This window comes from Nicotiana tabacum, chromosome 18, assembly GCF_000715075.1.
Source record: "Nicotiana tabacum cultivar K326 chromosome 18, ASM71507v2, whole genome shotgun sequence".
In the NCBI taxonomy this organism is placed as follows: Eukaryota; Viridiplantae; Streptophyta; class Magnoliopsida; order Solanales; family Solanaceae; genus Nicotiana; species Nicotiana tabacum.
The window spans coordinates 92,707,861-92,779,949 of NC_134097.1; the positions used below are offsets into that span (position 1 = coordinate 92,707,861).

Here is a 72,089-nt window from a genome sequence, read left to right on the forward strand (position 1 = left end):
TTTATCTTCTTTATATTCGGCTTTGCCTCTTCCTCGTCATAACAATTACCAGTGTCATCTACATACAGAATATGAGAAATTTTGAGAGAAGAAAGTTTGCCTCTATCAAATTTATAAACCCCCTGATCCATTTAAACATTACAGCCTGTTGATTTTGTGAATCATCCTACTGAAAGCAACCCAAAATTAAGCACATATATTTCACTAATATATCTCATTATTAACATAGTCCCCTGATTTTTCTCAAGCACGTAGTTGTTATGAAATTCTTCAAATATTCTGGAAAATATATCAGCCCTACTTCTGTTTGAACTTATGCCTCTGTTGCATTTCTTTTGCTAATTTTTCTTTCATGTGATCAAGTAATATAGCATGAAATTGTATCTTATAGCATGCACAAGATTTCCTGGACACAAGGAACAAAAATGAGGAAGATGAGGTGGCAGAACATAAAGATAAATATCATAGTTTTCGGGATATTATCAATGCCATGCAAAGTGACCTGATTGCATAAGTATTGTTTATACTGGCATAAAACTTAAACTGTTTTTCTAAAACCAAGAAATTCTCTGATGGTCAGCTAGCACAAGGTTTGAAGCTCACATAGTTAGCTGGCTATAGGCCTGCGCTCTATCCTTCTCCACTTATAAGAGGAGAACGTGTGTTAATTATTCATAAATGTCACTCTAGGACTCGTCCTGGTGGAACATAGTTCTTTCTACACGGCGGACCGGGGAGTTTTTTACATTTTTGAGCAAAAGGAGGAATATGGTAAAGCCTCCCTTCTTCAAACTGAGAGATTTGATGCACTCTACAACCGTGCTCCTGTATATCCTTATTCAGATTGATTAATGGTTTATTTTACTTTTGGATACTAATATTTGTGCAACCTGCTACAATTTCCAATCCCAGTACAAGAGAAGTGAGATTTCTTCCCTACCTAAATGGAGTTTTCTCTGGGTAACTAACTATTCATTAGGTTTTGAACCAAAGGAAAAGAAGTATAAAGTTCTTTTGCAATCGCATTTTCGAAAGGAGCACAGAAGATACTGGGTTTTCACTCTAGGCGTAGACAAATCATGGTGAGAGACTCAAAGTATTAAGTACATGCCCGAGTTTGCATTAGTGGAGTTATCTATTGACTTGTTTACCATTATCATGAACTAGCTATAGCTGGATTTAATGTTAAATCTGGAAAAAAAAATCAAAATTATTGCATTGTGGAACATCTCATTCTCACTGGTTGCATGATAACAAGTGATAGACACTACTAACCGATCGACTTTGGTCGGTATTTTTCGGCCGATTTCGGTCAGTCAATTAAATTCAAAAAAAATTGCTGAAAAAACTCCGACCAAGTCGGTCGGTATTTTAATTATGTAATTAAAAATACACCATCTAGAAATTGAATCGGGGTCTGTACTGTGACAGGATATTCTTCTACCACTAGACCATTGGTGCATTTTGTTTTAAGACTGTCTTTTATTTCATTTATACTCTTTAATTATATTTTTACACGAAAATAACCGACCGATGTCGGTCGGTTTTATTAAAAAATAAAATTACCGACTGAATTCGGTTGGTTTCTTAAAATGACCAGCCGAATTAACCGATCGATTCCAGTCATTTTTTTAATATTAATTTTAATTTATTTTATATAAAAAATCGACCAAAGTTGATCGGTTTCTTGAAAAATTAATTTCGCGGGACCCAAAATTAGTTTCCCGCATTTTTGCGCCAAAGAAAACAGACCAAAATTTGTCGGTTTCGTAAAAAAATTATAAAATAAAATATTTTGAAAAACCGACCGACTTTAGTTGGGTTTTGGCTGTTTTTTGATCGACCAAAATCGATCGATCGGCCGCGATCGGTTTTTATCGAATTTCTAGCGGTGAAAGGTGAAGAGCAAAATAGCAATCACGAATTATGAAATATGACAAAGTCCATATATATCCACTCGTGGATTTTAGAAGAATGAGAAAAAGGAGGGACAGAAGAATGGGAGTGTCATATATCATCCTTTCCTTCAAATAGGAACGACATCTGGAATCATTTTGCACGTCCCATGATGAAGAGATAATACTCATTGTGACATAAGGGTCATGTAATTTATGGTCATATTATGATATTAGAAGAAAGAGTTGGAGAAAATCAGAAAGGGGTTTCCTAATTCCAATTATACATTATAGGCATTTTGAGACGTTAAATTGAAAGACATTTTGACTTCTTTTTTTTCTCTTGCACTTAGATAATAAGCCAATGAGTTTTAAGCATGAGTGTTAAAGTCTTCCATAAAAGTATATATAGATAGCTTTTTTTATGTGCACTTTGGGGCTTGATTAGTCGAGACAAGTCTATATAGTCAAATTGGTTAGCGGTTGTAAATATTTTTACCAAGCGACCAAATGTGTTAACAGAAATGTTGGTAAAAGAGTCCACCCATATAAGAGTTGCTCCTAAGGCCCACTTGGATAAATAAATAAATTACTGTTAACTAGTTGCTCCAATATAAATAGATATACGGTATACGATTAAAATATACGAAAGACAATATATTATCTACACGCTCTCTTCTCTTTCGCATACAAGCTTGGGTTTATTAGGATATGATTTAGGACATCGCGCCAATACATCGTAACAACCACCATCAACTAAGTTTAGAGATTATGTGCAATGTAATTACTTTAGTTGAATCTTTTCCCCATTCCCTTTCTCGTTAAAAGAGTGAAAAGAAAAAACTATATGTGAACTTAAATGTATCAAAAGTAGACATGGAATTTTGATAGATCTATCCTTAATTTACGTATAACCATCCAAGTGTTGAGGATGTTTAAAGTAACATATTTTATGTTAGCAATTTGACACATTCTACATTCAATATTAACCTTGCAAGCAGGTCACATGCCCATATATGCATTCATCTCCAATCATCTCAAACTCCTTAATTTCTTCTAAACTTTTTATTCCTTTCCTTTTCATCAAAAAAAGCTCGATCTTCCCTTTTTCCAAAAAAAAAACATCAATTCGAATATAAAGAATTCATGTAAACCAAATATATTTAGTATTGAAACGATTCCGGGTTCTCCATTTTCAGAAAGCTTCAACTTTTTCACGTGTGTACAACCTTGCGAATAGTTTTTGGCGATCACTCTATGTAATTTATTAAAGCAGTTTATGCTTTAACGCGCCGTAAAGAAGCTAGTCGATTAATTTAGAGGCTATTACAAGCGAAGCCCGCTTGCTTTAGAGCATGCAATATATGCTATTGCCTGAATGGAAAGGTACAACAAAATTTAAAGCCACACCAGACAGAGAAAAGGAGGATTAGATATTTCGTTAGGGTTTAATGAACCAACTAGTCGCTCCTCTAGATGAAGTATATATCGGGCCCCTTTTTCATTGCCTAGGTTACACTTTAATTGATTGCTTGACTAGAAAAGTTAACATTTTTCTTTGTCCATGTCAATGGAGAATGAGAATGAGAAAGAGAGCTCATCATTTAGGAGTATTACTAGACACAGAAGATCATCAAGTGTTTCATGTTTTTTCTCGAGCAACTATAATATTTCTCATGATTCCTCCTCATCGTCTTCTACACATGAGGTGCCAAAATTAAAGAAATCTCCTAATCAATCGTGGATTCGTTCGAAAAATCATCATGATCATTTTCCAGATCAGATAAAAGTGAAATGTAAGAATATTATGAATCGATTTGGTCGACATCGTCGCCATTCTTCTGCAGATTTTAGCTATGATCAACTCAGTTATGCCAAGAATTTTGAGGACAGTAATGAAACAAGTTTTGATGACACTGAGGACTTTCCCCCGAGGAATTTTACAGCTAGATTGCCATCATCTCCTCCTAATTATTCAAAATTGAAAATTATTAGCAACAACCTATAATATTAATTAGGCAATATTCTTAATCAAGGATTGCAACAATTATATATATATATATATATATATATATATATATATATATATATATATATATATATATATATATATACACACACACACACACACATATATCTACACCCGAAATCAGAGAGGGTTGTATGAGTTCAACTGAATTTATTACTTTCGGCTCAATGTGTCATAACCACGAGCGAATTAGCGACAATGGCTAATTGGTTGAATAATGGTTTGAAGAAGAGTTTAAAGAGGGCAATGGCGCCAAGTGGGATCATTATGCTCCTCACGAGAAATCTTATAGGCTGAATAATGGTTGGAAATTACCGGTGTTTTGTTATACAACAAATATCATGTGAAATGTGTTATTGTAGTGACATGTATAAAATAATTAGACAAAAGTTATATACTAAATGATTTGCTGTAAATCTAATTACTTGATATTTTTCACCATTCATTTCACCTTTAAAACTCTTTGTTTCAATCTTCATGATTCAATTTTATCTATATCTATTTATATGAAGCTTCAAAATCTTACGTGCAAAATATCGGAATTTAAGACATGCTTTTTTGGCAAATTCTTATAGTAAGACTCTTGACCTCTTTAAATATTGGTTCTTCTTCTTTTATAGTACTGAATGATACCTTAACTTTATAGATATTTATTCTTTAGGTGCTTTTCTATCAGTGGAGAATAGACTCGCCATGTGAATCTATTAAATGACAACACGTATCAGTAAAGTGAAAAATAACGACCACTCTAACTCATCAAGATAGCAATGGCCTTCTCTCAGTTAATTTATTAATCATACAATTAACTGCATTTAGCTTGAGGGTAAAATATAAATTTACCATAAGAAAAATCCTTACCAACCCCTCCTATATGTACATATTATCCTCTGTTTCTTTTTCGTTAGACGAGTAAATTACCCACATATATACTTAATTTTTTTACCCACATCACTTTCTTTTGTTTTTGTCTCTAAACTTGAAACAAATCATTCTCCCTCAATGAATATTTCATTTTCGAAAGGTCCATCATTTAATTGAGGGTGAAATATCTGTACTTTAGATGTCACCAGTTCTTGAGTGACACGTCTAGGAGCTAAAAAAAAATGAGACAAAACAGGAAAAATTTAATTTCCTGTCTCACTCAACTCATTCCCCATCGCCTTTCTTTATCATATGTAATTTCCATATCTTTAGTCACATCGTGAAAAAAGTAGGGTTAACATCTTCTTTATACATCCAACCATCTAATGTTAATATTTTTGCTTTGAAAAAGTCATATACATTTCTAAAGTAATGAGTTCTTCTTTAGTTGACCATTTTCTAATCCGATTTTAGAATCTTTTAATAACTGCCCTGACTTTAATCTAGCTAGATATTGTGTCCAAGAAGTCTGCTTAAGATGTTCAGAAATTTTCTAGGCTTTGGGATAATATTTGATTGAATTCAAAAAATAAAGTATTCACTATGAAAAAGGGTATTTGCAAATAGAATTTTATGTTTTGACATGAATTGCACTTAGAAAAAGAAGTTGAATATTTGTGAATAAAAATGGTTATCTTTTGAAATTACTCTTCAAATAAATATTTCAAATATAAAAGTTCACTACATTAATGATAGAATGATGAGAAAAGAAGAGGGATACATCCTATCCTATTCAATTTTTTTTTAATCATATTCGGTATTTAGCAGTGGCGGATCCAGAATTTTAAAGTCGTGGGTGCTCGCCGATAAAAATTTCTAAAAGAAGAAGAAAATGAGTTTAATTATGGGTGCTCACTCAATATTTATCTAATTTTTTTTATTTTCTTTGTAAATTTACTAAATCTAGTAAAAGATAATGGGTGTTTGAGCACCCACAAGTGACAATCTAGATTCACCACTTGTATTCAGCGTTACCCATCGATGACTAATTTAAATTTGCACAAGACTTATTAAAAGAGAAACGCTTCTTACTAGATATTTCTTCGTTCTCTGAACTTGACATCTAGTTAAAGACGAAGGATTTTTCCATCCCATTACATTCTTCAATAGGATATCCTATTCAAGCGGGCAACAGAAAACCTACATTGAAGAGCCATAAATCCTGATAATCGTGGAACAACCTTTTTGATTTACATATGACTTTATAAGTCCCCGAGCACCAATTATCTGAAGTATTGTTTAGTTGATATGCTATTTATGCAAGGACTCATAATACAACACAACGATTATTATTCTTTTGAATAATGATTAATATACGGGCGTTGGGACATGATGAGAATGACAAGCTATAGCTAACTTCTTGTATGAAGAAGTGACACGTATAAAAAAATTAGTATATGGGTGATTAGGGGTGTACAAAGAAAACCGACAAACCGCTCCAACCTGATAATCCGAGTCAAACCGAGAAAAAAAATCCGACTATGGGTTGGTTTGATTTGGTTTGGTGGTGGAAAAAAAACCCGACCATAATTGGTTTGGTTTGGTTTTAACTAAAGAAAGTCAAACTGAAACCAAACCAACCTGAAACCCGACATTACATATATCGACATTACATATATAGATATTTTAGATATATTTATTGTGATATAATTTATAAATATATCTTAAAAGATTTCATAATTTTATCTTTTAAGGTATTATTTCAAGGTTGGACTTAGAACTTTTGAATGTTCCAATAAGTTTTATAGCCATTAACATTAGTAAATTAAATAGTGCTAACAAAAGCCCAAACCAAAATCAAATCAATACTAATGCTAACAAAAAGCATTTAATTCAATACTACGAACGAGAATGTATTGAATATCTATTTTTTGTTTTGCAATAATTTAGATAAAAATGCATAACCTATTTTTATTTTTTCTTTAGCGTTTAGTCATGTATTTAATACTCCCTTATTAGTCTACTTATTTTAGCATGACTTATTACTTTTAGATTATGTTTATTTTTATTATGGCTTTTTAATTAGCAATATTTATATTACATAATTTTATTGTCTTTATTGTTGAATATTTTAGGATAATGCCATGACATATCTCATATTTTTTATTATTTTCTTGAAAAATACTTTATATAGTTGTATCTTACTAGGACTAAAGAAATATTTGGACCATAATTTATATGTTTTGTTCTACGAAGATTTTACTGGAAAAAAAACTCGAAAAAATCCGAATAACCCGAAAACCCGAGAAAAACCAAGAGTGAAAAACCCGAGTTTTATTGGTTTGGTTTGGTCTTTAGATTTAATAATCCGATACAATTGGTTTGGTTTGGTAATTGTAAAATCCGAACCAACCCGGCTTATGTACACCCTTATGGGTGATTATGCGAGAATTACTTATTTTAAATTAAAGATTCTTTTTTGTCCGTAGATGATTCTATTAACGTATTCTTATTTCATGTTATATCGTCCATAACAATGGACAGTATGGTTATATTGTTTAGCTTAACCCTATGTTTTTTAGACGAAGCATAAGAAGTATGCAAAAGTCACTAAAATTATCAGAAATATTTATTAGATATTAAACCTATAATTATAAAAATATAATAAGTTTATTGATTTTGAATCCATAGGTTGAACCCATCATCGCATAAAATATAATTCTTAAATTCCCACAACTTATGGTGATATCAACAGTTTGAAGTTTAATAACGCTAACCAAATGTCGTGTTAATTTATAGGGCAATGATTTTTTCTTGTATGACGAATCAAATATTGTACAACTTATACAAAATTTTATGTTGGGATTATTTGGTTATTATAAGGTATTGCAGACGACTCCTAAATGGTTCGTAGTATCTACTCCCTATGTTTTTCCTAGGGTGCAAACAGCCTTGCGCTCGGAATAAACAACAACGCAATATTCTTAAATTGTGCATTATTAGATTCTTCAAAGTAATAGGTAGCAAATCATCATATATTACATAAGTCAATGTTATTTGCGCAACCAACACGCATTATGGTGAGATAGATAAAATCTCTCCATCCTTAATCAGAGGTATGTGGTTTGAGCCTTGGGTACGAAAAAAAATTATATTAGGGAGCGCTTCCCCATTAAATGAGCCTTACACTGCACGAATCCGAATATAATCGGACTCCAATATACACATATCAGACACTGAATGGATAAACCCAACTAAGAAAAAAATATAAAAATGACATTGTATAGCCGCTCCCAAAATAATAGTCAAAATATATATAATTTTTGTGTATTATATATATATATATATATATATATATATATATATATATATAATTTTATATACTTGTATGCCTACTGAATATCAATAGTTTCGGCCGCGGACTAAAAATATTTGTTCGCCCAAAAATAATGTTGCGCAGAAACCAAACATTCCATTAATGCTCATAATTGCATCTTCATCTAGCAAATCCATAAGCCATATTTTACGTTGGTGTGAATTGTGAATGGTATGACCGGAATACGTTATCCCAAAAAAAAAAATATATTAATTCCTTACTGAAATTATCTTCCATTTACATTGAATTGGCGGAAAATATTTTATTTAAAAGAGTATTTTTTTAATCAAAAAGGGAGAACAATTCTCATAGTCCGTACGCCGCGTCACTTATTTTAAGCTACGTTGCAACAATATTATTGTCAACCTTAGATACTCAAATAATTATTCTCCAGCCTGCATATCCTCTGTACTATATACAATATATAAATACTAAAATTTTATCCTACAAAACTTGTAAAATAAAATTGCTATGAACAACATTTTCGTCACTGTCAATTGGACCTAGGAATTAGGATACTTACAGCCCTTAAAATATAATTAATTAATTAATTAGTGCTTTAAAAGGAGAACTCATCTTGTTAGGTGCGTTTGATGTCGTTTTCATTGGTGTCCTTGTGATTGGTCTATGAAAAGTTATCTCCCTCTAAAGCGACACAATATTAGTATAAAGTTTTCATTTTTTTTGCTTCTTATCCTTACAAAAAAATTTAATAAATTGACAAATTTGGTACTTCCTCCGGTCCAAAATAAGTAATTTTTTGATTGTTTTTACACAGATTAAGAAATCTATCTTTTAACATTAATTAGGAATATTTTCCTATCTTTTAAACATTTCCTAGTTAGGAGTAGTATTTTGTTTTATAGTATTTAAATACACTAAATTCTAGTATATTAAATGCGGTCAAATGTCTTCAATATTTTTCTTAGCTCTTTTTTGAAAAAAAACTATCATAAATATCAAGTGCACATTACACACTTAAACTTGAATTTGGATTTCGCATCGAAAAGCTTCACCTTAGATGTAGGAATGTTATGTACTTACTTTTTGTCAAGATTGAATTCAAAACTTCTTACTGAAAATGAAAATATACTTATGGGTCGTTGACGAGAAACAAGTTATCCCAGAATTAATTATTCCGGAATTGTTATCCCACCCTCTCATAAGGATATATATAATATTATAATCCCCGGATAAGTAATCCCATAATTAGGTATATCACGATTTTATTCCAACCAAACTGGGATAAGCTCATCTCAAATTTAATCCCAAAATTAATTATTCCTTATCTTTCGTACCAAACAAGTTCTGGGGTCATTTGGTACACGAACTAAATGATTCCGGGATTATAATCCCTAAATTAATTTATCCCGCCTCAAAGGTGAGATAAAATAATACCAAGTTTGATGGGATAAGTGTGGGATAAGATGAGATATCTGGGATTAATAGCCTATTTGACCAGGCTGAAAAAATCAGCTTAATTTGAGAAGTTTTTTTTTTTTTTTTTTAATATTTTAAGAGCACTTTTTCTAAAAATACTTTTGGTGAGAAGTATTTTGTATTTGGCTAATTAATTTGATTTGTACTTCTAAGCATCAATTAGCGTTTGACCAAGCTTTTAAAAAATACTTTTAAGTGTATTTTTCTCAAAAGTTCTTCTTAAAAAAGTGTTTATGGAAAGAAGCTATTTTTTTCCGCTTCTCCAAAATTGCTTTGCTTTTATTCAAAAGCATTTTTTGTTCTTCTAAAAGCTTGGTCAAACACTTCAACTTTCGAAAAAGCATTTTCCACGAAAAAAAAATGCTTTTCAACTTGGATAAGCTTGGCGAAACATGCTATAAATAAGTCTAGGATTAAGTTTATATTATGTTTGATTGACGATATAAATTTATATCATCACCAAATATAATATAAACTTAGTCCCAACCTTTATCCCACCTTCTCCGCACACCAAATGAACCCTTGGTATTTACTATCCTACCACAACATACTCTTACATGCATTTCTATGAAACGCAGGTAAGGCGAAAGTGGAGTACTAATCCATTCACTAGGGGCGAAGCTACGTAGTCTAAAGATGGTCAAATGACTATATTTCATCGAAAAATTGTATAGTATATAAATAAAATATATAATATATATTAAACACTCTTTATTATTATTATTTTTTTTTAAATTTAAACACTCTAAATAAAATTCCTGACTTCACCTGCTCATCTGTTACCACCACGGCACCAACAACAACAAGAACCAACAACAAGAAGAAGAAAACACAAAAGAGGGAGTAAAACAAAAATATGAAAAGGGTAGAGTGAACTGTCACAATAATTGCATCAACTGCTTATTGGGATTCGCACTTTGTTGCTGCTAACATTTCAAGATCTGCCACAAAGGGTATCCCCTTCAATTATTTATCTTTGCACGTCCCTCCCCACCCCCTAACACCCCCCCCCACAATTATCTTCTTCTTCTTCTTCCTCCCCAGTGGATATTGAAACAGTTGAGAGAGAGAACCCATTTGAGCTAAAAGTTGTAAACAGTACCACTAACATCACACACTTGACACCCATCCAACTTATATTTTTACTATTATTTGTGGTTGAAAATATAAACAAGGCTTAGACAAAAAAGATAAAATTCTGCACTCAGAAAAAAGGTATATTCTTCTTCTCCCTTATGTCAATTTTAAATATCTTTTCTCATTGTACATCCACTAAAACATTTGCTATTTTCTTCATTCTGTTTTGGTTAGGGTTTCATTTTTTTATTCACTGAGTCTGCTGCATTCAGTGATGGGTTAACTTTCTCAACTATCAGTTTGCCAAAAGTTGAGATTTTAAAAGGAAGCTTTGGGGACAATCGTGTCGTGGGACGGATTGATTAACCTAATTTCCCCTATTTTGTAGTTCAATTATATTGTCCAATTTTGTGTACCGGAAACACTTTTTGATAAATTAGGGTTTTGTTTATTTGGGGGTTTTGGAGCTATGATCGGATGTTTTATTCTGTTAGAATGTTATTGTACGCAATAGTAGATTCTGAGTGGATTTAGGAGTTAGGTAACAGGTGTATATGTATGGGAATGGCTGCAGAGTCTTCTAATACAGGGTTTCATCACCAAGCTTTATCGTTTCAATCGGGGGCGTTGGGGAGCTCATCGTCTGAGATGATTTTGATGGGCAATTACTACAATAACCTCGGAATGAATTTCAATGTAAATAATAATGGTGGAGGAGGAGGAGGGATGTTGTTTTCTGGGAATCCAAGTGTGATGACAAACAGTGGCCGGAGTAGCAACAATAATTCAGTAATGGGTCAATCTGGAGGTTGTTCGAGTTCTTTTCTTATTGATTCAGTGCCGGGGCTCAAGCATGACACTGGGCTGGCGGTAGAGTGGACCCTTGAGGAACAGTACAAATTGGATGAAGGACTTATCAAGTAGGTAGTTTCTTCCAGGTCTCTGGATGTGTGTGTGTATGCTGAGATGTGCATTTTCTTTTATCCATGTTTGTTACATTTTACTGCAAAAATTTTCATCTCTGTATATATTTGGTAATCCATCGTTCCATTTTTGTTTGACACCATTTTATTGTGCATGGAGTTTACATGTTAATTTGATTTGTATATATAGATATTAGTGATAGTGGTAGAAAATAGTGCAGTAAGGCTGAATAAAGTTAGTTTGTTAGTGGAAATATTACATCAATTTAAATTTTGAATAGTTAAATGTATTTGAACTCTTGAAAGTTGAATGTCGTATATATTATCACTGACGCATGTCAAACATTTCAAATGTCCTGAAATAGAAAGAGTGTTATATAAAATGGGAAGGAGTTTCACTAGTTATTATTTTCTGGAGTTTCATAGGATTTCTTGTCGTTAATTTCACTTGAGGATTAAATGAATTTTCGTATAATACAACAACAACAACAACAACCCAGTAAAATCCCACAAGTGGGGTATGGGGAGGGTAGAGTGTACGCAGACCTTATCCCTACAAATTGTAGTCCAAGCATTTATGGGAAATATATACTTTTTTTTGGAGATAAGATTAGACTTGCATCATATAATTGTGTATTCAAATTCTCTATTAGCCGGCGCATGAAGTAAATATGTAGTTTTTTTTCTAATTGACTGAGGCTGATAGTGCATAGAAAAGGAATCTATAAGATCAGGGTTCAAATTTCAGCAAGACAAAAGAAAAATGCACTAGGTTCTGGTCTGTGTAAGTTTTGGTGGCTTAGTTACACCGATATAAAAAAAGAAATCTATAAATCAACTTATCAAAAGAAAAATAAGGATTCCGAAAACAATGAAGAATAGATAATATACCTCTAATGCTTTGACTAAACAAATCCAAATTAGTAGAACTATGAGTTTCACCATAAAGAGTTTGAAATACTATTCCAGAAAATTCTACACGGTAGAGGAGTCAAAAAATTAATGAAAATTCCTTTAACAGAATCTTGAAGCACATTATACTGAAAAAGTTGCAAAAGTATGTAAATGCATGTGAAAACTATATGAGTAGCTCCACCTTTTATACTGCTCCTAAAACTGATCAATCTTCTAAACATTTAATTTCTTTTAATTTATATCCCTTGCTTTCCACATCCATATAAAATCCATCCCTGTGAATAATACATGTAGAAGCTTGTCCTTGAAAGCTTATTTGGTTTGTGCATGTTAATGTCTACCACCAAATTCTTGTTCCATGCGACATTTCTTTTCCTACTCTTTTTTTGTTTTGTTTTGATGAAGCAAGTAATTATCATTAATAAAAGGCATCAGAAGATGCAAAATACAAGGTAGCAAAAAAGTTAGCTCCAGAATGATGTCTATGCTAGAATCAGGGAGCTAACAATTCAAAAAATTATCAACATTGTTTACAGGGGAATGAAAATGCCAGCTAAACAATCTAACCAAGCATTTGGCCTTAAGAGTGTAAGTTGGAGTTGAGATCCCATCAAAGCACCTGCTATTCCTTTCAGTCCAGGCACACCAAAAAATTACGGCTGGGATCATCCTCCAGATTCTTCTGATGGTTTATCAACTCTCCAAAAATGCCTACTAATAAATGCTTCGTTGATGGTATGAGGCATGACCCAATGTAAACCAAAAATAGAATGGAAGAAGTTCCAGAGATCAGCTGTGTGTGGGCAGTGTAGAAATAGGTGGCTGACATTCTTTGAACTATGGTGGCACAAATAGCATCTGTTTGCTAAGGTTATGCCTTTTTTATTGAGGTTGTCCTGTGTTAGGCATGCTCCATTAAGTGCTAGAGAGGTAGTCTAATCTTCCACACATGCTTCCATGGCCAATCCTCAAGGATGCCATTCTGAGAGCACAAATGATGATAACCATCTTTGATGGTGTACCTCCCTTCTTTAGAGCTTCCCCCCAAGATTTTGTCAGGTTGATGTGGATTAAAGCTGTTAGATATGTACATAATGTAGTCTTGTTCCACATTAGAACAGGAGTAGTGTGTCCTTGTATAGTATAGCTATAAATAATGACCTCTTGTATTGTATTGAACACACAATATCAATATATCATATTTTCTCCCGTGCCTTCTCACATGGTATCAGAGCTATCGTGAGAGATTTATCGCTGTGCATAAATTCCAGCGATTCCGGGAAGTGAAATCAGTCACCGGAACCCTTTTTTCCGGGGACTTTTCAAAGTTGTTTTGCGTCTGCTTTGTCTCGATTAGTGTTGTGCAAAATCCAACACTACCACAAGAGTTGTCATTGTCCGGCGACCAAACCCCAGTGAAAATCTCCGGCGGTAGTGTAGCGGTCGGAAGAAAATTTTCCGGCGAAGTTCTGACGTCGTGTGGGCCACCTTGTGGCCATTTTTTGGCGACGATTCTTCAGGACAGATTGTTTCCCTTGCAATTCCGAGCCTACCCCATCCAAGTTACACCAAATTCCGACCACTTTTATATTTTTCCGGCGTGAATAGTGATTTCAGAAGTGGACTTCCGGCCATTTTTTGGAAAAAAGTTTCTTCAGAACAGTTGGGTCGTCTGGTAATTCCGATCCTAACCACTTTGAATTTTTTCCGGTTGCTAAAGTAATATTCCGAGAGCTATAGTATTTCTGGCGTGAATAGTGTTTTCCGGCGTAGAACAGTGTTCTGTTTTCCTGCTGTAAACAGTGTTTTCTCAGCGATTTCTTCAATTTTCCCAAAGGAGTTACTAATTTTCACTATTTCAAGTTAACCCTACTACTATTAATTGTAGCGACATGGGAACCAATACTTCAAATAGTCGGATGATTTCTTTAGTGGATTATTTTGAGTTTCTTCAGTACAAAGCAGGTAAGCAGACATCTTCTGAGATAGCTTCCGTTGTTCAAACAAGTAATAGCGTGACTTGCGTTCTCAATCTTCATCCTTTGAGTCTTGGGCCATTGATTCAGGTGCATCAGATCATATTTCTGGTAACAAATCTCTTTTCACTACTATTTCGTATTCTCAATCTCTTCCAAGAGTCACAATGGCCAATGAGTCTCAAACCATGACAATTGCAATAGGTCAAGCAAGCCCAATTCCTTCCTTACCTTTTGATTCAGTTCTTTATGTCCCTAATAGTCCTTTTAATCTCATAGCTGTTAGTCGCCTAGCCAAATCACTTAAATGTGCCGTTTTATTTCTTGATGATCATGTTTTTATACAGGAACGCAGTACAGGGGGATCATTGGTACCGGGCGTGAATCAAATGGACTTTATTACCTTATCCTTGCTAAATCACATGGACTCACATCTTGTCTTCCTTCAACAACTTGTCCTGTTACTAATTCACCAGATTTATTACATAAACGGTTGGGACATCCTAGTTTGTCAAAACTTCAGAAAATGGTACCTAGTTTATCTCACTTGTCAGCTCTAGAGTGTGAGTCTTCTCAGCTCGGTAAGCATACTCGCTCTCATTTTCCTCGATGTATTGATAATCGAGCAGAGTCACCTTTTACTTTAGTCCATTCAGATGTTTGGGGTCCTAGTCGGGTCAGTTCTACCTTAGGATTCTGCTACTTTGTTAGTTTCATTGATGACTATTCTAGGTGCACCTCGATATTTTTGATAAAAATCGATCTAAGTTGTTTTCTATTCTCCTGACCTTTCACACTGAAATTCAAAATCAATTTGGGGTTTCTATTCGCACATTTTGTAGTGATAATGCCCGAGAGTATTTGTCTTTCCCATTTCAGCAGTTTATGAAATCTTATGGGATTATTCATCAAACATCTTGTCCGTACACATCTCAACAAAATGGGGTAGCTGAAAGAAATAATAGACATCTTATTGAAATTGCTTGTACCCTACTCATACAATCTCATGCTCCATTGCGTTTTTGGGGGATGCAGTTCTTACATCTTGCTATCTTGTTAATCGTATGCCATCTTCAGCTATCCAGAACCAAGTTTCATTCTCTGTTATGTTTCCCCACATAATCCAGTTCAACCTTCTGCAGCTCCGCCACTCTTGACTTATCATCACCGTCCACATCCAACATTTGGCCCAGGTGATTCACGTCCTGCATCAGATTCTGCACCTACTACGGACTTGTCTCCTCTTAGTCAACCAATTGCACTCCGCAAAGGTGTACGGTCCACACTTAATCCTAATCCCCACTATGTTGATCTAAGTTATCATCGTTTGTCGTCACCTCATTATGCTTTTATATCTTCTTTGTCCACTGTTTCTATTCTTAAGTCTATAGGTGAGGCATTATCTCATCCTGGATGGCGGCAGGTTATGATTGACGAGATGTCTGCTTTACATGCGAGCGCTTGTTCCTCTTCCTGCAGGTAAGTCTACTGTTGGTTGTCGTTGGGTTTATGCAGTCAAAGTCGGCCAGGTTGATCGGCTTAAGGCTCGTCTTGTTGCAAAAGGATATACTCAGATTTTTGGGCTTGATTATAGTGATACTTTCTCTCCCGTGGATAAAGTAGCATCTGTTCGTCTTTTTTTGTCCATGGTTGTTGTACGTCATTGGCTTCTTTATCAGTTAGGCATTAAGAATGCTTTTCTCCATGGTGATCTTGACGAGGATGTTTATATGGAGCAACCACCTGGTTTTGTTGCTCAGGGGGAGTTTAGTGGTTGTGTATGCAAATTGCGCAGGTCACTATATGGTTTGAAACAGTTCCCTCGAGCCTGGTTTAGTAAGTTCAACACAATTATTCAGGAGTTCGGCATGACTCGTAGTGAGGCTGATCACTCTGTGTTTTATCAGCATTCTGCTCCGAATTTGTGTATTTATCTGGTGGTTTATGTTGATGATATTGTTATTACTGGCAACGATCAGGATGATATTACTAATCTGAAGCAACATCTCTTTCAGCACTTCCAGACTAAGGATCTGGGCAGATTGAAGTATTTTCTAGGTATTGAGGTCGCTCAGTCTAGCTCAGGTATTGTTATTTCACAGCGGAAGTATGCCTTAGACATTCTTGAGGAGACTGGAATGATGGGTTGCAGACCTATTGACTCTCCTATGGATCCGAATGCTAAGCTTCTGCCTGGACAGGGGAGCCTCTTAGAGACCCTACGAGATATAGGAGGTTGGTTGGAAAATTGAATTACCTCACAGTGACTAGACCTGACATTTCTTTTCTGGTGAGTGTTGTAAGTCAGTTTATGGATTCTCCTTGTGATAGTCACTTGGATGCAGTTGTTCGTATTCTTCGGTATATAAAGTCAGCTCCAGGCAAAGGATTACTATTCGAGGATCGAGGCCACGAGCAGATTGTTGGGTACACAGATGCTGATTGGGCAGGATCACCTTCTGATAGATGTATCTACATCTGGATATTGTGTTCTAGTAGGAGGTAATTTGGTCTCGTGGAAGAGCAAGAAACAAAATGTAGTTGCTCGATCTAGCGCCGAAGCGGAATATCGGGCCATGGCTATGGCAACGTGTGAGTTAGTTTGGGTCAAGCAGTTGCTCAAGGAGTTAGAGTTCGGAGAAATCAACAGGATGGAACTAGTGTGTGATAACCATGTTGCTCTTCATATTGCGTCAAATCCGGTGTTCCATGAGAGGACTAAACACATTGAGATCGATTGTCACTTTGTCAGAGAAAAAATACTTTCAGGAGATATTGTTACAAAGTTTGTAAAGTCGAATGATCAACTAGCAGATATTTTCACTAAGTCTCTTACTAGTTCTCGTATTAGTTACATGTGTAACAAGCTCGGTACATATGATGTGTATGCACCGGCTTGAGGGGGAGTGTTAGATATGTACATAATGTAGTCTTGTCCCACATTGGAATAGGAGTAGTATGTCCTTGTATAGTATAGCTATAAATAAGGACCTCTTGTATTGTATTGAACACACAATATCAATATATCATATTTTCTCCCGTGCCTTCTCACAAAAGCTATAGTCTTCCAAGGCTGCAAGGAGTGGGTTGATGTGGATTAAAGCTATAGTCTTCCAAGGCTGCAAGGAGTGTGAGTAGTTCATTGATTTTCCAATCTTGAAGATTTCTCATAAATGTGGGGTTTCAGCTATTGTTTTCTCTATATTGGGCAATAAAAGCATCCTTGTTATATCCAAGCTGATAATAACCCTGGGTAGGATTCCTGTAGGGTTGTGCTGCCAATACTTTAGTCGTTCCAGAATTTAATATGCAGACCATTGCCAACTCTGAGGGATGTGTTCTGGAAAAATTCCTTCTTGTGACTGCGGATGTGTTTTCAAACTCCAACCCCTTCCTACTCTCTTTCACTTCACGTTCAAGACTACTGGTCTGGGTTATTCTTGGTAATAACTTCCTGTCAGTGTCTGAGCTATCAATTAATGCGGTTCTCCTCTTTTTGCATGAACATAGTTAGTGCGATGGAAAATTCGTCAAAGTGGTTATAGAATTATTTTAGAAGCTTTGGGAACAGAGATCTCTTAGCAAATTATTTTATGGTTCAATCACGTGTAAAGTCTTCTCTCTCTCTTGCACACACAGACACTTTACTTTAGTGTAGTATAGAAGTTAAAGAATCTGTATTCCCTGGAAATAAAACATACATGAGAATGAAATTAATTTAAGATCGAACACAATTTATAATGCCCATCAGTTGTTTTATGATCAAGTGCACCCGGAGTACGAGTCTAGGTTTAGGTAATGGATAGTCCCATTTTGTTTGCGATTCATATTTTCTGCATAGTTTCAAATTTTACTTCTTAATGCCATAGATTCAACTGTAAATTTTATATCTCGAGATGATGGAAAGTAGGTTACGTTGTCTTTTTTTTCTTTTTCTTTTTAATTTTTCGGTGGAGGAAGCATCCCTTCTTTCTGAGGTAACTTTTCAAAAGTGAGCCAAGTGGGAACACTTGAATTTGAGGCTTTCCAGGTTTAACCATATAAAGAGAACATCCTTGCAAAGTTGTTTAGCCCTTCCAATCTTCTTGACAACATTATCCCGTTCCTCCTAATTGTCAAAAAACTTTTTCCTTTCCTCCATTATGATTATCTCTTGTTTCACTATGCGCTGTCTGTAACTCTCCTCCGTAGATGAACATTTCTTTCATCCATCTCTCAAGGCAGTTGGGTTTTTTTTTTTTTTTGGGGGGGGGGGGAGGGGGTGAAAACAGTCAAATGATGGGCTGGCGTAGTGAAATGAAAACAATGAGATGATCACTTTCCCTAACCCAGCAAAAAGCAGCAAAAGATTCCCACTTTTTGCGGAAGAGTCAGAAACTGCTACTTATCTTGTCTTGTTCGGGGTTTGATTGTTAACTAATTGGAACCAAATCAAGATCATTTTTTAACAAATTAGTTGGTTGTTTAACTATGTTACATTTGACTTTTAATTAGGACTTCAGTAGCTGTAAGTTGATGATTGGCTGGCACATAGTGTTCACTGCTGGGGTTTGTTCTGCTTACCCAATTGGAAATTTCATATATATCCAAGCTAGTTTGATGAATAACTGAAAACCGTAAATGAAAATTGTAAAATTTATTAAGGAAATGAATTTGAAAATGCTTTTTCACGAGCCTGATACTCCTTGGACTGATCAGAACTTTCTTTGAATTAGAATCTGTTTTGATGTCCGATGCTGTTTCATGTCATCTTTTCTCCCCCATCGATGTGTATGTATGACTGTCAGTGTTTTGATAATAGGTTTGCTAATGAACCCAGTATAATGAAGTATATTAAGATTGCAGCCGCACTCCGCGACAAAACTGTACGTGATGTTGCATTAAGATGTAGGTGGATGACGGTGAGCTACTGGACCTGTATTATTATTATTATTATTTTGAAAAAGTAAACTTTTTAGTGGTATCTTTCCATAGCAATAACAGTATAATTTGGTGAGTTTTTCTAAATATTGTAGTAATTAATATCTGAAGAATGCTTTTCTTTTAATTTCACTAAATAAATTTTAGTTGATGGCTTATGCTTTTTGAACAAGACTTGCTTTGACTGATTGTTTGTCAGAGAAAGCGCAGAAAACAGGAAGACTACAGTTTGGGGAAGAAAGTGAAAGACAGGAAGGTGTGCCAGCAACTACTTTCTCTTTTCATCTTTTCTTCCTTTCCTGGTATTGTATTATGAAGTGACTTTTTTATTTGTTTGGTCTAGTATTTAGAAGTTGACTTTGACTAGCTTATCTAAGGGCAAAAAGAAACACTTAACTATTGAAAGTCAATTGCTTAGGCTTTAAATTCTTTGAATCTTGAATCATTGTTTGGAGGTTTTTGCAATTCTTATCATCAGTTAGGACTTAAGGTGTTACATTAGTCATTTGTCCGTGTCTTGGTGAAGAAATCGCAACATGCTGTTTTATCTTATTAGCTTTCTGTTCGGTTTGACGTGATATGATTAGTATTTGGAGAGTTGAACAATTGATTGTGTTAACACATTTTGTATTTTTTAATTTTAAAGATGTGAGGACCGAGGTAGTGCTAGCAACGTATTCCAGCTTTGCCATCATTTCTATCTATAAAATGCCAAATAGACTTGAGATTTCAGTGTTGGATTCTATGGAAAATCTCATGGATTCTCAAGACCAAGTCTTTTCCTTTCTGCTTGTGACCTTTCTGAAACGTTGACCTTATAACTTAATGTGGCATCTAGAGTGAAATCAGTAGATCTGATGTCTTGCTTAAATGTTTATATATTTTTTTCCTGGACTTGCTTTTTGTCTTTATCAACCAGTTTGTCTTTATCAACCAGGCCGGCTAGCCTGATAGTATTTTGTCTAGTGCTAGCGGTTTTTGTTGTGTTTCACACTGTGTTTTCTTTTTTGGCCTTTCCATTTATTTGTTGTCCTTTAAGATGCGGATACTATTTTTTGTGGTTTCTATTGTTGTTATGGATCTATTGTCTCTGAGCCGAAGGCCTCCTGGAAACAGCCTCTCTATCTCTTCGGGGTAGGGGTAAGGTCTGCGTACACTCTACCCTCCCCAGATCCCACTAGTGAGATTCTACTGGGTTGTTGTTGTTGTTGTTGCTCATACAATCATATCAGTTTTTAAGCTTACAAACATCTTTCTCAATTGGTGAATAAATTTGTTGATAAGAGCAAGATAGGTGCAACTAATACCCTGAAAACAGATGGCTCGTCATAGTATCTATTACATCATCTACCGAATATTAAAAGCAAGACTGGTGTTGGTGTGTGTCAGGCAAGGATTTGTTAGATGGATTTTTCTCTTTGTCCTTATAGCAAGACATTACAATTTCCGTCATATGAAAAAGAGCAATAAATTTTTTTAAATCTGTAGAATATGGAGTTAGTTTTACACCCCCTGCTGGTAAATTTATACTGGTAATACTTCAATTTGTACTGAAAACAGTTCTTTGGAATCGTTTGGAAGTTCTTGTTTTACTGTCCTTTTTAAATATTTCACAATACTTGTCATTAATTGTCTGTACTCGTGTTCATTTATTTATGTCTGTAGGTGTATGTGTTACCACACACTTATGTATGTGTTACATTAACTGAGAAGATAAACATTACGAAGTTCATTTTTCTTCAGGATAAATCAGCAGAAGCATCCATGAAAAATGGTACATCCTCAGCTTCGCCATTGAGCTTCATTCCATATTCACTCTCCTCAAATCATCGTAACCATGGTGAAAATATCCCTTCGGCAGGTTAGTGTCATCTGTTTGGCTGTAGGGATCAACGTGTTCTGCTTTTTCTTTGACAGAAATAAATTGTATTAACATGCAATTTGAACAAACTGCTTTCTGGTTTTACTTGGAGTAAAAGAACTTTCATCCATGATGGCTCAATACTATATGTATTGAAAAAAATATATACCATTTTTGATTTATCTATGGTTCACATGGTACAGAAAAGTACTATCATATAGTGACAGTATACTAACAAGATTTCATTAAGCTTCTTGTGTGTATGCAATTGATGAAATTTGAGAAATAAGTTACTCCCTTCGTTTCAATTTATGTGAGGTAGTTTGACTCGGCACGAAATTTAAGGAAGAAAAAAAAGAAGACTTTTTAAACTTGTGGTCTTAAAAGCTTAAAGGGTAAAAGTTTTGTGGGTCCGTAACATTTTTGTGGCTATAAAAGCTTCTCATTAAGGAGAAAATGGATAACATTAAAATTTTAAGGTTAAATTGTTTCCAATTATAAAATTTGTCATTCATTTTGGAATGAATTAACAAGGAAAGTGTGTCACGTAAATTGAAACGGAGGGAGTAATTTATTATTTTACTTCAAACAGGGAAAGACATAGAAGTGATGGTAAAGTTGCTTTGTCAAAAATTGATTTTGGGCAAACCTTGGAAGAATGCTAATGCTAATGTCTGTTAATTCATAGGAGTTGGGCAAGCGAAAGAAAAGTAACCATCTGTTGATACCTCTGGTATACTTGGAGATAAAACTTCAATGATGACTGTTCTTTTTCTTATTAAAAGTAATGTAATAATATGTGTCTAGTTAGTGACACTTTTGAAAAAGTGTGCTTAGAATCCACTTATTTATTTAGCTGCTAAAGCTAACCATTACTAGCTTTTTTTCTTATACAAGAGTCACTATGCGTTTTATTTTGATATTATTAGTTTCTTGATAAAGGTGAGGAGCAGGTTAAAGATTATCTCGGTTCTGTTCCAATGGATGGAAAAGGAATGTTCAAAATTTGAAATCAGAAGAATTTGGGTGCTTACAACTTGACTTTATCTGCAAGAAAGTTTTCCCTGTGGTGGGATCCACGTGGTGTGTGTTGTCCTACAACATTTTGGAAAAAAAAACATAGATTGAAATAAAAACAGAAGGTGTATTTGAAAAATAATAATGAGGTGAAAAAGTTAAATTTATAATTTTATATAGATATTTCTGGAGAGGAGATGCGTGCAAGTGATACCCTGTAAAACCTCGCGGGCTATTATGAAATCTTAGTTTGGTTTTCAGCAAAATTTAAAAACAAACAAAAGCTTGTTTCACATTCAAACTACTTTGTATTTGGACCAAAAACCTAAATGTAGGCCCCGTAACTTACTCTAACTGTCCCACCACCTATGTGTGGGTTCCTTTTACATTTAACTCAAGTGTTGCAAAGCAGGAATTGTATATCAGAATTAATAGAAGCAGGAAGTGAAAATGTAATCTTGGTAGTTTCTTTGAATGCACTGAACCCTACTTTTTATCAGTCAAAAAGATTTATTGACACTTACATAGATGTATTGGCTAATCTAGAGCTATTCGACAAATTTATTTGTGTCAAAGCTAAAAAGTTGATTAGTACAATGTTGTAAGGTACGGTGTTCAGTAAATATTATTTGACATGTAAAAGATGTCACTAAGTGTTATGTGGTAAAAATTTTGCTGAGAATTGATTGCCTTCAAATCTTCTTTTTTCTTGCCACTTTATGGTTTCCTTTTTCTTCTGTGTGATTCTTTGTTCATATTGTGTGTCTCATTTTTTCAATTGGCTCCTATTCACAAACTTACTTGGTTTTTGTTGCTTACAGCATTACTTGGAACAAGACATCTACTGGAAGAAAACAATCAGGCTCTCAATCAAATTTCGGCCAACCTTTCAACAGTCAAGGTATTAATCTCAACCTCTTGTAGTAGGAGTCTTGATAATTGAAAGGGAAAAGGAAATGTAAGATGCTAAATGTTGGAGTACTACATATATTTCTACTTGGGTCCTTGCATTAAAAGATAACGTATTCATTCCCCTGCCTCTATTTATTTTATTTCATTTTATTTTACAACGGTGGTGTTCAGGCCCAGCTTGCTCCCTGCCTCTATTTATTCTCATATATAAGTCATAAGTTGGAGCATTAATCACCCAGAACCCAGTATTTACGAAGCGTTTCAACAGCTTCTAAAAAAGTTGTGGGATTTAAACTTGTCCTTCAAGACAGTCTTAACTTTGCGACTCTTACTGAACTTAATTAAAAAAAAAACTGTGACTCTTAATAAAGTAATTGTGAAAGTGCTTAATTGTTAGCCTTCTCTTGGGATTTTCGCTGAAGCTGGTCACTGTGAAGTGGTAGAAGTCTGAATTGGTGAAATCAGGAGAGGTCCAAGTAGCCATTAAAGATTTGGAAAAAAGGTTTTTCCTAAATTTTCTAATAAGAATTTGGTTTCCTTGAGGATATTCGCCATAATTTGCGGGACTTTTACTATTCCAGTGGAAATATAATGTCTTGTAATCCGTCCTTTTTATGTAGTCCACAAGAGATGTAATAAGACCCCGACTCTGTCTTTGCAAGTTCATATGTAAATTCTTGGTCTTTTGCAATAATAGAAGTCCAGAATGCATAAGAGATGGAAACCACCTACCTTTCTGTTTGTTTTAGCCTATACTGTTGTGTTAAGTTTAGCAATTCTGCAAATTGTGTGGGATGTAACAACTTACTATGTGCCTTTCAAATGAAAGGATTATCGAGGAATGCATTCTAACAAAAAACAGTTGGGAATTTCAAGATTAGCTCATGATAAGGGATTAATTATTTGTATGGTACTTTGTCTACCAAGAGAATACAGATATTTGCTACTTTACCTATGTGTAATTTGTATTGTATAATAGAACTGACTGGTGATGCTTCTTCAGTCTATCTACCCCTGGCCCCCTAATCTGATCTCTATTTCGTGTCTTTTCTTTTTGATTCTTTCATCTCTTTATCGTAACAGGAAAAACAATAAATGAGAATTAGCTTATTGCCCTCCTCCTGCCTGCACCTCAGCCGGTGAAAGGGGAAAAAGAACAGTGAAATATCAAAGCAAAAGTACTGTGTACCTATTTCCCTGAAAAGAGGGAAAAAGATTGCATCAAATTCATTCTGCATGTCATACTGCGTTTTTTTCTTCATTTTTATGTCTTATTTCTGGTTGCAACTTTTGGGTACGGAGAGGGGTTTGTCAATACTTTACCGTATTCAGTTATGCATATCAGCTGATATCTGACATCAAAATGTGTGAATGGGCAGTTGCAGGACAACATTGATCTCTTCATCCGAACGAGAAATAATATAAAGGCAGTTTTAAACGAGTAATGTTGTCATTCTTTATATTTGACAGGCTGAATTTAGATGTCATTACAATTCACGTAGTGATAGTGTTGTTTATGCTGCAGCATGAGAAATATGCCAGGGATTATGAGCCAAATGCCACCCCTCCCAGTTTTGTTGAATGAGGAACTTGCTAGTAGTGTTTTGCCTAGTATGACTCAGGTAAAATCAGGCTTTTTGCATGCTATTTTAGATTTAGTTTGCTAATCTTATTAAATCTCTCACCTAATACGAATTTCACCATGTAACAGGAATTGCCCCCTTCTAACTATAATGAAATGCGACTACCTCAGCAATTAACAAAAATTGATCTCTGTTTTTGCTGAAACTGTGTTTCTTCCAAACATGTCGTAATGCTTATAGTTTGTTCTGTTTTTCTAGCCGATGATGTTTGGCTCCACAAGTGGAATCCAGCTGAAACAAGAGCCAGGCTGCTGATGCAGAACGCTTGGTGTTAAATTTGGATTACTAGCTTGTGTAGTACACCAAATTTTTTGCTGTAAATGCATAAAAAGCTGGCCGGTCTTTGCAGCTTGGGTATACGACTGGGTTCCACGGGAAGAACATTTATCAGAACCCGTTTTTGGAAGCTGAACATCTGAACACGAGCACCAGGAAATAGCAGCCTCATGTTATCGCATATCAGGGGGGAAACTGTTATCTTGATACTTCACTTACAAGCTTTTTTCTTCTTCTTGTTTCAGCCTTCTGTGTGTAAATTTAGGGGATAAATCGATCTTCAAAATCAGTTCCGTGGTGCTTAATTAACTATTAGCTTTATAATGCCTTTGCGATTCTCATGTTGTGTTGAGTTTGTTCCACTTTAGGTGTGTATTTCATAGGGCAAATAATACTTGATTTCCTATTGAATACCCTGTCTTGATTTGGTATGAGTATTAAGAAGAGAAACGAGGTGTAAGAAGAAAAAAAATTGAAGCTATTTCTTTGCTGTTCTCATGTCAATTGTGTTATTGACTTAGTTCCATTTTCTTAGGTAAATCTCCACCCATTACATATTGAGGATATTCTGTGTCGTATTTCGAATTACATTGGTGATTCATTCGCGACATCCCTCGGAGTGAAAATCTCCACCTTGAAACTCGAAAGCTATAGGAAGAAAAGGAAACAAGAAAACAGCATCTTCCTCTCGGCAAGAGATGTAAAACAATTACCTTAAATTCCTTCAAATTCGATCATGGAAAGAAGAATAAAGGACCCATCAGATGACATTGCATAAATGTATTTGAGAACTTCATAAAGGTCTTTAAGCATTTCCTTAACCGTCAGGAATTTTTTTAATTTATCGCACTTGAAACTAATATTAACCTCGGATATTGCAAATATTAGACCTTCGTCTGGAAAGTAATCATTAGAATAAATTTAAAACATGATCCTAATAGAGACAAAGTGAAAAGTATCTTTGCGTCTAAAACGACTACAGAAGACTAAAGGTACGAACAAATGCCTACTACCACCAATTCATCTCTTCTGGAAACTAGAATGTCCTTTCTAAAATCAAGAGATCCAGATGCAATTTGGAATGACAGACATTACGAGTTGGTAATTTAACTTTGGGAGAGACCCCCCTGCTTTTTACGGTAAATTTCAAAATTACAGAGCATGTGGTCCTTTCGGGAAAATATACATGAAAAGCCAATTAAGGCGTTTTGTCAACTCTGATGAGCATCTGGCATAGGTAGTCAAGCTCCAAACAAAAGAATGATGCCGAGAACACTCAACCAGCAAAACTCCTCTTGTTAAACATACCTGCAGGCGATCAGTGCAAGTATTGGGATCACAAAAAGTAATCTGGAGTCTTCCGTGTGGTGTCAGGCTCTATCTGCCGAGGAGCTGGGTCAAACTGAAGGAAATTCTGCTCCATATTTTCGCCTATTTCTAGGATGGCAGCCATATTACCACACCGGTAACAATAGTTTGGAGCACTAAATACTGTCACAACATTCTTATCCTGCCAAAGTTACACCACCAAATAGCATGTTAAAAAATAAAAAACACAAACTGCTTTCTAAAATCAAGTTCCACAGAACTAACAAAAGGGGGAGAGATGGCAGGTGGTGCGTCAGTTTCGGTCCACAAACCTGACACCAATTAAAACCCTCCATGACTAGCTGATGAGCTCTAGAAATCAGTGTCAGACCATTGGTGTGATTGAATTGAGATGCTATATCCTGTCCAAAGGTGTAACCAGCCCCTCGAGGTGATATTCCCCAACCACACCGATCATCTGGATCAGACCACAAGAGATCGCACATTGGACCTTCATGTGGAACCTAATAACCACCAAATAAGAGGCATAAGCAATGAGGGCAGCAACATTAACGTGCATAGAATTGATATCATGAGACATAAGAGAAAACGGAAACCACTGATGCAAATATGCACGGTTCAGCAAAAAGTTAACAGAGCAGCTATAAGAAAACTGAGATATCAGACTTCATCAGAATGAGAAACAGGGAGATATCAGATGATAAAAGGTACTAATTGCCGTCTCTAAGTCTCTAAGCAGAATAGATATACCAATGCATAGCATAGCAGCAAAAGGTTATTAATGCTGCTGTATATATACATAGAGGTAGCCGTAGATCAAACTGTCATAACTGCTATCTCCAGATCCGACTTTGTAGTCCTACTGGATATTTCTGCAGAACTACTGTTAACAGAGTCATGGGAAGAAAGTCGTTGCACCAAAGAGGTAAACTTTTTGGAAGGTAAAACAGGAAATTAAACTTCGTTGCTGTAGGATCTATCTCTTCGAGGACAGCCACTAAAATTTGGAGGGAAAAAACTGCAGGAGTCAGATTGATCAAGCAGGAGGGGAGCCACTAGTGACAAAATACTAAAGAGACTATGTTACATATCATCGAAATACAAATGCTTAAATCTCACAACCATTTATGTACCTCTTGTATGCGGTCCAGCGCTCGGATATTATCCAGTGTATCCAGAGAAGGCGAGAGTCCTCCATGCAAACAGAATATCTACAATAAATTGATAAAATGCACGTAATATCAGCCAGCAGTTCTGTTCACATGAAAAGTCAGTACAGTAAGAGCTCAAACCTGACTCTCAATAAGTGCTGTCAGTGGTAGATAATCAAAAAGATCGGTGAAATACTTCCAAATGTTCGCATTGCCATATTTCCTCAAGCATTCATCATAAAATCCATACCTGGAAGGAAAAGAGGTATATCAAATTACTCCATCCATGACTTGATCAGTCATATGGTCCTTCATAAACCAAAGCTGAGGGGCGTGGACTATCAATTGCATAAATAGCTCATCCCCAAAAAGGAGAATTCTTGTTGATAGGTAATTGAACTTTATCTAGTAGGAGTAGTTAAGGAGCAAAACATTGAGGTGCAGCTAGCAGCCTAGTACAGTCCAAAATACCACGCACAAGTGGGGAAGTATTCAATCACACAGTATTACCAAGGCCAGTGCAAGAAGGAAGACTTCTTAAAGATGTAGCAACTTAACAACCAAGCTTCCAAATGACATCATCTTCATACTCCATACATATCCTTCTTTAGTATAGTATATGATTGAAGTTTGTCCAGGCATGACAAAGGTTTTGAAGCTTGTTTTCAGGCTATATAAGGGTCAGTAATTTCAGAGAGCAAGTTTCACGGAGATCATGTACCAAGACTTTGCTTCACTTGAATGAAAATTTTCTCCAATATATATATATATATATATATATATATATATATATATATATATATATATATATATATATATATATATATATATCTTTCCAGATAGTTCTTTCCCACTTATGGGATTTTACTGGGTTGTTGTACAACTCTTTCCAGATAAAGCCCAGTTTCCTGATTTAAATTACATCCCAAACAGTGTAAAGATTTTTTACATTATAGTGTAGTTTAACGCTTAAGCAATGGTAGAGGTTACTTACCAATTTTTACACATTAACTCACATTTACTACAGACAATTACCCGTAATTGGCTTTTAAGCAACTTGATAATGTCTTCATACTGTTAGTGTATAAATGTTAAAGCCATTCCTTAGACATAGACAAATGCACTGGAGCTAACAATACTTCTTTTGCAACCATCACATCTTCTTGATGCCACTAATGAAACAACTTACTTCATAGAAGAAAAACAACTTCGTGGCTAATATCTCATTGGGGGTTTGATTAAATATAACAAATGCATTGTTTTCTAAAATAGAATAACATCAAATTATATTTGGCCTCATTACTCCAAAAGAAGAACAAACTGTGGGACATCCTTATTTGAATTGTCCTGAAGTTCCTCATCATTCATAAATTTTGGGAACCATTCCCACCCAACCCCCTGAAAAAAAAGGGGAAAAAAATGAATAAACTCCTTTTTCTCCGTAGCCTCAGGAACAACGTTCATCCTCCCTCCTGTACTAATACAATTTCTGGATATAAAAATCATGTTAACAAACTATTAATAGTAGAATATATTCCCATAAACATGCAGATTTTCTTATTCTTCCATTTTAAACTCCAACTGTCCAGAGAAAATAGAGATCTTCCACCTTTTCCTGTAGAAATTTTTAACCCCACCTCATTTTTTGGGCATTTCTCATGTGGGAAGACAACAAAGTGAGTCCAAACAAGCACAATGTCGTTCCTTAACCTGATAAAGTAAATGATAATACACACACACACACACACAAGTGCATCATGCTACATAGTCTATCCTGAATCCTACCTTAATATAATGACAAAAATAGAAGAAGGTAGAGAACCAGTGATTAATTTATTTCAAGATCATTTTCTAAAACTGGAATGACGAGAAGAGCAAAGGGATATGGGCTGATTGCGTATCAATAACTCATTAAAGAGAAAAGAACTGTTTTTGAAGCAAAACTAGAATGGAAATAATTTCTTTGCCAAGTGGCAGTTTAAGACTCTCTGGTCAGTTCATGAAACATGTTCCATGGACTTCATGGCAGAGTAGATTAAGAAGGTTTTAAACATTCTTCTAACCGTGTTTGCATCGACTCTGGGCATGTACAAAAACAAAAATCAGAGCATACAGCAGCCGAGCTACATTTAAAAACTAAACACAAAGGAGACTACAACAACAAACAACTATGCCTCGATTCCAAGTAAGTTGGGGTTGGCTATTTGAATCCTCACTGACCTCCAATTAAGTTAAAAGCCCATATTGTGCAATAAAAATAATAGGAAGAAAAATAGGAAGTACTAGACCTCCATATTTTTCTACTGCCATATAATCTCATATAGCTAAATACAAAGAGGCGAGAAAAATATCATAACAGACGCACTAAAAAGTCCACAGGCCCATCTATAAACCAAATGATCGAACTATGAAAAGGATAGCTCTTTGAATCTAACCTCTGCGAAAGATAAACCATCTCTAAGCACCCCAAATTAAACTAACAATATTACTCAAAGAAATATTAAAAAGACTTACACTTGAGTGATTTGCCGGCTTTCATGATTTCCCCTAAGAATTGTGATTCTGTCTCTATAACGGACTTTGAGAGCAACCAAAAGTGTGACAGTCTCCACCGAATAGTATCCACGGTCTGCATTGATTAAACAATTATACAACGATAAACAACTATAAAATACTTGACCAACACAAGAACTGATAAAGTGCAAGTTATTAAAAAAATTAAAGACAACCTTGGGCAGGCAAAAGTTTTCATAAAAGTTTGGGATGAGTCGGTGTCAGTTGACAGCGTGACAACACTTCTTGTGTTGTATTCCACTAGGCTAAAATGAATCTTTTTTTTACATATTTTACATAAAGAGTACAAAGCGGTGACGAGAGCTGTATTGCACGGACTCTTCAGTTTAGCCTACGCACCCGTGTCGACACGACACTTGTACTGATAAGGGAATGGGTTCGTACCGGGTGTGGTCAATCGAGATCGGGTACTTTGACCGCAATCCCCGGACAAATTTGAGGAAAAATGAAAAATGAAAAATTGAATTTTAGCTGCTGCCTGCTATGCGTAGTGCCTACTGCCTACAACTTGAGAAATTCTCAAAATGAAAGATTGAATTATTTGCTGCACTCCATAACCTATTAGTTTTTCACAGAATATCTCGCATACTTTAGGATATCTTTATAGATTTATTTTTAGAATTTTGAATTATTTTTAGCCGAATTCCCGCATCCGCACCTAGATCCGTACCCCCGAATCTTAAAATTCATATTATGAAGGATTCGACCTCTAGATCCGCACCTAGATCGGATAACCGCACCCGAGTCCGAGCAACATAGGATGAGAGACACTTCTACTTACAAAAATGTTTTGTAAAAGAAAAGCCAGAACAGAACACTTTATCACAGGTAATAAATCTTAGCACATTTTTTTACCGAATTTATGAGACAGGAAATAAAATCAAACACGCCAGCACTCACTTTCCTGAAAGCCCTATCTTCTCACACTTAAATTAGCTTAACTAAAGGACAATCTACGTGGACAACAAGCGAAAGTAAATCCAACAACCCAACACTCACCCCATCCAGCCCTGTCCTCTCGCACTTGAGCAAGCTTAACAAAAGGACAATACACAGACGACAAGCAACAATATTGTCAGATAAAGTAAATAATAACTAAAAACTAAGTTTAGTCACTCATCGTTTTGGTTGGCTAAACTACTGTTCCCCAATTAGCACCCTGCATGTGTTGACAGGATATTTAACCAAGCAACTTTTGACAAGTACAAATATCTTGGCCAACGAAGTTTGCCAAATGAACTTCTGTACCACCTGTGGCCATCAAGGGCATTATCTTACTTTTGACCAATCCCAACCAAAAGTACATTTCAACTTTGCATCGAAACAATAATTCATCACTTCGAAGCTAAACAATGAACAGTTCAAACTAAAGCCTGTCATAACAAAGATGTTTTCAGTGTTAATTGCCAAAATAAAAAACGGACCACCATAATAACTCCACCACATTAATGAACGGACAATCATGTGTCGTCCACTTCCTGAAATAACAAATGAACAGCCCCCACGTGGCTTCCTTTGAGGCAACCTTACTCTTTGCAAAACCACTCACATGACTATTAGAGCTGGCAACAAACCATAGGTGTTCAGCATAAAAGGTATCGTTCACAATCTCATATACAATGTTACAAGACTAACCACCATTCACATTAATGGAATTCTCATTAGTACTTGTTACCAATACCATACATCCCATCTCTGTCCATCCCAAATGATAACACAACAACAACTACACCTCTGTCCCAAACTATCAATTATATGAATCCTCAAAATCTATTCCGCCCTATTTGGACTCGTTTCATCCCAATACGTGTTTCATACTTTAATTTCAATTATGAGCTCTATCACTTAAGGTTCTCTAATTTTCTAGAGACATACAAACATGAACATTTCAATAGGAAATCTAAGGCACGATTAGCAACTGCAATTTAAACAAAAATTATACCACAAAAAATTACTTGTACAATCCAATTCATGTCTAGAGAATCCAAAGCCCGAATAAATGCAACAAACCACAAAATCCCCCAATGCAGAAACAAATATCCAAAGAGTTTAAGTTCTATGCACTGACGCAATATTTTTTTTTTTTACATAATCGAGTCAATTAAAAGGCAATTGTAGGTAACTCTATTTAATAGCATTGATAGGTAATATTCAATAAATTGTAAGTAACCAATTATAACATGTTAAATAACACATATAAGGTAAGAAAATTCATTACACTGTCAAAGCATATAACTAAAATCTATATCGAAAAACATACCAACATAATCGCCCATGAAGAGATAATTAGTATCAGGAGCGTTGCCGCCAATCCGAAAGAGCTCAATGAGATCGTAAAACTGTCCATGAATATCGCCGCAAACAGTTACCGGACATTTCACCGGCTGAACATTCCATTCCTCCACAAGTATAGCCCTCGCTTGATCACACAGCGTTTTCACCTCCGCTTCTGATAGCGGCTTGCACTCCATCAATTGTGCGATTTGCCGATCTAGATCTCCATGCGACGGCATTTTTTGCTCTAGAATTTTCTAGAGATTTATAAAGAGCTTTCGTCTCCGATCTGAAACTCTCACGCCGACCGATCAGAGAATCGAACCGATCGAAGATTGAATATCCAGCTGATATCAATCAAATGAAAAATACGTAGCGAAAATTAAAATTAAGCAGGAAAAAAACTAAAATACAAAGAGATTGAATATCGATAAAAGTGGAAAAAACTAGGGTTTGAATCTCCAAATCATCTGCTAATTCTGATATTGGTCTCCATTTTCTCTCTCTCTGAAAATGCAGTAAAAACTTTCTTAAATACAATAATAGCTGTATATATATATTAGACTGTTATAAATATATTATATTATGGATGTTCATTTAGTACTTTGTTGTAAATAAGCTTCCTGAGGAAGCTTATCACTTCGGTACCCGGTTATGGATAAACATTATCCTCAGTAGAAGTTTATCCATACCGGGTATAATAAGCTTATCTTTTCAGTACCCGGTTATGGATAAACATTACCCCGGTAGAAGATTATCCATACCGGATATAATAAGCTTATCCATTCAGTACTCCGTTATGGATAAATATTGCTCTCAGTAGAAGATTATCCATATCTGGTACAGCAGCAGCTTACACAGCAGCTTGTAGCAGCTTACACAGCAGCTTATAGTAGCTTACACTGCAGCTTGTAGTAGCAGCTTGTAGTAGCAGCTTACAGAGCAGCTTCCTTTCTTCTATAATAGAAGAGATTTCAGTTCATTATGTACATGAGTTTGAATTCGAATAATATATCAGTTTCTCTGTATACTTGTCTTTACTTTATAGTCTTTATTTCATAACACGTTATCAGCACGAAGCTCTACCATCTCGAGCAAATATTTTGAAAGTATCTAAGGTAAGAACTTTCTTTTCCTAAATAATGTCAAATCTTTCTAAACTTGAATTTGTAGCCCTGGATATATCGGGCAAAAGCTACATGTCTTGGGTGCTTGATGCTGAAATTCATCTTGATGCGATGGGTCTGGCAGACACCATCAAGGATAAAAATCAGGCATCAAACCAAGACCGTGCCAAAGCAATGATATTCTTACGCCATCACCTTGATGAGGGCCTGAAAATGGAATATCTCACTATTAAAGATCCAGTCATACTGTGGAATAATTTGAAAGATAGATATGACCACCTGAAGATGGTCGTTCTTCCACAGGCACGTTATGATTGGACTCATCTAAGGCTACAAGATTTTAAATCTATCAGTGAGTATAATTCTGCTATGTTCAGAATTATTTCCCAATTAAAATTATGTGGTGATAATATTACTGATCATGATATGTTGGAGAAAACTTTCACCACTTTTCATGCCTCGAATATGCTCCTGCAGCAGCAATATCGAGAGATGGGATTTAAAAAGTATTCTGAACTTATCTCACATCTTCTTATAGCAGAGCAACATAATGGGCTATTAATGAAAAATCATGAAAGTCGACCTATTGGTTCTTGTCCATTCCCTGAAGTGAATGAGACGAACTTCCACCAAGCTAAACGTGGAAGAGGTCGTGGCCCCAGTCGTGGTCATGGTCGTGGTCGAGGAAGAAACCCCAATCATGGTAATAATAATGCACCAAAGAAGCCTCCTCACCACCAGCAGTGGAAAAGGAAGGAACAAAAGCATGAAGCGGTGCAAGCGCCAAATGCAGAAAATGCATGCTATAGATGTGGAGGAAAAGGGCACTGGTCACGTACTTGTCGTACGCCAAAGCACCTGGTTGAGCTTTATCAAGCCTCCCTGAAGAAGACAGAGAAAAATGCTGAAACAAATTTTATTTCTGAAGATAATTTAGACTTCATGCATTTGGATGTAGCTGATTACTTTGCACTCCCAGAAGGAGAAATAAGTCATGTAATCGGTAGTGAATCTGTAGAAATATAAATATTTTAATTTTTGTTGTTTGTAATAAATAGTATGGTTATGTAATTATTGTACATAAATAAAAGTTATGCTTTGATAATGATATTTACTATAATATATTTTATTTATGTTATTTTGAAGAATATGGATAACCCTCAAATTATGTTTGGATCAAAGACAAATCATGAAGATATGTGTGTTATTGATAGTGGAACAACACATGCCATATTCAACGATCAGAAATACTTTTCTTATTTGCATAAGGAAAAAGCAAATGTTTCAACAATTTCTGGTAATATAAGTTTGATTGAAGGCTCCGGAAGATCCATAATATTTCTGTCTAAGGGAACAAAACTTATTATAGACAATGCATTGTTCTCCTCCAAGTCCCGAAGAAACTTGTTGAGTTTTATAGATATCCGCCGAAATGGGTATCATGTAGAGACAATAGATGAAATGAACAGGGAATATCTTTGTATTACAAAGAATATTTCTGGCCAGAAATGCATTGTAGAAAAGTTACCAACTTTATCTTCTGGCTTATACTATTAAAAAATTAGTACAATTGAAGCACACTCTATCGTAAACCAGAAGTTTACGGATTCAAATACTTTTGTGATTTGGCATGGCCGTTTGGGCCATCCCGGATCAATAATGATGAGACGAATTACTGAAAATTCGAGTAGGCATCCATTAAAGAACCTGAAGATTCTTACAAATGACGAATTTTCTTGTGATGCTTGTTATCAAGGAAAAATGATCACTAGACCATCACCAATGAAGGTTGATATTGAATCCCCTGCCTTTTTAGAGCATATACATGGGGATATATGTGGACCTATTCACCCACCAAGTGGGTTGTTTAGATATTTTATGGTCCTAATAGATGCATCTTCAAGATGGTCTCATGTGTGTCTACTATCATCTCGCAACCTGGCGTTTGCAAAGCTATTAGCCCAAATAATTCGATTAAGGGCACAATTCCCAGATTATCCTATAAAGGCTATTCGCCTTGATAATGCTGGAGAATTCTCATCTCAAGCTTTTGATGATTATTGTCTATCCGTTGGGATAAAAGTTGAACATCCTGTAGCTTATGTTCATACTCAAAATGGCCTTGCAGAGTCATTTATTAAACGCTTGCAATTGATAGCAAGACCACTACTTATGAAAACAAAATTGCCCACTACTGTTTGGGGCCATGCTATCTTGCATGCAGCATCACTTCTCCGTCTTAGACCGACACATTATAATAAATATTCTCCATCACAATTAGTTTTTGGTCATGAACCAAATATTGCCCATCTACGAATTTTCGGATGTGCTGTATATGTGTCAGTAGCACCACCACAACGTAGTAAGATGGGACCACACAGAAGGATAGGAATATATGTTGGGTTTGAATCACCCTCTATTATTCGCTATCTTGAACCATTGACAGGAGATTTATTTACTGCTCGATTTGCAGATTGTCGGTTTGATGAAACAAATTTCCCACAATTAGGGGGAGAGAAAAAGGAAATCAAAAGAGAAATTATGTGGAAAGTTTCATCATTATCTCACTTTGATCCCCGTACCCCTATATGTAATCAGGAGGTCCAGAAGATCATCCATTTACAGAATATAGCAAATCGAATGCCAGACGCATTTACTGATTTGAAAAGGATAACTAAGTCACATATCCCAGCAGAGAATGTGCCTATCTGAATTGATGTCCCAGTAGGACCATCTACTAGCATGAGAGCTAGTGAACCTAAAGCACGCCTGAAGCGTGGTAGGCCTTTGGGTTCTAAGGATCGAAATCCTCGAAAAAGAAAATCGGACAAATGATCAAAACGATACTATGAAGGGATCCCCTGAAGAGACCCAAAATCTGATTAGTTCTGAGATTCCTGAAGAAATCAATGAACCTGAAGCTCATGTGAGTGAGGAACTTTTAATAAGTTCGAACGGTGATGGGATTAATTTAAATCGATTTGAAATAGTGGTGGATAATATTTTTGCATATAATGTTGCACTTAATATTATGCAAGATAGTGAGGATCTTGAACCTCGATCTGTCGAAGAATGTCGACAAAGATCTGATTGGCCAAAATGGCAAGAGGCAATTCAATCGGAATTGAAGTCACTTGCTAAAAGAGAGGTCTTTGGACCAGTAGTCCAAACACCTGCTGGTATAAAATCAGTTGGTCATAAATGGGTTTTTGTGCGAAAAAGGAATGATAAAAATGAAGTTGAAAGATACAAAGCTCGCCTTGTTGCACAAGGATTCTCACAACGACCTGGAGTCGATTTTGATGAAACATATTCACCTGTTATGGATGCCATAACATTTCGATATCTCATCAGTTTAGCACTACATGAAAAGCTTGAAATACATCTAATGGATGTAGTTACAGCTTATCTGTACGGTTCACTTGATAATGAAATTTATATGAAAATTCCTGAAGGATTTAAAATGCCTGAAGCAAAATCTCAGGAAATGTATTCAATCAGATTACAAAGATCTTTGTACGATTTAAAGCAATCTGGGCGCATGTGGTATAATCGCCTTAGTGAATATTTGCTGAAAGAAGGTTACATAAATGATGTTATTTGTCCATGTATTTTTATAAAGAAAATGACATCAGAATTTGTTATACTTGCTATTTATGTTGATGACATAAATCTTGTTGGAACTCTAGAAGAGCTCCAAAAGGCAATTGAATATCTTAAGAAAGAATTTGAGATGAAAGATCTTGGAAAGACAAAACTTTGTCTTGGTCTGCAAATTGAACATTTAGCAGACGGGATCTTTATCCATCAATCTGCCTATACAGAAAGGGTCTTAAAACGTTTTTACATGGACAAAGCGCACCCATTGAGTACACCAATGGTTGTTCGATCACTTGAAGTGAATAAGGATTTGTTCCGACCTCCAGAAGAGGACGAGGAACTCCTTGGTCCCGAAGTACCCTATCTCAATGCAATTGGTGCACTAATGTATCTTGCTAATGCTACAAGGCCTGACATAGCATTTTCTGTTAATTTACTAGCAAGATATAGTTCTTCTCCTACACGGAGACATTGGAACGGGATTAAGCATATATTGCGATATTTAAAGGGAACTCTTGATATGGGTTTGTTTTATGCTAACAAAGATAGTGCAGACCTTGTTGGTTATGCAGATGCAAGTTATTTATCTGATCCCCATAAAGCTCGATCTCAAACCGGCTACGTATTTACATATGGAGGTACTATCATATCATGGCGCTCCACAAAGCAATCTATTGTTGCTACTTCTTCAAATCACGCTGAGATAATAGCTATTCATGAAGCAAGTAGGGAGTGCGTATGGTTGAGATCAATAATTCATTTTATTCGAGAAAAATGTGGTTTGGAATGTGAGAAAAGACCCACAATTTTATACGAAGACAATGCTGCATGCATAGCCCAATTGAAGGGAGGATTTATAAAAGGAGATAGAACGAAGCACATTTCACCAAAATCTTCAGAGAAATGGTGACATTGATGTGCAACAAATCCGTTCAAGTGATAATCCAGCAGATTTATTCACTAAATCTTTGCCAACTTCAACTTTTGAGAAGATAGTATACAAGATTGGAATGCGGAGACTCAAATATTTGAAACAAGGTTTTCATCAGGGGGAGTAAAATACGCAATGCACTCTTTTTCCCTTACTAAGGTTTTTTCCCATGGGGTTTTCCTTATAAGGTTTTTAATGAGGCACCTAACAATGCGTATTACTAAATATGTGTACTCTTTTTCCTTCACTAGATTTTTTTTCCCACGTGGTTTTTCCTAGTGAGGTTTTAATGAGACACATTATCTTTTAATGAACATCCAAGGGGGAGTGTTATAAATATATTATATTATGGATGTTCATTTAGTACTCTGTTGTAAATAAGCTTCCTGAAGAAGCTTATCCATATGGGACTCCACCGTAAATATATTTATCTATTTAGTACTATATTGGAAATAAGTTTCCTGAAGAAGCTTATCACTTCGGTACCCGGTTATGGATAAACATTACCCCCAGTAGAAGTTTATCCATATCGGGTATAATAAGTTTATCTTTTCAGTACCCAGTTATGGATAAACATTACCCCCGGTAGAAGATTATCCATACCGGGTATAATAAGCTTATCCATTCAGTACTCCGTTATGGATAAATATTGCTCTCAGTAGAAGATTATCCATATCTGGTACAGCAGCAGCTTACACAGCAGCTTGTAGCAGCTTGTAGTAGTAGCTTACACAGCAGCTTATAGTAGCTTACACTGCAGCTTGTAGTAGCAGCTTACAGAGCAGCTTCCTTTCTTCTATAAATAGAAGAGATTTCAGTTCATTATGTACATGAGTTTGAATTCGAATAATATATCAGTTTCTCTTTATACTTGTCTTTACTTTATAATCTTTATTTCATAACACAAACAAGATAACTGGGGTTTTGTATGTGCTTTTCTTAAATTATTTTTATAATTTTTTTATTTTTATTTTATTGTAAGTTTTTACTTTTTTCCATTACATAGGGGTTGGGAATGAGAAGGCAATGGGAAAAGTCGAATCGAACCTGGACCTATTCTGAAAATTCTTACCAATATCATTAGATTATAAGGCTTGACGATAAGATTATATGTCTTGTAAGTTGTATCTTTGTTTTGTAGCTTGTGAAATTTTTTTGTCCTCCCATACTAAGTTTGAGAAAAACTCGAAATAATTTTAAAATGATGGCTATAATATATAGTATAATAAAGTGAAGTAGTAATAATTTTTATGTTTTGAAAAGTGATAATATGCGATCTAATTAGTCATTTATGTAAATATATTGAATTACGTGCAAATCACAATATCTCATAAATGGCATAATTGTTCTTTTGCTATTCTTAATATATATTTTGAATCCTCCAGTCTTACAAGAATAATCTCTTATATAAACAGATTGAGTCACGTGCAAATACGTGTCCCATAAATGATTTAAATTTTTTTTAGCTAGTCTCAATTGATCTTGAATCGTAATTAAGAAAATGTTACTGATATATAAGGTGAAACAGCAATAGATTTTATGTTCTTAAAACCGATGTAAATCCAGTCTAATATAACAAGATTATCACTTACATAAACAGATTTAATCACAGCCGAATCACGTGACCCATAGATGGCCTGATCCGTTTTTTACTATTATCAATTAAATAAGAGAATTCTAACATATAAGGTGAAATAGTAATAATTTTTCTTTTTTGAAAAGTGATAATATGCAATCTAACCTGACAAGATTAGCCATTAATATAAACAGATTAATTTACGTACAAATCATGTGTCCCATAAATGACGTGATTGTTCTTTTGCTATTCTTAATAGATCTTGAATCCTCTAATCTAATTAGATTAACACTCTAATATAAATAGATTGAATCACGTGCAAATCACGTGTCTCATAAATGACTTGATTGTTTTTTTTTTTTTTTTTTTTTTGCATTGATCTTGAATCGTAACTAAGAGAATGTTAATATATAAGGCGAAGTAGTAATAGATTTTATGTTCTTAAAAGTGATATAAATCCAGTTTAATCTAACAATATTCCACTTATACAAACAGATTAAATCACGACCAAATCATGTGTCTCATTGATGGACTGATTCGTTTTTTACTATTATCAATTGAAATGTGATGACCTAAAGGTCATCATTTGTTTTTAAAATGAATTTTGCTTTTCAAGACCTTAAAAATTTCTTTCTGTATCACCTCGATTTGCTTGCACAGTCCGGGCGCGTAGCCGGAAAGCCATTATGTGAAAATCTGTGAAAAATGATGAATTTTGACTTTAAAATGAATTAATTTGACTTCGGTCAATATTTTGGGTAAACGGACCCGGACCCGTGATTTGACGGTGCCAGAGGGTCCGTAGAAAAATATGGGACTTGGGCGTATGCTCGGAATCGAATTCCGAGATCCCAAGCCTCAGAAATGAATTTTTGAAAGAAATTGTTTTGCTGAATTAATTATGAGTTTTTGAAAGAGAAATGTGTTTGAAACCATCAGTATCGGGTCCGTATTTTGGTTCCGGAGCCCGGTACATTTGAGTCGAGCTTGTGAAAATTGGTAAGAAACAGATTTGAAATGATGTGAATCGGACCTTATTTGAGAATTTGGCAAGTTTGAAGTGCTTAAGAAATTTCATGATTTTGATGCTAAATTCATAGTTGTTGATGTTATTTTAGCGATTTGAATACACGAGCAAGTCCGTATGATGTTTTTAGGTTGGTGTGCATGGTTGGTTTGGAGCCCCGAGGGCTCGGGTGAGTTTTGCATAGGCCAAGGAGTGGAATTTTGACTTAGGATGTTGCAGATTTTGAACTGATGTATTGCAGACCTGTAGGCTTCGCAAATGCGAAAGAGGCCTAGGCCAGCCTATCCTCGCAATTGCGAGGATTCTATCGCAAATGCGATTCCCTCCCTTTAAGCCAGTCGTCGCAATTGCGACGCATCCTTCGCATTTCCCCCCTCGCAAATGCGAAAACCCCCATCGCAAATGCGAACATAGCAAGGGTCGGGGTTCGCAATTCGAAATTCCATACCTGCAACCTACAACTTTTTATACTTAGCCGAAAATCGACCATTTTTCACCTCTTTTCAAAACACAAACTCCCTAGGGCGATTTTTCAAGAACAACTCTTCTTCCAAATCGATTGTAAGTCAATTTTAACTCGTTTTCTTCGATCATTAACATCTTTTAACGTGATTTCAACTCAAAATCAATGATTTTCATAGGGGAAATTGGTTATTTTGGGTAGAATCTAGTTTTTTCAAAAATTAGGGATTTGGACCTCGATTTGAGGTCCGATTTCAAAACAAATTATATATTTGGGTTCGTGGGGGAATGGGTAATTGGGTTTTGGTTCGAACCTCGGGTTTTGACCACGTGGGCCCCGAGGCAATTTTTGACTTTTGGGTAAAAATTGGAAAAACTCATTTTCATGCATTGGAGTTGATTCATTTAGCGTTTATTGATGTAATTAAGTAACTTGTGACTAGATTCGAGTGAATTGGTGGTGGAATCAAGGGGTAAAGTGATAGTTGAGACGTGAATTGTGTTCGTGGCATCGAGGTAAGTGTTTGGTCTAACCTTAGCTTGAGGGATTATGAGTCGTGTCTTATTTGCTACGTGTTAATTGTGGAGTACGACGTATAGGCATGGTGACGAGTATCTATACGTTGATGTCAAGCGTGCCCGTGAGTCTTGTATTGTAATTATTATGACTCCGTTGTAGTTTAATGCGCTTCACATGTTATTATCATTATTGTTCCCTTCCAGGGATGTTATTATCATTATTATTCCCTTGCCGAGATGTTATTATCATTACTGTTCCCTTACCGGGATATTATTATCATTATTGTTCCCTTGCCGGAATGTTATTGTCATATTATTGTTCTCTTGCCGGGATGTTTGTTTTGATATTATTGTTCCCTTGTCGGGGCCCTTTTGTGGTTGGTGTTGATAAAAGAAATGGGAGCGGGTTGCATGCCTGCAACGAGATATGTAAAATGGGAGCGGGTTGCACGCCTGCAACGAGATATGTGAAATGGGAGCGGGTTTCACGCCTGCAACGAGATATATGAAATGGGATCGGGTTGCACGCCTGCAAGGAGATACATGAAATGGGATTGGGTTGCACGCATGTAACAAGATGTGAAATGAAAGCGAACTCAGCTTTTGTTTTCCCTATCCGTGTTAGTAATTGGATTTTGGTTTCTTTATATTCTCTTGATATTTTGTTGTTATTCGTTATTCCCCAAAGTATGTTTCACCTCCTACCTTTCCTTTATTTCCCGTTTCTTTTCTTTGATTCGGAAACAGTGTATCTTTATTTTCAGACTTTGTATTTAGCACTCTTAGATCGTCTGTGGTACTGTGACACCAGTTCTAGGTGATTAAGGCTTAAAGAGTTGTATTAGATTCGTATTTCAGATATTTTACTACATTTCTTTCGCTTAATGAAATTTCCTCCGTTTTTCACATTATTGCTTTATAAATGCTAAAAGGGTATAAAAATGAATAAACGTAATTTGTTCAATAATTGGCTTGCCTAGCTCACATTAGTAGGCGTCATCATGACTCCGGAGGGTGGGAAATCCAGGCCATGACAAGTTGGTATCAGAGCTCTAGGTTACATGGGTCTCATAGTTCATAGACAAGCTTAGTAGAGTCTGAGGGATCGGTACGGAGACGTCTGTATTATCCCCCAGAGGCTACAGAGTTAGGAAAAACTTCACATTTATTCCTTCTTGTCCTACAGTTTGGTTTCTCAATGTTGATTGAATTTCTACTCTGTTCTTTCGCAGATGGCGAGAACACGTGCTTCCTCATCTACTGACCAGTAGCCTGAGCCCCCAACAGCAGCTCCTACGAGGGACAGAGGGCGAGGTCGAGGCCGAGGTAGGGGCAGAGCTCAGCCTAGAGTAGCAGCACTAGCGGCAGAGCCTCAGGTTGACTTTGATGATGAGGTTCCGGCCCAGACAGTTCCGGTGGGCCCATCTCAGGTCCCAGAGGGGTTTATTGTTACCTCCATACTCTAGGATGCTTTGGTCCGCCTAGTAGGCCTTATGGAGAGTGTCACCCGAGCAAGCTTGCTCCCTGTAGCACCAGACGTCTCTTAGACTGGAGGGGGAGCCCAGACTCCTGCTACTCGCACTCCGGAGCAGGTAGCTCCCCAGTTTCAGACTCCAGCAGTTCAGCCAGTTGGAGCAGTTCAGCCGGGTGTGGTGGCTCAGACCGGTGATGGAGCAGCTATGTCTGCCGATGCTTTGTGGAGAATGGAAAGGTTCACCAAGCTCTTCATTACTACTTTCAGCGGTGCATCTTCTGAGGATCCCCAGGATTATCTAGACAGCTGTCACAAGGTTCTCAGGAACATGGGGATAGTTGAGACCAATGGGGTCGATTTTGATACTTTTCGCTTGTCTGGATCCGCCAAGACTTGGTGGAGAGATTATTGCTTGGCTAGACCAGCCGGATCACCAGCTTTGACTTGGGAGCAGTTTACTCAGCTATTTCTGGAGAAGTTTCTCCCTATTACTCAGAGAGAGATCTATCGGAGGTTGTTTGAGTCTCTCCAGCAGGGTTCCATGACAGTTACTCAGTATGAGACAGATTCATCAACTTGGCCCGTCATGCTCTTATCATACTTCCCACCGAGAGAGAGAGAGAGGGTGAGGAGGTTTATCGAGGGACTTATTCAGCTGATTCGACTTCAGATAGCCAAGGAGACTGGGAGTGAGATTTCTTTCCAGGAGGCGGCCAATGTGGCTAGGAGAGTTGAGATAGTTCTATCGTAGGGAGGTGGTCAGGGGTCTGACAAGAGGCCTCGTCATTCAGGCCGATTCAGTGGTACCTCGTCTGGAGGCAGAGATTCGTATGGTAGAGGTTTCAGTCAGTACTTCAGGTTTCTCATGGTGCTTTAGGTAGCCGTGGTTCTCATATGCAGTATTCTGATCAGCAGACCTATAGTGCACCACCAACTCCTATTAGTGCACCGCCGCTTCAGAGTTTCCATGGTCGTCAGCCCCAGCAACCGAGGGCTTGTTTTACTTGTGGCGACACGAGGCACATTGCTAAATATTGCCCTCGAGCACCAAGCAGTTCTTAGCAGCAGGGTTCTCGTGCCATGGTTCAGGCACTGAGTGTTCCACAGCCCGTGCAACCAGATAGAGGTGGGGGTAGAGGTGTTAGAGGTGGAGGTAGAGGTATTAGAGGTAGAGCTCAGACCGCTAGAGGTGGAGGCTAGCTAGTAGTAGGCCATCCTAGAGATGTAGTTTAGGGTGGTGGGGCCCGGGCCTGATGTTATGCTCTTCCAGCCAGGCCCGAGGCTGAGGCTTCCGATGTGGTTATTACAGGTACTGTTCTAGTTTGTAGCAGAGATGCTTCAGTTTTATTTGATCCAAGATCTACGTACTCCTATGTGTCATCTTATTTTGCACCGTATCTGGTCATGCTTAGTGATTCTTTAAGTGCTCCTATTTATGTGTCTACACCGGTAGGTGATTCTATTGTGGTAGATCGAGTCTATCATTCTTATATAGTTGTGATTGGGGGTTTTGAGACTCGTGTAGATTTGCTTTTTCTGGACATGGTTGATTTCGGTGCCATATTAGGGATGGATTGGTTATCACCTTATCACGCTATCTTGGACTGTCATGCCAAGACTGTGACCTTAGCCTTGCTGGGTTTACCTCATTTAGAGTGGAGAGGGACTCCTAGTCATTCTATCTGTAGTGTTATCTCTTATATGAAGGCTCGGCGTATGGTCGAGAAGGGGTGTTTGGCCTATTTGGCCTATGTTCATGATTCTAATACTGAGGTCCCTTCTATTGATTCTGTGCCCATTGTTCGTGAGTTTCCTGAGGTATTCCCTTCAGACCTGCCGAGTATGCCACCCGACAGGGATATTGACTTTTGCATTAATTTGGCTTCGGGCACCCAGCCCATTTCTATTATGTCGTATCGTATGGCCCCGCCTGAGTTGAAAGAGTTGAAGGAGCAGTTGCAAGACTTGCTTGAGAAAGGTTTCATTAGACCTAGTGTTTCGCCTTGGGGTGCGCTAGTGTTGTTTGTTAAGAAGAAGGACGGATCGATGAGAATGTGTATTGATTACCGACAGTTGAACAGGGTTACAATCAAGAATAAATATCCATTGCCGAGGATTGATGATTTGTTTGATCAGCTTCAGGGTGCTAAGATATTTTCGAAGATTGACTTGAGATCTGGCTAAGCTCAGTTGAGAATTAGGGCATCCGATGTCCCTAAGACAGCTTTCCGCACTCGGTACGGGCATTATAAATTCCTAGTGATATCATTCGGGTTGACAAATGCCCCAACAACTTTTATGGATTTGATGAACCGAGTGTTCAAGCCTTACTTGGATTCGTTCGTGATAGTCTTCATTGATGATATTTTGATATATTCCCATAGCCGGGAGGAGCACGAGCAACATCTTAGAGTGGTTCTTCAGACTTTGAGGGATAGTCAGTTGTATGCCAAGTTTTCAAAATGTGAGTTCTAGTTGAGTTCAGTTGCATTCCTGGGTTATGTTGTATCAACAGAGGGTATTCAGGTTGATCTAAAGAAGATTGACGCAGTCAAGAACTGGCCTAGACCAGCATCAGCTATAGAGATCCGAAGTTTCTTGGGATTGGCAGGCTACTATCATTGGTTTGTGGATGAGTTTTCATCTATCGCAGCCCCGATGACCAGGTTGACCCAGAAGGGTGCCCAGTTCAGATGGTCGGACGAGTGTGAGGCGAGCTTTCAGAAGCTCAAGACAGCTTTGACTACGGCACCGGTGTTGGTTTTGCCCACAGGTTTAGGGCCTTATACAATTTATTGTAATGCATCTCGTCTTGGACTTGGTGCGGTGTTGATGCAGGACGGCAAGGTCATTGCCTATGCTTCACGGCAGTTGAAGATTCATGAGAAGAACTATCCAGTTCATGATTTAGAGTTAGCAACCATTGTTCACGCATTGAAGATTTGGAGGCATTATCTGTATGGCGTGGCATGTGAGGTGTTCACGGATAACAAGAGTCTGCAGTATTTGTTCAAGCAGAAGGAGCTAAATTTGAGGCAGAGAAGGTGATTGGAGCTATTAAAGAACTATGATATCACCATCTTATATCATCCGGGAAAGGCCAATGTGATGGCCGACGCTTTGAGTAGGAAGTCAGTCAGCATGGGCAGTCTTGCTTATATTCCGGTCAGTGAGAGACCGCTTGCCTTGGATGTTCAGGCTTTGGCCAATCAGTTCGTGAGGTTGGACGTTTCTGAGCCCAGCCGTGTGTTAGCTTGCACAGTTGCTTATTCTCCTTATTGGAGCGTATCCGTGATCGGCAGTATGATGATGATCCCCATTTATGTGCCCTTAGAGATACGGTGCAACACGGTGGTGCCAAGCAGGTTACCTTAGGTGATGATGGAGTTTTGAGATTGCAGGGTCAAGTTTATGTACCTGTTATGGATGGACTCCGAGAGTTGATTTTAGAGGAGGCCCATAGTTCTCGTTACTCTATTCATTCGGGCGCCGCTAAGATGTATCAGGATTTGCGGCAACATTATTGGTGGAGGAGAATGAAAAAGGATATCGTTGCGTATGTGGCTCGGTGTTTGAATTGTCAGTAGGTTAAGTACGAGCATCAGAGACCTGGTGGTTTGTTTAAGAGGATTGAGCTTCTCGAGTGTAAGTGGGAGCGAATCACTATGGATTTCGTCGTTGGACTCCCACAGACTCGGAGGAAGTTCGACGCAGTGTGGGTTATTGTTGATAGGCTGACCAAGTCAGCACATTTCATTCTTGTGGCAGTCTCCTACTCTTCCGAGAGGTTAGCTGAGATCTATATCCGGGAGATAGTTCGCCTTTATGGTGTGCCCGAGGTACGCAATTTACCTCTAATTTCTAGAGAGCAGTTCAGCGAGAGTTGGGTACATGGGTTGAGTTGAGCACAGCGTTTCATCCTCAGACAGACAGGCAGTCCGAGCGGACCATTCAGATTTTGGAAGATATGCTCCGGGCTTGTGTCATTGACTTTGGAGGCTCGTGGGATCAGTTTTCGCCTTTAACAGAGTTTTCCTACAACTACAGCTACCAGTCGAGTATCCAGATGACTCCTTATGAGGCTTTGTATGGTAGGCGGTGTCGATCGCCAGTTGGATGGTTTGAGCCGGGAGAGGCTCGGTTGTTGGGTACAGATCTGGTTCAGGATGCCTTGGACAAGGTCAGGATTATTCAGGATAGGTTTAGTACAGCTCAATCCAGGCAAAAGAGTTATGCCAACCGTAAGGTTCAAGATTTAGCATTCATGGTCGGTGAGCGGGTATTGCTTCGGGTGTCGCCTATGAAGGGCGTGATGAGATTTGGGAAAAAAGGCAAGCTTAGCCCTAGGTTTATTGGTCTGTTTGAGATTCTTGATCGAGTGGGAGAGGTGGCTTACAAACTTGCGTTGCCACCGAGCTTATCAGTCGTGCATCCAGTGTTTCATGTGCCCATGATTCAGAAATATCACGGCGATCCATCCCACGTGTTAGATTTCAGCACTGTCCAGTTGGACGAGGACTTGTCTTACGAGGAAGAGCTGGTAGTTATTCTAGACCGGAAGGTTCGTTAGTTGAGATCGAAGAGTTTTCCTTCTGTTCGTGTTCAGTGGAGAAGTCAGCCCACTGAGGCATCGACTTGGGAGTCCGAGTCTGATATGCGGAGCCGTTATCCCCATTTTTTCCCCGACTCAGGTACTTCTTTCTTATGTCCATTCGAGGACGAACAATTGTTTTAGAGGTGGAGAATGTGATGACCCACTTATTTTTAAAATGAATTCTGCATTGAGGTGATGACTCACCTCAATTTGCGTGCGCAGTCTAGACGCGTAGCCGGAAAGCCATTATGTGAAAATCTGTGAAAAATGATGAATTTTAACTTTAAAATGAATTAATTCGACTTCGGTCAATATTTTGGGTATACAGACTCGAGCCCGTAATTTGACGGTCCCGAAGGGTCCCTAGGAAAATATGGGACTTGGGCGTATGCCCGGAATCGAATTCTGAGAACCCAAACCTGAGAAATGAATTTTTGAAAGAAATTGTTTTGTTGAATTAATTATGAGTTTTTGAAAGAGAAATGTGTTTGAAACCATTTGTATCGGGCCCGTATTTTGGTTTCGAAGCCCGGTACAGATCTTATATATGATTTGAGTCGAGCCTGTGAAAATTAGTAAGAAACGGATTTGAAATGATGTGAATCGGACCTTATTTGAGAAATTTGGCAAGTTTGAAGTTCTTAAGAAATTTCATGATTTTGATGCTAAATTCATAGTTTTTATGTTATTTTAGCGATTTGATTGCACGAGCAAGTCCGTATGATGTTTTTAAGTTGGTGTGCATGGTTGGTTTGGATCCCCGAGGGCTCGGGTGAGTTTTGGATAGGCGACGGAGTGAAATTTTGACTTAGGATGTTGCAGATTTTGAACTGATGTATTGCAGGCCTGTAGGCTTCGCATTTGCGAAGCCTGGCTCGCAAATGCGAGATCGTAAATGTGAGAGGCATGTCGCAAATGTGAAAGAGGCCCAGGCCAGCCTATCCTCGCAATTGCGAGGATTCTATCGCAAATGCGATTCCTTCCCTTTAAGCCAGTCGTCGCAATTGCGATGCATCATTCACATTTCCCACCTTGCAAATGCGAAAACCCCCATCGCAAATGCAAATATAGTAGGGGTCGGTGTTCGCAATTGCGAACCCTGTTCGCAATTCCCATACCTACAACCTGCAACTTTTTATACTTAGCCGAAAATCAACCATTTTTCACCTCTTTTCAAAACACAAACTCTCTAGGGTGATTTTTCAAGAACAACTCTTCTTCCTAATCGATTGTAAGTCAATTTTACTCATTTTCTTCAATCATTAACATCTTTTAACATGATTTCAACTCAAAATCAATGATTTTCATGGGGAAAATTGAGTGTTTTGAGTAGAACCTAGGTTTTTCAAAAATTGGGGATTTGGACCTCGATTTGAGGTCCGATTTCAAAACAAATTATATATTTGGGTTTGTGGGGGGAATGGGTAATCAGGTTTTGGTTCGGACCTCGAGTTTTGATCATGTGGACCCGGGGGCGATTTTTGACTTTATTGATGTAATTAAGTAACTTGTGGCTAGATTCGAGCGAATTAGTGATGGAATCAACGGGTAAAGCGATAGTTGAGACGTGAATTGTGTTCGTGGCATCGAGGTAAGTGTTTGGTATAACCTTAGCTTGAGGGATTAGGAGTGGTGTCTTATTTGCTACGTGTTAATTGTGGAGTACGACGTATAGGCATGGTGATGAGTATCTATACGTTGGTGTCAAGCATGACCGTGAGTCTTGTATTGTAATTATTATGACTCCGATGTGGTTTATTATGCTTCACATGTTATTATCATTATTGTTTCCTTGCCGGGATGTTATTATCATTATTGTTCCCTTGCCAAAATGTTATTATCATTACTGTTCCATTGCCGGGATATTATTATCATTATTGTTCCCTTGACAGAATGTTATTGTCATATTATTGTTCCCTTGTCGGGATGTTTATTTTGATATTATTGTTCTCTTGCCGGAACCTTTTTTGTGATTGGTATTGATAAGAGAAATGGGAGAGAGTTGCATGCTAGCAACAAGATATGTGAAATGGGAGCCGGGTTGCATGCATGCAACGAGATATGTGAAATGGGAGCGGGTTGCACGCCTGCAACGAGATATGTGAAATGGGAGCGAGTTGCACGCATGAAACGAGATATATGAAATGGAATCGGGTTGCACGATTGCAACGAGATACATGAAATGGGACCGGGTTGCACGCCTACAACGAGATGTGAAATGAAAGTGAACTCTGCATTTATTTTCTCTATCCGTGTTGGTAATTGGATTTTGGTTTCTTTATATTCTCTTGATATTCAGTTGTTATCTGTTATTCTCCAAAGCATGTTTCCCCAACCCAATTTTAATTGCAATTATCTGTTTCTATTTCCGCTGTTTATGATATAACTGCACAAGTTTATTTGGTAGTATGGTCCTAGCCTCATCACTACTTCGCCGAGGTTAGGCTAGACACTTACCAGCACATGGGGTCGGTTGTGCTGATACTACAATCTGCACTCTTTTGTGCAGATCCTAGTGTTGTAGACTTCGGACCGCAGTGAGGTTGCTGCCTTCAGTTCGATAAGCGACCCGAGGTAGTCCTGCAGGCGTCCGCGGGCCTTGGGGTCACCTCCTACCTTTCCTTTATTTCCTATTTCTTTTCTTTGATTCGGAAACAGTGTATCTTTATTTTCAGACTTTGTATTTAGCACTCTTAGATCGTTTGTGGTACTGTGATACCAGTTCTGGGTGATTAAGGCTTAAAAAGTTGTATTAGATTCATATTTCAGATATTTTATTACATTTCTTCCGCTTAATAAAATTTTCGCTGTTTTTCACATTATTGCTTTATAAATGCTAAAAGGGTATAAAAATGGATAAATGTAATATGTTCAATAATTGGCTTGCCTAGCTCACATTAATATGCACCATCACGACTCCCGAGGATGAGAAATCCGTGTCGTGAAGGTAAAATATTAACATATGTTATGTTTTTAAAGCAATATACGTCTAGTCTACTCTAACGAGAGTAATCACTTATATAAATAGAATGAATCATGCGCAAATCATGGGTCCCATAAATGGCTTGATCCTTTTTTTGCCTTTGGCAATTTATCTTGAGTCCTAACTAAGAGAATGAAAATATATAGTGTGAAGTAGTAAAAAATTATCTGTTATTATTATTTATTATTATTATTAAAAGGAAGAAAGTCTAGCCTATAATTATGACAAGTAAATGTAGTAATTTTGAAAGTCTAACGTTGAATTATGACAAATGGCAGCGCAGGAGAAAGACATGTAATAGTTTTAGGACAAAACTAGTTAAATTAATTATTTAATTATTTTTAAATTCAAATTCAAAATCAGTTGTTTGGTTGTGAGAGTTCCGAAATGTTTGCACCATTTTCTCTTATCTCAACGTTTAAAATATTTAAATCTAATAAAACACATTTTTGCCTCTTTTATTTTCAGAAAAATGTAGGTTACATTAATTACATATTCTTCTTCTTTAATCGTTTCTAAAGAAGTTATCAGATTTTTATGTTATAATTTATATTTTTTTACAATTTATGTTCTTTTGTATTTCGTTTGAAGATGACGCATCAATTATTAATGATAATGAGGATTTTAGTTCTCCTTCCATTACTAAGGTAACATTGGTTGTTATTTTTTTATTATTTTATATTGAGATAGTTTATGATTTTTTTTCTTATTTTATGTTTTTGTTGCAATTTTTAGAAATTTAGAGTCTCATCAGATAGTAAAAATGGCACGGGGCACCCTATTTTGTCGCCCCCATTTAACCTATACCCATTTTCTTAAAAAGTTTTAACTTGTACCCACTTTTAAACAACTTTAGCCATCTTTCTCCTCCTCCTTCTCCTCCTCCTCCTCCTCCTTCTTCTCCTTCTTCTTCTTCTTCTTCTCCTTCTTCTTCTTCTCCTTCTTCTTCTTCTTCTTCTTCTTCTTCTTCTTCTTCTTCTTCTTTCTTCTTCTTTCTTCTTCTTTCTTCTACTGCGATTGGTGCTGCTATGAAACTTCAGTTCATGGGATGATTGCCATAAGTATGTTTATCAGATTATTTAAAAATAAATTATAAATAATTACGTAAGTTATTAGACAATAATTTGTGGATATTTCCACGTAATTCTGTTGTTTTCACGTTTATTATTTCCAAAATTTATGATTTAGATACTGTTGGCAATCTGATTATTTTATAGTAGTAATACACTATGAAAGAATAAGGTGATTATTTATCTAGTATGTTAGAAAACTTTTTCAAAAACTTCAGCTTATATAGTGCTGAAATTTTTACAAATGAACTAAATAACTTCAGCATCTTCTGCTGAAGTTTTTGAAAAAGCTTTATGACAAAACTAATGAATCCAGGACAAAAAACTTCAGCTTATTTAGTGCTGAAGTTTTTACAAATGAACTAAATAACTTCAGCATCTTCTGCTGATGTTTTTGAAAAAGCTTATCCAGGACAAAAATCTTCAGCTTATTTAGTGCTGAAGTTTTTATAAATGAACTAAATAACTTCAGCATCTTCTGTTGAACTTTTTGAAAAAGCTTAATGACAGAACAAATGAATCCAGGACAAAAAACTTCAACTTATTTACTGCAATTACGAACAAAAACTTCAGTAATAGAGAATAAAACTTCAGTTACTATGCTTAAGTTCAACAATTACAAACAAAAACTTCAGCAAATAGAGAACAAAACTTCAGCTACTGTGCTTAAGTTCAGCAATTACTGTAACAACCCGACCGGCCGTTTTGAGCTCTAGCGCATCGTTCGATAGTTTGAGGCAATGAGCAACTTCACTAATTTATATTTTTTACAATTTATGTTCTTTTGTATTTCGTTTGAAGATGACGCATCAATTATTAATGATAATGAGGATTTTAGTTCTCTTTCCATTACTAAGGTAACACTGGTTGTTATTTTTTTATTATTTTATATTGAGATAGTTTATGATTTTTTTTCCTATTTTATGTTTTTTCTTTTTCTTCTTCTTCTTCTTCTTCTTCTTCTTTCTTATGCTGCAGTTGGTGTTGCTATGAAACTTCAGTTCATGGGATGATTGCCATAAGTATGTTTATCAGATTATTTAAAAATAAATTATAAATAATTACGTAAGTTATTAGACAATAATTTATGAATATTTCCACGTAATTCTGTTCTTTTCAAGTTTATTATTTCCAAAATTTATGATTTAGATACTGTTGGAAATCTGATTATTTTATAGTAGTAATATACTATGAAAGAATAAGGTGATTATTTATCTAGTATGTTAGAAAGCTTTTTCAAAAACTTCAGCTTATATAGTGCTAAAGTTTTTACAAATGAACTAAATAACTTCAGCATCTTCTGCTGAAGTTTTTGAAAAAACTTTATGACAAAACTAATGAATCCAAGACAAAAAACTTCAGCTTATTTAGTGCTGAAGTTTTTACAAATGAACTAAATAACTTTAGCATCTTCTGCTAAAGTTTTTGAAAAAGCTTATCCAGGACAAAAAAACTTTAGCTTATTTAGTGCTGAAGTTTTTATAAATGAACTAAATAACTTCAGCATCTTCTGTTGAAGTTTTTGAAAAAGCTTAATGACAAAACTAATAAATCCAGGACAAAAAAACTTCAGCTTATTTAGTGCAATTACTTACAAAAACTTCAGCAAATAGAAAATAAAACTTCAGCTACTATGCTTAAGTACAACAATTACAAACAAAAACTTCAGCAAATAGAGAACAAAACTTCAGCTACTATGGTTAAGTTCAGCAATTACAAACAAAAATTTTAGCAAATAGCGCATCGTTCGATAGTTGAAGGCAATGAGCATTTTCACTTCAGGTATTATGACTTATACACGTGGTTGGAATTGAATTACGGGAATGTTCGAAGTTGATTTAGAAAGAGAATTCTCATTTCGGAAGCTTTAAGTTGAAAGAATTAACTAAGATTGAATTTTTGAGTAAACGACCTCGGAATCAGGATTCGAAGGTTCCAGCAGGTTCGTATGATGATTTCGGACTTGGACATATGTCCGGATCGGGTTTTGGAAGACCCGGAAACGTTTCGACACCTATTGTGGAAGTTAGCATATTTGGAAGAATTTTATAAGTTTGGGTTAAAGTGCATCCCAGTGTTGTCAATGTCCGTTTGAGGATTTTGAATCTGGGAATAACTTCGTATGGTGATTCTGGTATTGGGAGCGTGATCGAAAGTGAATTCGGAGGTCTGTAGGTCATTTTGGAGTCATTTGACTAATATATATATATTATTTGAAGGTTTTTGAGGAGTTTGACCGGAAGTGGACTTTTTGATATCGTGGTCAGAATCCAATTCCGGAAGTTGCAATAGGTCTGTAATGTCGAATGTGACTTGTGTACAAAATTTGAGGTCAATCTGACGTGATTTGATAGGTTTCGACATTGAATATAGAAGTTTGAAATTCTAAAGTTCATTAAGCTTGGATTGCAAGGTGATTCATGATTTAACGTGGTTTGATGTGGTTTGAGGTCTCGAGCAAGTCCGTAATATGTTATGGGACTGGTTGGTGTGATTGGATGGGGTTCCAGGGGTCTCGCGTGTGTTTCAGATGGTTAACATATCAAATTTGGAATTTAAAGAAGAAATGAAGCAGCTACCTTCTGGTGTAACCGCACTTGCGAGGCTTGGGCCGCAGGTGCGGAGCTGCAGAAGCAGCCTTTGTGTCGTAGAAGCAGAAATGGATCGGCTAGGCTGGGACCGCAGATGTGGGACCGCACTTGCGGAGGGAGAAGCGCAGATGCGGAATTTGAGGGCTTGGAGGTGGACCGCAGAAGCGGATGGTAGGTCGCACCTGCGGAACCGCAAAAGCGGTCAAGTGACCGCAGGTGCGGAAATGTTGGAGGCAGTGAGGTGTTTTTAAATCCGGAGTTGAGTTCATTTCAACCTCATTTCTTCCATTGGAGCCGATTTTGGAGCAACTTTGAGGTGTCATTTTCACCACCAAGTATGAGGTAAGTAATTTATGCTAGTTTTGAGTTAAATAGATGATTATATACGGATTTGGACATGGAAATTTGTAGGAATTTGGGATTTTAAGGAAAACCTAAAAATTTGGTATTCTTGGATTTTAACCATGATTTTTGGCATGAAATTGAGAGCAAATTATATATTTGAGTTTGTGGGATTATGGGCAAAATTTATCTTTGAAAAAATTCAGAATCCGGGCACGTGGGCCCAAAGGCGATTTTGTCAACTTTTCGAGCAGAGTTGGGATTTTATATAAATTGAATTGTTATGAGTATTAGGGTGTATTTTCATTGGTTTGCCCGTTATTTGGCTAGTTTTGGAGCGTTGGAGCATCGATTTGAGTCGTCGGAAGGGGCTTAGAAGCCGGTTATTGGACTTCGGAGCGAGGTGAGTCTCCTTTCTAACCTTGTAAGAGGGAATTGTCCCCATAGGTGAATTAATTAGATATGTGCTCCTATTTGTGGGGGCTACGTACGCACGAGGTGACGAGAGTCCGTGCGTAGCTACTATTATGCTTAAGTCCGGGTAGTCTAGGGCCCAAAAGCATGCTTTACTTGTAATATTGCAACCTTGTTGTCAACTTAAAAATGTTTAAAACATACGAACGTATAATAAATTTCTAAAAGGCTAGACATCATTTCTTGACTTTTAAAAGAGAAGCTTGCATTTTCCTGAATAATTGCTCCTTGATGAATTCTTGATTTGACTATTTGAATGTGTTTATCTATTGTGGAATGGGCCGAACGCCTTGGTAGATTAAATAGATGCATCTATGGTTCAAGCCATTCGACCCTCTGGCAGTGCACAGTTTAAATATTATTGGATCGGGCCGTACGACCTCGGCATGATTTGCACATGCTTGTATTTGCTTGACTTGCAAGTTGTAAATAATGATATTGCCTCCTTGGCTTGAAATAAATGTATAAATGATGAAAACGAATTTGAAAAATAAATTGAGAAATTCCCTATTAATGAAAGAACTGTTTACTTGCTTCATGTTATTGAGTGACAACTATTTTTTTATAAAATTCTCGATTTATTATATTATTGGTATGTCATTATTGGACCACTAGCAAGTGTCGAAGTCGACCTCTCATCTCTACTTCTTCGAGATTAGGTGGGATACTTACTGGGTGCACATTATTTTCGTACTCATGCTACACTTGTTGTGCATTTTTGTTGCACAAACTCATGTATGTCTAGTGGCCTAGTTTGGCGCAGCGGCATGGTCGATGCAAAGACTTAGGTGAGTTGCACTCCTCGAGACGACCCACAACCAGTAGAGTCTCCTTCAAAGTACTGTATTGTATTTTCTTTTCTGTCCAATTGTATTTCGGACAGTTATCGTATTGTATTTTATTTTAAATCCTAGAAATTGTCATGCACTTATGACACTGGGTTCTGGGATGATTATGTGATTATTCAATATTAAGTTTGTTAAAAACATCATTTTTATTTCAGTGAATTTCATTATTTATTGGTTAATGTATTAAAGAAATGATTTCAATATGGGAATTTAGTTAACTTCTTGGTGTTGGCTTGCCGGACAGTGGTGTCCGGCGCCATCACGACCCTTAGAGGATTTTGGGTCGTGACAATTACAAACAAAAACTCCAGCAAATAGAGAATAAAACTTCAGCTACTATGCTTAAGTTCAGCAATTACAAATAAAAACTTCAGCACACTTGGTTCACCACACTTGCTCTACTAGAATGCTGAAGTTTTGCGTGATTGCCTTTGCTACTTCAGCCCCGTATGCTGAAGTTATGTGAAAAAGTAAGTACGCTTGTAATTGTTTTTGCAAAGCGGGCACAAGTTAAAACGTGATAAAAAAAGCGGGTATAGATACAAATCCCCCCTCAGATATTGATTTTGGGGTCAATGTTGAGGCCGCAATAATTAAGGTATGATTTAGTAAAGCTTTTGTAAATGGTTTAATATTCCGGGCATTACTTTTATGTGTTATCGCTTTATTTTTCTTTTCTAATTTAATATTTTTATTAACCATTGATTTTTTATTTTTAGGAATTTCAAAATGATTTATTCAGCCAAATAATCATATGATAAAATACTTAAAAATACAATTACAAAAAATATGGAACAAGAAAAAGAAAAAAATATAATCATAAATATATATATATAATGACCTGACCAGTCGTTTTGAGCTTTTGCACTCCGTTCGCTGGTTCTCGGGCATGACTTGCCCCGTGTGATGTATTATGACTTATGTAAATAGTTGGTTTTGATTTTCAGGGTAATCAGAATGAATTTGGAAGAACAATTCTCAATTTGAAGCTTAAAATTTGAAAGATTTGACCAAGTTTTGACTTGTTAGTAGATGACCTCGGATTGAAATTTTTATGATTTGGTTAGTTCCGTTAGGTGACTTGGGACTTAGGTGCGTGATCGGAATGCATTTTGGAAGTCCGTGGAAGGTTTAGGCTTGAATTGGCGAATTGAGATTTTAGCGTTTTCCAGTTGATAGGTGAGATTTTGATATAGGGGTCGGAATTGAATTCCGAGAGTTGCAATAGTTACATTGTGTTATTTGGGATGCATGTATAAAGTTTCAGGTCATCGGATGTGGTTTGGTTGGATTTTTGATCAAAAGCGTAATTCGGAAGATTTTGGAATTCTTAGGCTTGAATTCGATACAAATTTGGTGTTTTAATGTTGTTTTGAGCGTTCCGAAGGTTGGAACAAGTTTGAATGATGTTATGGGATATGTTGGCATGTTTGGTTGAGGTCCCGAGGGCCTCAGGTGAGTTTCGGGTGGTTGAACGGATCAAATTGCATGTTAAAAGTTGCAAGTCTTTTCTTCATCGCAATCACGTGGGGAGGCTCACGACCGCATAGAGCTATCTCAGGGGGGATCCAGGTTATTCTTCGCGTTCGCGTAGAGAGGGTTGCGATTGCATAAGTGTATGTTTCTGTGTGTCGCGATCGCGTGGGCTCATTCGCGATCGTGTAGGTATAAGACCATGAGCATCATGTTCGTGTGGGTATATACGCGATCGCGCAGAGGAAATTTTGGGCCAGCAGAGTTTGTGCTTCGCGATTGTGACAGATTTCCCGCGATCGCGATTAAGGAATTATAAGTGCTGGGCAGAATGTTTTAAAAGCTCATTTTTGCAATTTTGAGGCTATGTTACTCCATTTTGGGGCAATTTTGAAGCTTCTTGAAGAGAATTGAAGAGGGAATCAAGGGAACACTTGGAGGTAAGATTCATGGACTTTATACTCAATTCTTATGTGAATTCTACCTAATTAATCATGGATGTTATGCCTAATATTAAAGAACTAGGGTTTGTAATTAGAGACTTATGATTTGGGATTTGAAGGGCCATTTGAGGTCCGATTTTGATGTTCTTGATATGCATAGACTCGTGCGAGGATGAGTATTCTATCGATGTAATTCTTGTTGGATTCTGAGTCGTGGGCTCGAGGGCCGGGTTTGAGTAATTTCGAAATTTTTGATGTAAATTGGATATTTTCGAGTGGATTTGTTCCCTTAGCATATTTTAATGGTTATGTACTGATTGTGGCTAGACTTGGAGCATCCGGAGGTCAATTTTTGAGGGCAAAGGCATCGCAGGCTAGAGTTTGGATCAGATCGAGGTAAGTAATGATTGTAAATGCTGTCCTGAGGGTTTGAAACCCCAGATTTCACATTGTTGTGCTACTTTGAGGTGACGCACACGCTAAATGACGAGCGTGGAGTCGTGCACCGTCGGGGATTGTGGCTTGGTCCGTCCCGTACGTCTGTTAAGTCACGTATTTGATTTGAAATCTTATGATATCCATATTTTAGAGATTGATATTATATTTTGGGTTGTATGCTATGTTTAGGGCCTTGTGCCGACCTGTTGAGACCCTTAGGGGTACTTTCACTATTTTTTCCTCACTCTATTTGTGTTGAAAGCATATCCTCAGTAATGTTTTACCTGTTTATTATTTAAATCTGGTTTTATCACTTTACTTCTTAAAATGTGAAAACTGTTTGGGCTGAGTTCCCTGTTTTACGAATGGTCCGAGTAATCGTGAGGTTGATGACTAAGATATACCGAGGGTCTGATTGTGAGGTTGATGACTGAGATAGACCGAGGGTCTGATTGTGAGGTTAATGACTGAGAGAGGCCGAGGGCCAGGTTGTGAGGATTATATATTTAGGGATCGGGTTGTAGGAGCCCCTTCGGAGTCTGTAGGAGCGATATAGTGCTTGGGCTGTAGAAGCCCCTCCGGAGTCTGCATATCCCCAGTGAGCGCAGTCGACTATATATATGGATCGGGTTGCACTCCGCAGCGATATATGGATCGGGCTGCACGCTGCAACGATTACTACATAGTACCTATTGAGTGTGAGTGCTGAGTGTGAACGCTGATTGGTAAGAGTTGCGTCACGAGTGACTAAGAGGCTTGCGCGAGGGGCTATATATATACATGTACACGAGTGATGCTTGCCTGAGAGGCTTGGTTATGAACTTAGTGTTTTTCACTCCTCCTTAAAGTGAGTTTCTATCGAATGTGTTGATTTAATTATTGCTTTTACTCATCTTTAGACCGAGCCTCTATTGAAAATGTTGAACAAATGCTTTAAAGGACTTTCATTTAAACTGAAGTTTTAAGTTATGAAATAGGTATGGATTTCTGTTTTGCCGAGAGGCTTTATACGAACTATGTTTTGCCCGAGGGACCGATTATGATTTTCATCACTTTCACTATATATATATAAATTTCATTAAACCTATATTGAAAAGGTTAGGAAGATAATTTTTAAAGGATTTTACTGAAGTTGGGAGTTTAAGGAAACGATTTGAATGGTATCCTGATTTGGGAACATGTTGTAATCACTGTGGTGCTATGACGTGGTTGACATGTTTTCTTACTGCTCAGTCTTTATTTACTCTTATTACTTACTGGGTTGGAGTACTCACATTACTCCTGCACCTCGTGTGCAGATTCAGGTATTTCGAAACCCGGTAGCGGGTGTTGATTGCTCAGAGGCGGAGTCATCGGAGTTAGCAAGGTGGTTGCACGACGTTCGCATCACTGTTTTCCTTCCCCTCATTTTCATTACTGTAGTTAGTATATTTTTAGACTCTTGTTGTATTTAGAACTTGGTAGATGCTCATGACTAGTGACACCCCGATGTCGGGCTTGTGTAATTATTCCGCATTTTTCTTTTAAATTTCATTATGACATTATTGATTTATAAATGGTATAAAAATAACTTTTATTGGAAAAAAGTTGGTTCGAGAGTTGTATCGGCTGGCCTAGTTTCACGATAGGCGCCATCACGACCGGATCGATTTTTAGGTCGTGACAATATATATATATATATAAAATTTGTATTTTATATATATAAAATAGGAGAAGAAAATTCATATTATTGTGCCAAAGTGTCAAAACAGAACTGAAATATGTGTCCAATTTTAAGACAAACCTCCAACTAATTTGAATGTTAAAATAATTTACACCAGAGTCCCATGTTTCTTGTGCGATTTTTTTTATTTGGTAAAAGAATTTCACAAAGTTTAAAACTTCCAGATGTTTGTGGTGCATTTTTGTTTTATTTACAGAAGTTCGCAAAATCTAAAACATCCAATTCAGTTACATCTACCTTGAGTTCCACGTTTGTTGGGATGTTTTTTTTTTAATTTGTTAAACTAGAAAGTTAATAAAAAATTACTTTGATCCACATCTGGAATTGACTCCCATATTTGGAATTGGCCGTTTTTAAAGTTTTGTTTATATAACCTTACATACATAGATTTTACAAATAATCTATCTATCTATATAGAATAGGAGAAGCAAATTCACGTTATTGTGCTAAATGTCAAAAAAGAAATTAAACATGTGTCCAATTTTAGGACAAACCTCCAACTAATTTGAAGGTTCAAAAATAATTTAAAATAAAAATTTAAAAATATGCTAATGCAGTTTAACATGTGAGTCCCATGTTTCTTGTGCGGTTTATTTTTATTTGTTAAAAACAGTTCACAAAGTTTAAAGCTTCCAGATTTTCATTGTGCATTTTTTTGTTTACAAAAGTTCACAAAGTTCAAAACTTCAAATTCAGTTTACATCTACCTTGAGTCCCACGTTTGTTGGGATATTTTTTTTGTAACGATCCGGCCGGTCATTTTGAATATTGTATTCTTTTTTTTTTTTTCATTTATTTCTTATTCTATGTTCATTTGTTGTTATGTGATTTGCTGGGGTAGTTGGTTTGGTTCCGGGAATATTTTAGAATGAAATGGGACACTTAGTCCCAAAATTGGAAGCCTAAATTGAAAGAGTTGACCAGATATTGACTTATGAGTAAACTATTCCGGAATGAAGTTTTGATGGTTTCGATAGCTTCGTATGGTGAATTTGGACTTAGGAGCATGTTCGAATGTTGATTTGGAGGTCCGTATGTCATTTTGGCTTGAATTGGCGAAAGTTGGAAAGTTGAAAAATTTGACCAAGAGTTGACTTTGTTATTTTTGGGCTCGGGTTTTGATTTCGGAAGTTGAAATAGATTCGTTGTATTATTTATGATTTGTGTGCAAAATTTAAGGTCAATCAGAGTTAATTTGGTGTGTTTCGGCATTGGTTTTAGAAGTTGGATGTTCAATAGTTTATTAGGCTTGAATTGGGGTGTGATTTATATTTTCGATGTTGTTTGATGTGATTTGAGGACTCGACTAAGTTCGTATGATGTTTTAGGATGTGTTGGTATGTTTGGATGGGGTCTCGGGGGCCTCGGGTGAGATTCAGATTGATTGTAGATTGTTGGACTGCATAATTTCTGGTGTCTAGTTTCCTTGTTCGCGTTCGTGAGATAGGTCTCACATTCGCGAAGTGTATCTGGATGACTGGTGAAGTTTGTTCTATGCATTCGCGAAGAAGGCCACGCGTTCGCGAATGTATAGGGGGTTTGTGCATCACGATCGCGAGAGAGGACTCGCGTTCGCGTAGAAGGATGATGCAGGTGGGGCACCAGGCCTGTAAGCCTTCGCGTTCGTGGGAGTTGGTTCACGTACGCATATGCATGTGTTCATTCGTCATCGCGATCCCGAGGGAGGTCTCGCATTTACGTAAGAGGATATTGGGCAGCTGAGGATTTTGTGCTTCGCAAACGCGAGGCACTTTTCGCGTTCACGATGAAGGACAACTGGGCAACAGTATACTATTTCAAAATCAAGGGTTTTGACGATTTTCAAAGTGTTGACTGGAGTAAGTGATTCTAACTTGGATTTGATTAAAATACATGAATCTATAAGTGTTTTTACCATTTAATTAGTGTTCTGGGTTGGAAAATTTGGAAAAAATTATGGAAACTTCATAAGCTATGTTTTGAGGATTTGAAAGGCGATTTTGAGGTCGGAATTGGATGATTTTGGTATGGTTCGACTTGTTATTAAATGAGTGTTCATATTTTATGAATTTTATCGGATTTTGAGACGTGGGCTCGGGGTTGACTTTTTGACTTTGGTTAAAGAACTTAGCTTTATCGTATGGAATCGATTTTTATAGCTTGTATTGATTGTATTAAGTTGTTTATGGCTAGATTCTAGTCGCCCGGAGGCCGATTCTCAAGTCAAGGGCTTGTTGTAGTAGGGATTTGTGCGATTTGAGGTAAGTAACACTTCTAAACTTGGTACTGAGGGTATAAATCCCTGAAATACGTGTTATGTGGTTGGTGTTGAGGTGAATTACGTGCTAGGTGACGGGCATATGGATGTGCACCGTGAAAATTATGACTCGGTTAATTCCGTGATACTGTGCTGTTATCAAACCTTGTTGCTATTCATTAATACCTACGTGTTAGAGTAATTGAGCTGCAATCTATGTTAGAAATCATGTTTAGCCTAAATGCTTATTCTGCTGGGATCCGCTGAGGTTATTTCTGCTACTGGATTATTTGCTTAAACTGCAATTTTATACTCAGTCACATTTATCATTGCATATCATATCTCAGTCTCTGTTGACATTTATTGTTACATCATGTTATCACTGTTTGGGCTGATTGACATGAGATTTGTGAGCCCGAGAGACTGGAGAGATTGATGACTGAGTTGGGCCCTGATGGCCAGATTATAAATGATATTTATGTGATCGGGCTGCACAACGCAGTAGATTTTATTGATTCATGATGGGATCGGGCTGCACGATGCAACATGTTTTATTGATTCATAATGGGATCGAGCTGCACGTCCCAACAGGTTTTATTAATTCATGATGGGATCGGGCTGCACGCCACAACAGGTTTTATTAGTGCTTGGGCAGGATCCGCCCCTCCAGAGTCTGACATACCAGCAGTGAGCGCAGGTACAGTATAATGCTGAGTGATTGAGAGTGATGAATGGGAAGTGTGAGACAATGAGATTGAGTACTTTGAAAGTGTGAGTACATGAGTTTATCGCTGTGATGCATTACATGTGACATGCACATTTGACATGTAGACATAGAGATATAACATTCCTTATATCCATTATATTTGGCATATTTTATAAGTATTGAGCTTAAACTGTTAAACTGAAAAGCATGTCTATATTTCTATACTATGTACGAATTGATTATGAGATTTCATTGAGTTATTACTATCATTTTTGTGAGCATGTGATTTTTGCCCTATATGAAATACTCCTATAAAATCCAAGAAGATAGATTTTTTCCAATTATTTTCCATTTTATAGGATTTTTGTAGGTTTTTTTATTAATTGCTTGCATTGTTGTGCACGTTTAATTTTTATTAAAATCATGAAAAAATGTCAAAAATACCATGCATTGCATTTAGGTTTTATTTTTACATTTTTAGGAATAATTAGTTAATTATTTATTTTATTAAAAATAAAAATCACAAAAAATAACTCATTTTTATATTTTTATTTTTAATTCTTAGATTAGTGATTTTTCTATTTTAGTTTAGGATCACGTAATTGTTTAAAATTAATAATTAGATATTTGGCTTAATTTTACAATTTAGGTTAGTTTAGGAATTTAATTTAGGATTTTTAATTAAAGAAAAAGAAAAAGAAAAACAAAGAAAAAAGGAATAAAAGGGGTAATTGAAGAAAAGGGTTTTAATATGAATTTGGGTTAATGTTTATACTAAAATCGACCCAATTTTCTCCAAAATTCACCCAGATCCAGGCCCGAAATAGCCTTACCCTGTCCATCCCCACTTATATGAAACAACGACGTTTTATTTTAGATCAATCTCAGCCCTCAATTATTTTCCAATCCAATGGCCATGAACTCCCTACCCCATTACCTTGTAACTGTCCGAAGACAGACCCCCTACCCCCCAAAAGCCCTCTCACTCTTTGTCTATATCACATCTCTCACCTCCACCCTAAACCGCCGCCGGAAATTGCCTACGGCGGTGGTGACACCCCAAACCCCACCAAAATTACACCCTATAATCCCCTTTCCCTACCCTTTCCAAATCTCCAAGCCATCGCCTCCAAATCTTTACCAAAAGCTTCGAATTTTAGATCTAAATTCGGAATCCCAAAACCCTAAATCACCCAAACGATCCCAAAATCACACCCTACATCCCTCACACCCCTCTGAACCCTAAACTACAATCAAGGTCCCGAAAATCCTAGCCAATTTCTTCCGATCTGAAATCTTTTGAACGTTAATCTTGTACCCTTCTCCGTTTTGTTGGTTTTCTTGTCAAAGTTTGGTCATTTGAACCCCAAACTTTCATTAACTGACTATTCTTGTTGAGACCAGTCGGTTAATGTTAGTTCAATGTTCATCTTACCCTTTTTTCGAAGCTTGGTCAAGATTCGTCTAGATTGGTCCTGTTTGGTTTTAAAAAAACGAATATAGGTAACTTCTTTTACCTTTTTCTTTATTTTTCCCTCTTTTTGGTTGATTCCCCTTCATGTTAATTGTTTCTGATTTAGCCGCTTGATTTGGGTTCTCTCTTCTTTTCTTCGACTATTAGTTTCATCAATTGCATGTATTAGATTTCATCATTAGGAATTAATTGCCTAGGTTTAGCATTTTAGTTTCTGATAATCTGTTTGTTTTGATTTTTTTTCCTTTCATGTTTGTTCTTCTTGGCAGTTTGTTTTCAGTATCAATTAGGGTAATTAGGATAGGATTAAAGGTTAATTAATTGCCTATTTTAGCTAATTCCTGATTGTTTTAGCTTTAGCATTGATTCAATTTCGTTTAGTTAAAATAAGTTAGTTTTGATTTCTTGTTCTCTTTGCATAAGCATGCTAAATCTTTTGGAAGCTCAGTCTCGATTGCATCAGACTCAGATTATTTAGAAGGTTGGATTTTTGAGTAAACGACCTCGGAATCAAGATTCAAAGGTTTCAGCAGGTTCGTATAATGATTTCAGACTTGGACGTATGTCTGGACTGGGTTTTGGAAGACCCGGGAATGTTTCGGCGCCTATTGTGGAAGTTAGCATTTTTGGAAGAATCTTATAAGTTTGGATCGAAGTTCATTTCGGGGTTATCAATGTCCATTTGAGATTCCGAGTCTGGGAATAGCTCCGTATGGTGATTATGGTATTGGGAGTGCGATCGGAAGTAAATTCGGAGGTCCGTAGGTCATTTTGGGATTATTTGGCTAAATATAGAAATTTGAAGGTTTTTGGGAAGTTTGATCGAGAGTTGGCTTTTTGATATCAGGGCCGGAATCCAATTCCGGAAGTTGGAGTAGGTATGTAATGTCAAATATGACTTATGTGCAATTGAGGTCAATCGGACGCGATTTGATAGGTTTCATCATCAAATGTAGAAGTTTGAAATTCTAAAGTTCCTTAAGCTTGGATTGGGGGTCGATTCATGATTTTAGCGTTGTTTGATATGATTTGAGGCCTCGAGCAAGTCCTTAATGTATTTTGGGACTGGTTGGTATGATTGGTTGGGGGCCCGAGGGCCTCAGGTGAATTTCAGGTGGTTAACGGATTGAATTGGGGTTGGAAAGAATAGCTGAAGCAGCTGATATCTGGTATAACCGCACCTGCGAAGTTTTGGCCGCAGGTGCAGAGCCGCAGAAGTGGCCAAAAGGGCGCAAATGCGGTGGTGAAGGGTGAAGGTTGGGATCGCAGATGCGGTCAGGTCACCGCAGAAGCGGGACCGCACCTGCGAAAGAAGGAGCGCAGAAGAGGAAAAGGGGCTGGGAGCCCCATACCGCAGAAGCGACAATTGGTCCGCACCTGCGGGACCGCAGAAGCGGTCAAGAGACCGTAGGTGCAAAAGGATCGAAGGTAGTGAGCTCTTTTAAAAATCGAGTTTTAGTTCATTTCCACCCATTTTCACTTCGGGTTGGACGAATTTGGAGCTTTCGGAAGAGAGATTTTCTTCATCTATGTCAAGGTAAGTTGTTCCCACTCATTAGACGTAAAATACATGGTTTTGTTACGGATTTGAGCAGGAAAATTTGTAGAAACTTGGGGTTTGAGGGAAAACTTAGAAAATTGATATTCTTGGATTTTGACCACGATTTTGGGTATGAAATTAAGAGAAAATCATATAGTTGAGTTCGTGAGTTCATGGGTAAACTTTATCTTCAAAAAATTTCAGAATCCGGGCATGTGGGCCCGAGGGCAATTTTGTCAACTTTTCGATCGGGGTTAGGAATTGTTATAAATTGGATTGTAATGAGTAATTGAACATATATTAATGGATCTACATAATTATTGGCTAGTTTTGGAGCACTGTGCATCGGTTCGAGTCTTCGGAAGGGCGTGAAATGCTTGTTATGGATCTTCCGAGCGAAGTGAGTCTCCTTTCTAACCTTGTAAGAGGGAATTGTCCCCATAGGTGAAATAATTGGTTATGTGCTCCTATTTGTGGGGGCTACGTACACATGAGGTGACGAGGGTCCGTGAGTAGCTACTATTGTGCTATTGTCCGGGTAGTCTAGGACCCAAAAACATGCTGTACTTGGAAATATTTGTAATCCTATTGATGGTTTAAATTTCTTAAATTATATCGAATTGGTAAATGAATTTCTAAAAGGATTAAGCTTCATTTTCTTGAAATTGTAAAAAAAAAAAAGAATTGGATTTTCCTTGGATAGTTGTTCCCTAATGAAGTCTTGATTAACTATTTGAATATGTGATTCTATGTGTACATGCGTCGCATGTATGATTCGGGAGTAGGGTGTTTGTTTATTTTATGTTGACCGCATCACATGGATGACTCGCGAGCGGGGTAATAGATGTATCTACGGTTCACGATGTTCGACCCTCGGCAGTGCACATTTTACATTTATGTTGGATCGGGCCGTACGACCTCGGCATGATGTGTGCATGTTTGTATTGTTGCTTGAGATTTATAAATGTTTACATTTGCCTTTCCTGACCGGAGATAAATTGATAAAGATAATAAAAAGTAAATCTTTGGAAATCCATTGTTATTTGGGAAGTTGTTTACCTGCTATCTGGCTTTATGAATTATAATTGTTGTTTTAATAAAATTCCCTGATCTCCTCACATTTTTACTATATTATCATTGGACCACTAGTAAGTGTCGAAGTCGACCTCTCATCTCTACTTCTTTGAGATTAGACGGGATACTCATTGGGTACACGTTGTTTTCGTACTCATACTACACTTGCTGTGCATTTTCGTTGCACAGGTTCATATATGGCTAGTGGCTTAGTGGCATAGAAGCATGGTTGATTCAGAGACTTAGGTGATTTGTATTTATCAAGACGATCGTAGCCAACAGAGTCTTCTTCAGACTATTGTACTGTATTTTCATTTCTGTCCACTTGTATCCCGGACAGTTACTGTATTTTATTCCATTCCCTAGTAAATGCTCATGCACTCATGACACCGGGTTCTGGAATGTCTATGGAAGTAGTCAGTATTTTGAAAATTGTTAAAGATATCATTATTTATTCAGTGAAAATTTATTCCTTATTGTTTAAATGTATAAAAGAAGTGAATTCAGAAATATATATAGAACGAGAAACTACTAGTTATTTAGTGTTGGCTTGCCTGAAAATGGTGTCCGGCACCATCACGGTCCTTAGTGAATTTTGGGTCGTGACAACCTTAGCGTTAGTCTGTTTAATATGTTTAATTGAAGATAATTAGGATAATTTCTAGGTTTTCTTTGCATCGAGCATTCTGCATTTATTAGTTGTTTAGGATTAGTTGGCTAAATTTTCTTTTAGGTTTAAACCTCTAAATTGAAGCCTAAACTTTAGTTTAATTTCAGAAAAATAAAATGCAATAACCTAGGCAACCTAATCACTTGGCTGTTTCCAGATGGTCCTAAAATTGTTGGAATTGAATTGGAGTCAGAATATAAGTCAAAGTTAAATAGTCAGTAATTCTAAGGGTAAAATTGGGGTTTTTAAATAGGTTAAATATTAGAAGGTTCTAGGTCTTAGGACAGTTGTCCTCATTTTTATCAAAATATGTTGAAATTGGGTGGGAAAAGGACAAACAGCTGTAAAAAGATGTTGTACTATTCTGGATTTCAGAATTTAGGTTAGAATATTCCATTTTTATGCCTTTTTGTACACTCTATAAAAAGAAAAGCACTCACTCATACACACACACACAATCATCAGCATATTTCTGCACAAAAGTCCTGAAAACACAGAGATAAAACATTCTGAGAATTACCAATCAGTCGAACCTCACCACTCAATCCGTGGCAACCCTGTGCCGAATATCACATCAAAATCAACCATACTAAGCAACAAGAGATCCACTCGGGTATCCAAACCCCTAATAGTCACTACATACAATCAATATACACGGTCCACAACAATAGTATCGCCCACTAGAATAGATACATGAACAGATGAAACAAGAGACTTGCGGGACGTATCTAGATAATGAGCAAAATATGATGACACATATGAAAATATGGAACCAGGATCAAATAATACAAAGCCATCTCTATGGCAGACTGAGACAATACCTGTAATCATAGCATCTGAAGCAATAATATCTGGTCTGGCTAGGAGGGCATAGAAACGGGCTTGACCACCACCTGATCAACCTCCCCCTCTACAGCGACCCCTAGCAGACTGACCTCCACCCGAGCTGACTGAGCGGGTGGGGAAGTAACTGGTGCTGAAGTCGAAGGCTGACTCCTCTGCTAAGATGAACCTCCCATAAGATGGGGACAAAACCTCTTAATATGACTCAAATCTCCACACTCGACGCAAACTCTCTCGACAAATGACGATGGGGACTGAAGGGATCCCCGCGCACCAGGATGTTCACTAAAAGAACCAGGCATAGATTAGCCCTGAACTGATGGTGCTTGAGTCGAACTTTGATTTGGAAAGGCACTGAGAGACGAGTGACCCTACTGTGAACTGTGAGAGCCATGGCCAGATGATCCACCATGGTGGCCCGAACGGGCTAGCTGAGCATGTCTGAATGGACGGCCTCTGCCGTGCTAAAACTAACCCCCAAGGAACACCACCAAAACTACCAGATCCCTGAGGCCTCTTGGTCTCCTTCTCAACTCGCTCCTGGCGGTGAACCGACTTTATCTCTCGAGCAATGTCGACCACCTCCTCAAAAGAAGCACCACACACCCACTCTCTGGTCATAAGAATCCGTAGCTGATGAGAGAGGCCATCCACAAATCTCCTGATCCTCTCCCTGTCTATAAGTACCAACCAAACAACATGACGGGCTAACTTAGAGAACCTCATCTCATACTGCATCACAATCATATCATCTTGACACAACTGCTCGAACTGTCTGCGCAGCTCCTCTCTACGGGACTGTGACACATACTTCTCCAAGAAGAGAGCAGAGAACTGCTGCCAGGTAAGGGGCGCTGCACCAATAGGTCTACGCCTCTCATAAACCTCCCACCAAGTAAAAACAGCTCTAGAAAACTAAAAAGTAGTAAATGAGACCCCACTAGTCTCTAGAATACCCGATGTACGTAACATCCTCTGACACTTGTCCAAGAAACCCTGGGCATCCTCACCCTCCGCACCACTGAAAGTCAGATGCTGAAGTCTACCAAACCTCTCCAATCGACACTACTCATCATCAGGCATAACTGGAACCATATAATATTGAGCAGGTGCAACCGGCTGGGCTGGTGGTGCCTCCGGTGTCTGGAGTCCCTGCATAACCTGCTCGAGTGTACGAGCGGCGGGGGTCTGAGTGCCTCCCCTGGCCTGAGAAGTAGCTGCTATAGTAGAAACTGCAACCGCCTAAGCGAGACTAGTGCGCACGGTCAAGATTTGAGCCAAGGTCTCCTAGAGACCCGGAATAACAATAGGCACAGTCGGTGCCTGAACTGGTACTGCTGGAGCATCCCCCGCTGGAGCCTGATCATGAACTGGGGCGGCTGGTGGATCTGCAGGTGTTGCCCTAACTGCTGTGTGGGCTACACCCCTACCCCTACCACGACCTCGACTGTGACCTCGACCTCTAGTGGTCCCAACTGGTAGTACTAGTGGTTGTCCGTCCTGACCGGTAGGGCGTGTCCTCACCATCTGTGAGAGAACAAAATTACAAAAGTTTAGTACTAGAATCAACAGATTCGCATGACAAGAATTCAAGAATGTGAAGTTTTTCCTAAATTACTTAAAATTTAACTTATTTTTTATATTCTTTATATATGCTTTATACATTATACTACCGTGGTCATATGGTACCTTGCATGGTACTAGTTCTTAATTATCGGGTATTATAACTCGACCCATATTTTATTCCAAATTGGCCACTTTTAACGAAACTCGTTTTATTTAATCTGTGTACCCCTTTATCCTTCATAACACTTATTTATCGCTTGTTATAAATAACATAAGTATGTTAACATCAAGATGATCTCATCCCTGAGTCTACGTCGGTTGACTGAAAACGAAATTTTAACTTACGAAAACGTGAGATGTAACATCCTTCCCCCCTTAGAAACATTCGTCCTCGAATGTTTAACTCTCCGGGATTTATATAACCTTGGTAGAGTCGCCCTTGTAACAATGCTACTACCAACTTTTCTTGTAGAAACCCGGTAATTTAACGCCACATAGGACCACAATCATTAATAACGATGATGGCCTCATACGACCAATAACAATAGCTAGCACAAGAATTCGTACATGCACCTTGAGGTTATGACGTCTCAGTCGGACCCTTCTCTGGAGGAGGATATAAGTAGGGATATCTAGATTTCATGTATTCCTTGGCCTCCCAAGTCATTTCTTTCACATTGTTGTTCCTCCAAAGTACTTTCACGGAGGTTACCTCCTTATTTCGTAGCTTGCAGATTTGTTGGTCTAGAATGGCAACCAGAATTTCCTCGTATGATAAGTTTTCTATAATCTGTACATCATCCTTGGGCACCACTCGGGTAGGATCGCCAATGCACTTCCGTAACATAGATATGTGAAAAATCTGATGGACAAGCTCAAATTCTGAGGGCAATTCTAACTCATAAGCTACTTGGCCCACTCTCCGAATGATCCTATAAGGCCCAATATATCGTGGGTTAAGTTTTCCTTCCTTTCTGAACCTCATGACAACTTTCATCGATGATACCTTTTTGTAATACCCAGTCGTCCACCTGAAATTCCGAGTCTCGTCGTCGATTATCCGCATAAGCCTTCTAACGGCTTTGAGCTGCCAATAACCTTTCCTATATAAGCTTAATTCTCTCGATTGCCTGCTGTACTAATTCTGGTCCTACTAACGTAGTTTCCCCAACATCGAACCACCCTATAGGTGACCTACACTTCCGTCCATGAGGAGATTCGTATGTAGCCATCTGAATACTGGAATGGTAACTATTATTATATGCGAATTCAATAAGCGACAGATGATCATCCTAGCTACCTTTGAAATTTATTACACAAGCTCGTAACATATCCTTCAGTGTTTGAATAGTACGCTCAGCCTGTCTATCTATCTGGGGATGAAATATTGTACTAAGACTTACTTGAGTCCCCAATCCTTTTAGGAAGGACCTCCAGAAGTTAGCTATGAATTGAGCTCCTCTATCCGAGATGATAGACACAGGAACACCATGCAGTCGTACTATCTCCTTGATATAAAGCCTCGCATAGTCCTCTGAGGATTATGTAGTTCTAACGGGAAGAAAATGGGCTGACTTTGTAAGCCTATCAACAATCACCCATATCGAATCAAACTTACGCTGGGTATGAGGTAAGCCTATGATGAAGTCCATATTGATTATTTCCCATTTCCAAGTCGGAATCTCCATAGCCTGCAATAATCCTCCGGGTTTTTGATGCTCAATCTTAACCTGCTGATAGTTAGGACACCGGGCAACAAATTCTGCAATATCCTTTTTCATTCCATCCCACCAATACACTTCCCTGATATCATGATACATCTTTGTTGCTCCTGGA

General features: G+C 37.2%; 2 protein-coding genes across 6 annotated transcripts; one reads left to right on the plus strand and one right to left on the minus strand.

Moving 5' to 3' along the window:
• Positions 1 to 10,439: 10,439 nt before the first annotated feature.
• Positions 10,440 to 25,600, plus strand: LOC107790789 (uncharacterized). 5 transcript variants are annotated; one of them, XM_075237063.1, is made up of 9 exons: positions 10,440 to 10,554; positions 11,253 to 11,598; positions 19,294 to 19,393; positions 19,612 to 19,668; positions 21,156 to 21,273; positions 23,112 to 23,191; positions 24,582 to 24,643; positions 24,728 to 24,824; positions 24,914 to 25,600. In XM_075237063.1, exons 2-9 carry the CDS (start codon positions 11,327 to 11,329, stop codon positions 24,986 to 24,988), a joined length of 861 nt encoding a protein of 286 aa, XP_075093164.1. In that variant the 5' UTR covers positions 10,440 to 10,554; positions 11,253 to 11,326; the 3' UTR covers positions 24,989 to 25,600. The 5 variants fall into 5 exon arrangements, with proteins under 5 accessions (XP_075093164.1, XP_075093165.1, XP_016468238.1 ...); XM_075237064.1 differs by having other exon boundaries at positions 25,044 to 25,600; XM_016612752.2 differs by having other exon boundaries at positions 10,491 to 10,816; positions 10,913 to 11,598.
• Positions 25,601 to 26,012: 412 nt separating this feature from the next.
• On the minus strand, positions 26,013 to 32,976 carry LOC107790790 (serine/threonine-protein phosphatase PP2A-2 catalytic subunit). Its single transcript, XM_016612755.2, has 6 exons — positions 32,436 to 32,976; positions 30,116 to 30,230; positions 27,743 to 27,851; positions 27,584 to 27,661; positions 26,762 to 26,953; positions 26,013 to 26,631 (listed from the first exon to the last, which is right to left on the minus strand). Exons 1-6 carry the CDS (start codon positions 32,686 to 32,688, stop codon positions 26,458 to 26,460), a joined length of 921 nt encoding a protein of 306 aa, XP_016468241.1. The 5' UTR covers positions 32,689 to 32,976; the 3' UTR covers positions 26,013 to 26,457.
• Between the last annotated feature and the right edge of the window lie 39,113 nt (positions 32,977 to 72,089).

Bases quoted from the DNA above. Each gene is read 5' to 3' on its own strand.
- LOC107790790 (XM_016612755.2), bottom strand. From the start codon at position 32,688: ATGCCGTCGCATGGAGATCTAGATCGGCAAATCGCACAATTGATGGAG. The intron at 30,231-32,435 runs GTATGTTTTTCG...TAATCAATGCAG, and splicing joins CTTCATGGGCGATTATGTTG to ACCGTGGATACTATTCGGTG. The intron at 27,852-30,115 runs GTAAGTCTTTTT...TTTTCCTTCCAG, and splicing joins AGCCGGCAAATCACTCAAGT to GTATGGATTTTATGATGAAT.
- LOC107790789 (XM_016612752.2), top strand. From the start codon at position 11,237: ATGGGAATGGCTGCAGAGTCTTCTAATACAGGGTTTCATCACCAAGCT. The intron at 19,669-21,155 runs GTGTGCCAGCAA...ATTTTTCTTCAG, and splicing joins AGAAAGTGAAAGACAGGAAG to GATAAATCAGCAGAAGCATC. The intron at 21,274-23,111 runs GTTAGTGTCATC...TGTTGCTTACAG, and splicing joins TGAAAATATCCCTTCGGCAG to CATTACTTGGAACAAGACAT.